The sequence below is a fragment of the Nycticebus coucang genome, chromosome 18 (genome assembly GCF_027406575.1).
Source record: "Nycticebus coucang isolate mNycCou1 chromosome 18, mNycCou1.pri, whole genome shotgun sequence".
Lineage (NCBI taxonomy): Eukaryota > Metazoa > Chordata > Mammalia > Primates > Lorisidae > Nycticebus > Nycticebus coucang.
In genome coordinates this window covers 13316306-13388394 of record NC_069797.1, presented here as the reverse complement: position 1 = coordinate 13388394, position 72089 = coordinate 13316306, and the positions used below count along the sequence as shown (strand labels likewise).

The 72089-nt window shown below is 42.9% G+C and overlaps 1 protein-coding gene across 2 annotated transcripts; it reads right to left on the bottom strand.

The window, feature by feature from the left end:
• Positions 1 to 30265: 30265 nt before the first annotated feature.
• PMP22 (peripheral myelin protein 22) lies at positions 30266 to 63512 on the bottom strand. Of its 2 annotated transcripts, none has more exons than XM_053568963.1 (5): positions 63312 to 63512; positions 59100 to 59208; positions 57819 to 57918; positions 40666 to 40806; positions 30266 to 31561 (listed from the first exon to the last, which is right to left on the bottom strand). In XM_053568963.1, the coding sequence occupies exons 2-5, from the start codon at positions 59175 to 59177 to the stop codon at positions 31398 to 31400; spliced, it is 483 nt and encodes a 160-aa protein (XP_053424938.1). In that variant the 5' UTR covers positions 59178 to 59208; positions 63312 to 63512; the 3' UTR covers positions 30266 to 31397. The 2 variants fall into 2 exon arrangements, with proteins under 2 accessions (XP_053424938.1, XP_053424937.1); XM_053568962.1 differs by lacking the exon at positions 63312 to 63512 and adding an exon at positions 60852 to 61009.
• Between the last annotated feature and the right edge of the window lie 8577 nt (positions 63513 to 72089).

Below are 72089 nucleotides of genomic sequence, written 5' to 3'. Positions count from 1 at the left end.
AGAATACAGAGGAGCCTTCCCTGGAACAGCAGCTGCCAATGCAATAGCCCTGAGGAAGAAGCACCTTTGGTGTCTTTGGGGAGCAGCCAGATGATCATAAGGACAGAACAGGGTGAGTGAAGGCTGCAGTGGGAGGAAGCGACATACAGGAGGTATGCAGGGGTCAGATCCTGTAGATTTGTGTGTGTGGTTAGGACTTAATCGTAAGAGGTATCTGTGTAAGGAAAACAATGGATGCCACATCCCAGTGCACTGGAAAAGGCAGGGCCCTCATATTCTGTTCAGCTCCTTCTTCTCTCAAGAACAAGAGTGAATAGTTATAAAACCCAAGATAGCATTAAGAGCTTCTTCCCAAAGTTTTGCTGAGGACCCTTAAGGACCTTTTAGAGATTATAGCCCAACACCTTCTTTGGACAGTTGTAACCTGAATAAATTCTGGGCTTCCATATGGTCCAGGCTCATAGAAATGCACAGCTACCAAACGTAATTAAAAGGGCATTTAAATATTTATTTGAAATGTGAAAGTTGTTAGAATCAAAATGGAGACACTAATGTTAAGAAAACCATGAAAAACAGTGCCAGAGATGGTGATGGAGAGAGCGTTCTCACACTTATATGCCCAATAATGAAAAAGACTCTACAAAACCCACAACCTTGCACAAAGCCCATTGCAACCTCACACAAAAATACTTCTACAAGGACCTCTGCCCAGCAGCTGCCAGTCCAACCTCAGACTGGCATCACCCTTGTTATTGATCTTTGTAACCAAGGCCGAGGTTATTTCAAAACAATGACGTAGTTCTCATTTTTTTCTTTTTCCTTTACCTCCCTGAATGCACATATAATTTACTATGTCACACATATTCTCATTGTGATGTCCTACCCTCAAATAAACATCTTTTCTTTTATAGAGCCTCTCTTTGTTTGTTATCTAAGTTGACAGCATCATGAGATACTTTTCTATGACAAGTATCTTGTAGAGAATATCTGGAGCTTTATTAATCCTGTTGCACCACAAGGGAGAAAAGATAACTTTCTCTCCACCCTTGTGAATTCTTAGCTGAGGACTCCTGTAACAAAAGACAGTTTAATACGACAAAAACAAACAAGTTTGTTGGGCGGCACCTGTAGCTCAAGGGATAGGGTGCCGGTCCCATATGCCTGAGGTGGCGGGTTCAAACCCAGCCCCGGCCAAAAAAAAACAAGTTTGTTTATATGTATACCTAATGCATACATGGGAGATACCCAGGGGAAAATGAATAATTCTCAAAGAAGCAGCTTAGACCTCTGGCTTTTACAGCATCTTCAATAAAGAACAATACATTTTTTGAGAAGTGAAAAGACAAAGGACAAGAATCTTGAGTCTCTAGGGGTAGAAAATTGTAGGACAGCAAATAAATGGTAGATAAAGGCTAGTTAGTAAAATTTGTCATGTAGATTCTTCTGGTGCTATCTCAAGGCTGAGAAGGGTCTAAAGTGTGTGTTTGGTGATCAATCTTTATCTTCCCTGGCAGAGAGGGGAGAAAGGATAACTTTGCAAATGGATGTCCTGTTTTTAGGCAAATAGGGGAAAGACAGAGAGCTTTGCTTGTATTTGCTTCTTCTCAATTGCTTTCATTTCAAAATAATCCTTATGCCAAACTGGCATATTTTGGGGAAGTATATTCTTGTCTCCCACAATACAAATGAGGAAGAATTGGGCTCCCATGGGTAGGTGGCATGTCTCTGGAGAGAAAGTGAGATCCCTGTGCTCTCAGAAGAGTTGATGAGAGGTGTTCACGTGCACACTGTTTCATTCAGTCTGCACAGATGAGAGAAGCCAGGCTCAGGAAGGATGATTTTACATTTCTAAATGAGAATCCACTACCATGTTCAGAGCCTGGATTTGAGGCTGTGCTGACTGAGGTCCAATTAAATTCTTTTTCTTTTGGGTCTTTAATTTCAAACCTGTTGTTTACTCAACCAAGACAAAGAAATGGGATTGATTGTCTTCAATTTAGAGACTCTGAAAAACTTGTCTCCGTTTTCTTACCCTGAGGGCAGAATTTGAGAAAACAGAGTTGAGGTTTTATTGTCTGCTTGAAGGAGTCAATGCATGGCTTGTAGTTTGCTTGTTTGTTTGTTATGGATTTATTTGTTTCTTTTCTTTCAATTCAGGCCTGGTAAAACAAAGGGCAAGGAAGGGCCAAAGAGAAACGTGAGCATTCCTCCGCACTCATGAGTTATCCAGGTCCCCTGACTATGTATTTTCCAGAAATATTCTGTGCACTTACAATGTACCACTGATAGACTACTAAACTGATGTCCATCTCATTGTTTACCAAAACATGTTTCACATGCTATGTCTCACAGAATGGTATATCTTAGCTATTTTTCCACGTTAGTATAAAAAGAGCTTTCTCGTTCCTTTTTAGAACCACGTAATGTGGCATTGTATGGACATACCATCACTTATTTAACCAGTCCTTGGCAATGTGCATGCATATTGCTTTGACTCCTTTACTGCTACACATGTTGTTGCCACATTTAATTTCACACCATTTCTCACATATGTACCTATCTATACCTAGCATTTATCAAGTAACTTCTACCTAGCTTGGAATTACTGCATTAGGAGGATAGCATTTTCTTTTTCTTTTTGTAAGAGACAGGATCTTACTATGTTGCCCAGGCTGGAGTGCCATGGCCTTATCACAGCTCACTGTAATCAAACTCCTGGGTTCAAGCGATCCTCCCACCTTAGCCTTCTCAGTAGCAGGGATTATAGGCACATGGCAAGTTGCCTGGCTAATTTTTTGTATTTCTGTAGAGACAGAATCTTGCTATTTTGTCCTGTTTGGTCTTGAAGTCTTGCCCGCAAGAGATCTTCCTGCCTTGGCCTCCCAAAATGCTGGGATTATAGGTGTGAGCCACTGTGCCTGACTGTACATAGAATTTTTTATTTTAATTAGCAGTATTTATCATTCTGTGTTTGGTTTAACATATCTTTGAGGTACATACATGTTGTAGCAAATGGCAGGATCTCCTTTTTATGGTTGAATAATATTCCATTGTGTATGTGCACATGCTACAGTTTATCCATTCATCCTTTGACAGACATTAGGTTGTCTGTCAATAGACACAAGGTTGATTCCATATCTTGGCTATTGTGAATAATGTTGCAATGAACACAGGAGTGCAGATAGCTTTATGAGTGGGTGATTTCATTTCCTTTCAATATATACCAGAAGAAAGATTGCTGAGTTATATGGTAGTTCTGTTTTTATTTATTTATTTATTTATTTATTTATTTATTTATTTATTTATTTTGAGATAGAGTCTCACTGTGTCACCCTTGGTAGTGTGTTGTGGTGTCACAGCTCACTGCAACCTCAAACTCTTGCCTCAGCCTCACAAGTAGCTGGGACTACCGGTCCCTGCCACAATGCCCAGCTATTTTTAGAAACAGGATCTTACTCTTGCTCAGACTCCTCTGAAACCCATGAGCTCAGGCAATCCACCCACCTCTACCTCCCAGAGTGCTAGGATTACAGCCATGAGCCATAGCACCTGGCCCTTTAATATTTCATACTGCTTTGCATAATAGCTTCACCAATCTACATTCCCACCAATAGTGGACATTCACAAGGGGTCCCTTTTCCCCACACCCTAGCCCATTCATTATCGCTTGGCTTTTTAATAATATCCACCCATCCTAATAAGTATAAGCTGATACTTCACAGTGGTTTTGATTTGCATTTCCCCAGTGATGTTGAATAACTTTCCTTATACATAGTAGCCATTAATTGAGTTACTTGTCTTTCTGCTATTGAGCTCTTCACAAATTTTGGAGAATAACCTCAGATATATGGTTTGCAAATATCTTTTGGTCAATCATCAGGTTGCTGTTTAATTTTGTTGATTATTTTCTCTGCTGTGCAGAAGCTATTAAGTTTGATATAGTCCTATTTATTTATTTTGCTTTTGTAGCCTGAGTTATGGTGTGATAGCCAAAAAATCATTGCTAAGGGCAATGTCTAGGAGTTTTGCCCATATATTCTCTTCTGGGAATTTTATAGTTTTAGATCCTATAGTACCATTTTGAGTTGATTACTGTGTGTGGTATAAGATAATTTCATTTTTTTTTTTTGCAAGTGGAAATCAGTTTTCCTAACACCATTTTTGAAGAGATTATCTTTTCTCCATTGCATATTCTTATCACCCTTGTTGAATATCAATTGACCTTGTATGCCTGGGTTTTATTCTTGGCTCTTTATTCTAACACACTGGTCTATATGTTTGTTTTTTATATCAGTACCATACTTTTTCAATTGCTATAGTTTTGTGATATAATTTTAAATCAGAAAGTTTGATGCATCCAACTTTCAGTTTCTTTTTCCTCAGGATTGCTTTAGCTATTTGGAATCTTTTGTGGTTTGTTCTTCTATTTCTGTGGCAAATGTTACTGGGATTTTTAATAGCAATTATAATAAATCTATATGGTGCTTTGAGTACTATGGACATTTTAATCATCTTAATTCTTTCAATCCATGAACACAAAATATATTTCCATTATTTGTGTCTTCTTCAATTTCTTTCATCAATGTTTTATAGTTTTCAATGTACAGAACTTTCACCTCTATGGTTAAATTTATCTCTGAGTATTTTTTGATGCTCTTGTAGATGGACTTTGTTTCTTGATTTTTTTTTCACTAGATCATATTTGTGTATAGCAATGCTATTGATTTTTGTATGTTGATTTTGTATCCTGCTACTTTACTGAATTTATTTATTAGTTCTAATTGATTTTTATTTAATCTTTGGGTTTTCCACATTAATCTGCAAGTAGAGGTAACTTTACTTTTTTCTTTCTGATTTGGATTCCATTATTTCTTTTCTTGTCTGAGTGCTTTTGCATAGTACTGGTCTTCAGTATTATGTTGAATAGAAGTGGTGAGAGTGGGCATCCTTGCCTTGTACTGTATTTTGGTGCAAAAGCTTTTAGTTTTTCCCCACTGATTATGTTAGCTGTAGAGTTTTCGTAAATGGTCTTTATTACATTGAGGAACTTTCCTTTCATATCTGAAAAGTTGAGCATCTCTGTCAAGAAAGGAGGTTAAACTTTGTCAAATGTTTTTTCTGTGTTGCATCAACCATGAGGTTTTTCCCTTTCACTGTGTTCGTGTGAAGTATCATGTTGATTAATTTGCATATGTTAAACCAGGCTTTTATGGCAGGGATAAATCCCATATAGACATAATTATAAGCTTTTGGTATGCTGTTGGTTTACTGATATTTTATTGAGGATTTCCGAATAAATATTCATTAAAAATATTGACCAATAGCCTTCCTTTCTTGTGGTGTCTTTGGAAAGAATAAAAAGAGGGACTTGAAAAACAATTTGAAGAAATAATGGAGAAAAAGTCCAAAATTTGGCAAAAGACATAACCCTACAGCTTCAATAAGTTAAGGAAACCACAAATAGGATAAAACCAAAGAAACCTTGCCAAGACACATTATAATTAAACTTCTGACAACTAAAAAAATATTGAAAACAGCCAGAGAGAAACAATGCATTTTTCTAGACATTGCCCTAGATAACACCAGTTCAAATTACAGCTGACTTTTCATCTGAAACCACAGTGGGCAGAAAGAAGTAGCAACAATTTTTAGTGTTGAAAGTAAAAAAAACTGTTAACCGCAAATTCTATATCTGGCAAAACTATCAGCAAGAAATGGGAAGTAAAAATATTCTCTGACAAAAGAAAATTAAAAGAGTTTGTCACTAACAGATCTACACCTATAGAATGGCTAAAAGGAATTCTACGAAGAGAAAGAAAATGATAAAAGAAGATGCCAGGGGGCACCAGGAAAATAGAAAAAAAAAGTGTATATAATAAACCATTTTTCTCCTCATGCATTTTATAAATCGTTTTTGATGACCAAAATAAAAATTATAATATCATCTGATAATTGGACAGTGAGTACAGAAGGCAGGCAGTGGGTATTTTGTAGTAGACACACCTCTTCCTGGTCATTCCATCATACACTGATATAGATCCTGCTGTGAAAGGATTGTGGAGAGGCACATGACGTCCCTCACCTGTCAACGTTATTTTATTTTATTTTATTTATTTATTTATTTAGAGACAGAGTCTCATCTTATCACCCTCAGTAGAGTGCTGTGGCATCACAGCTCACAGCAACCTCCAACTCCTGGGCTTAGGAGATTCTCTTGCCTCAGCCTTCCGAGTAGCTGGGACTACAGGTGCCTGCCACAACGCCCAGCTATTTTTTGTTGCAGTTTGGCCAGGCCGGATTCTAACCTGCCATCCTCCATATATGGGGACAGCGCCCTACCCCCTGAGCCACAGGCATACCCCAACCTGTCAACTTTAAATGTGAGAGATTATCCTGCTGGCCCTGACTTACTCAGTGAAAGCCATCTGAAGGAAGGCCCCCAGCCAGACTCCAGTCTCCCTTCCCTGGATTCTGTCTTCATGACCCAGGCCTGTGCCCACGAGGCCCCACCTGCTCAAGCTCTCTTGACTCCCTGACCTTGGATTTCATAGTTGCTTGGCCAACTTCACAACTGTCTAAGCCAATTGCTTGTAATGAGTCTGTCTATCTATCTATCTATCTATCTATCTACATATATGTGTAATATTTATAGCAATATTAAATTTATAAATTTAATAATTTAGATGCAATGGATAAATTGTATGAAAGACACTTGCTATCAAAACTCATTCAAGAAGAAATAGATAACCTTAACATCTCTATAAATATTTTAAGATACTTAATTGGTAGTTTAAAACTTTCTCACAAAGACAACTCCAGGCCCAGAAGTCTTCGATGGTAAAGTCTATGACTTATTTTTGAAGAATAAATAGCATTGGCTCTACACAAGTTCTTCCAGAAAATCACAGAGGAAGAAATACTTCCTAACTTTATTTCTTGAGGCCAGCATTATTCTGATATCAAAACCAGACAAAGACATTACAAGTGATAAAAACTATATACCAATATTCCTCATGATTAGAAATGTAAAATATCTAAATAAAAGTTTAGCGAATAAAATCCAAAAATATATAAAAGGGATATATCATGACCCAGTGGGGTTTATCTGAAGAATGCAGATTGTTTTAATATTTATAAATGAATCAATGTAATCCTTAATATTAACAAACTAAAAATGAAAAACCATATAATCATCTTGATAGTTGTCAAAAAAGCATTTTACAAAATCCACCATCAATTCCTAATTTTTAAGAAAAGCCTAGCAATGTAGAAATGGAAGAAAATTTCCTCAACCTGACAAAGGACATCCGTAGCAGGCATATAGCAAACGTCGCACCAATGGTGAAAGGCTGAATACTTTCTTACTGTGATGGAGAACAAGCCAAGAATGTACACTCTCACCATTTCAGCATTGTACTGGAGGCCCCGGGCAGTGCAAAAATATCCCAATAAAGAAACAAAAGTATCAAAATCAGAAATGAGGAGGTAAAGCAGTGCTTATCAATAGACGTCATCCTCTACATAAAACATGATAGAATCTACAAAAAATATATTACCATTAATTAGGGGGTTTAGCAAGGTTGCAGACTACAAGGTCAATATATAAAAGTAAATTTTAGCTTCACGTATTAACACCAAATACTTGAACATAAAACAATGCTTATATAAGATGTTGTCAGTAGTTATAGAAAACCCAAAGGTCAACTAATTCCTTCAAATACTTGCAATCCACCTACAGCAAATGACTGAAGCCTCCATAAATAGCAGCAAAAAGGGAGGCAGTCATCTCTTCTCCTTTCTGTGTCTTAACACTTCATTTTTAGAAAGAGGGTGCAAGTGGCATTTTAGAAGCAGCTGGGGGTGTTCAACTGGTCCTGGTTCTTTCAATCCCCCCACCACTGACAATCTCTAAGCTCCTGAGAATAGTCATTTACCTTTGAAATCTCAGGTTCCCCAGTCTCTGTCTGCAGTGTGTTTCCTGTGCTTCATGAGGCGGTCTCTTGTAGTCCTGGAGTGGCCTTCTTACCTCTCATCGCAGGACAGTCACCAGATAGAATATAGAATACCCCTTACCCCAACAACCCTTCTTCCTGAAAACACCTGTTTTATTCTTCCTAATGCCAACTTCAGAAACTTCCTCCCACCCCCAAAGCAGATCGTGTGAGATTATGGGAAATAAGAGCAAGGTCAATGAGGGAAAAGAAAGTTTTTTCTCTCTCTCTCTCTTTTTTTTCTTTTGCAATTTTTGGCCTAGGCCGGGTTTGAATCCGCCTCCTCCGGTATATGGAGCCGGTGCCCTACTCCTTTGAGCCACAGGCACTGCCCAGGAAAAGAAAGTTTTATAAGAGCAAACTATTCTTTTGTGAGTCAGAAGTGAGAGTGAGTTTCTGGAGAAGTCCAATAAGTAGAGGCCAATTTACAGTGATTTAGTCAGCCCAGAACAGGCGTATTGAAATCTGAAACGTGACATAGAGAGGTATGCTAATTCCCTTAGTTTGTGTTTGACAAGCAGCTATATGATTAACGTCATTGTACACATACTTACAGGGCAGCTTGCTCTCTCTTTTCTCTCTAATAAAAAAGCTTCTGGTGCCTCAAAGTGAAGAAAAATCATTGTCATTGAAGCCTAATTAGTTGCCCTAGTCCTGGGGACCCTCTTTGTGGGCTTTGTTAATAAGACATTTTCTTCAACAACTAAAATGAGACTTTATGTCCATCTTCTGTCATCTCTCCCTACCATGTTCCTCCCATTCCACCCCACTCCTCAGTTCCCATTGGTCCTCAGTGATAGAAATATATGGAGGATACAAGATGGGCAGAAGAAAAGGGGACAGAGGACTGATTGATATCCAAGTCCCATATTTCCTGTTTACCACGAGGACATTTCCAAACAAACAAACTCACACACTCCCCCTGAGTTTCCCTATTCCTTTCTAGTTGGCCATTCTGAGATGACATTTATAGAACCCTGATGATTCAGATGTTTTGAGTAGACTCAATGCTTCCTTAGTCTCTTCCCGGCTTAAGGGTTTGAACACCACTCTCTCCTGCAGGAGTCCCTGGTTCCTACCACAGATAATTGCAGCCAACACAATTCACATTCTGCATCATAAAAACCACTGAGACAACCTGACATGTACTCCCTGTAATTTGAAGGGCAAAAGAACAGGCTCCTGAATCACTTCTGGACAGGCAAAAGGCAGGATGTTGTGACTGGCTAGCCACTTTGCAGAGGGGTGACCATATAGGGAATGTCTGAAACTGTCATCTGAGCTTTCCATGAGCCAGACCAGTAATTTCAGAAAGAGACTCTACCTGAAATGCAGTGTGAAGGGATAATTTTTAGCTGAGTGCTAGCAGAAATTTCACTCACCGATAATGTGATGCACAAAATGGAAAGAGTTTTACATACCTTCAGCACATAGGTGGAGCACCCTTCTGGGCTCTAGAGGATGAGTGTGAATCTGCTGCAATGTGGGGCAGGTGGTAATGTGCCTGGTGGGGATGTCATGATGATGTGGGCTGTGTAGGGAAAAGATAGCAATGGCGTCGTGGCCTCAGGATAACACAAAAGTTTGAAAATTCTCAGTCACTTACAATATATATTCAAGTGGGTAATGTTGTAAAACACGGCATTATAATTATCCAAATACATGTCTTATATCCTGTTTCTTGATGGTCTTAACCAATCAGAAAATAAACAAAAGGCACCCAGAAGATGTTGGCACTTCATTAAAGGGCAACCAAAAATATGCATTTTTGTAGCAGAATTCCAGGAACATCATTAAGTCAGAATAGGTTTTATCCAAGACATTTTCTATAGATGACATTTTATTATAGCAAAAAATGTCCGTTGGTATTGTGTGGATAGGTAGACTGATGGCAACGTTTAAGTACTGCTGGTTCCCAATCAAAACCCATGATCATATGGCCTTTTAATTACACCAATACATTCCCAACAACCTAAAACATTATCTTTAATTACACCAATACATTCCCAACAACCTAAAACATTATCTCCAACAAGTTTATCAACTTCTTAAAGGAAGAACTGGGCCTGTCATTTTTCTTTTTTTCCCACAGGATATTTATTTTGCACAGTTAATAAATGAGTAAATAAGTTAACATCAGTTCATAGCTGTTTACTCTGCCAAACCAATTATGTTTTACTGATGCTGCATTTTATAATTTAATGATTTTATCACGTGTCTATAGTGGATGAAATACACTGTAACAATTGCCTAATTATGTTTCCTATGACCATCAGCAAGCTGTACGGGGGAGGCAAAGTGGTAGGAATGAGGAAAATAATTGAAGGACTTAAAATGAAAGAATCTAAAGTCCCCAGAGACAAATGGAGCTGAATAAAAACAATAACAATAATACATGACATATATTAGGAACATATTAGCCAACATATATCACTTAATGCTCAACTCTGTAATGTAGATGCTGTTGTTATCTTGGAGAGGTTGAACAACACATCAAGTCACACAGTAACTTGAAAGAGCTGGGATTTGAATGCAGGATGCCCAGACCCCAGGCTCTCAACCTCTTCCTCCCATAGGGCTGCCTCCTGAGTGAGCATGGCTTGTAGTGGCAAGTTAGAGCAGTTCCAAAAATTTTTTGAAAGTGAAAATAATAATAATAATAAATCCATTGTTTGGTATCATGGAGACAACAATAGGATTGAATTTGTGAATGCTTAAGCATTCTTTTTCCCCTAATCTGGAGCAATCACTAAAAAGTTACTTTATTTTTTTTAAGTTTATAATTTTATTTATTTTTAATTTCAAAATATTAAGGGGGTACAAGCATTTTTGTCACATGGATACCCTGCACAAGATCTAAGTCCAGGACTTTTGGCATGTCCATCATCAGAATAGTGTTCTTTGTGCCCACCTGTCTCAGCCCACTCACTCCTCTCTCCACCCCACCCTAGGGTTTCTATTTTCCTTTATGTTGCTTTGAGATGTAACTAACTCCCACTTATTAGTGTGAACATGGGTGTTTGATTTTTCTTTTTTTTTTTTTTTTTTTTTGTAGAGACAGAGTCTCACTTTATGGCCCTTGGTAGAGTGCCGTGGCCTCACACAGCTCACAGCAACCTCCAACTCCTGGGCTTAAGCGATTCTCTTGCCTCAGCCTCCCGAGTAGCTGGGACTACAGGCGCCCGCCACAACGCCCGGCTATTTTTTGGTTGCAGTTTGGCTGGGGCCGGGTTTGAACCCGCCACCCTCGGTATATGGGGCCGGCGCCTTACCGACTGAGCCACAGGCACCGCCCGGGTGTTTGATTTTTCATTCCTAATGTATTTTACTTAGGATAATGGGCTCCTTTCCATCCACATTTTCTTTATCCATTCATGAATTGATGGGCACATGAGTTGATTTCATGTCTTTATAATTGTGAATTGTGGTCCAATAAACATTCAAGTGCAGGTAATAAAAAGACTTCTTTTGGGTAGATACTGATCAATGGAATTGCAGGATTGAATGGTATTATTTCTTTGAGGAATCTCTATGTTGTTTTCCATAAAGGTTGTACTAATTTTCAGTCCCACCAACAATGTATAAGCATTCTTTTGTCTCTGCATCCACAGCAGTATTTAGTGTTTTTTGATTTTTTAATAATGGTCATTCTTATACACAGAGAGGTAAAGTTATCTCTTGTTATAGTTTTAATTTGCATTTCTGTGATGTTGAGCATTTTCTTCATGTTTCTTAGCCATTTGTCTGTCTTCTGAAAAACCTGTTCATTTCCTTTGCCCACTTTTTGATGGGTTTCTTGGTTTTTTCCTTGCTGCTTTGTTCAAGGTGTTTGTAAAGTCCAAATATTAGTCCTTTGTTAAATAGTTCATGAATATTTTCTCCCATTCTGTAGGTTGTCTGTTCATTCTGTTGATTATCTCCTTTGCTGTGCAGAAACTTATTAATTTAAATAAGTCCCATTTATTTATTTTTGTTGTTGCTGTATTTCTTTTTGGGGTCTTACTCACAAATTCTTTGCTGATACTTAAAAAAACATTATTTTTCCTATGTTTCCTTCTATATTTTTTATGGTTTCATGCCCTACATTTAACACTTTTCTCCATCTTGAGTTAGTTTTTGTATATGGTGAGAAAGAGGTGTTTTATTTCATTCTTCTACATGTGGCTAATTTTCCCAACACTATTTATGGAATAGGGCTTCCTTTCCCCAGTATATGCTGTTGTCTGCTTTGTCAAAGATCAGTTGGTTGTAGATAGATGGTTTTATTTCTGAATTCACTATTCTGTTCCATTGGTCTCACTTTTATACCACTACCATTCTGTTTTAGTTATGACAGCCTTGTAGTGTAATTTGAACTTAGGTAATATGATACCACCAGATGTGTTCTTTTTGCTTAAGATCATTTAGGCTATGGGGATTTTTTTTTTTTTTTGGTTCCAAATGAAGGTTAGAATTAGTTTTTCTAGATCTGTGAAATATGACAGTGGTATTTTGATGGGGATTACATTGAATCTGCAAATAACTTTAGGCAGTGTGGACATTTTAATGATGTTGATTCTACCAATTCATGAGCAAGGGATGTTTTTCCATTTATTTGTGTCATCTGCTATTTCTTCCACCCGTGTTTTGTAGTTCTCCTTATAGGCTTTTTCATCTCCTTAGTTAAGTATATTCCTAGGGAATTTATTTTCTGTTTAGCTATTGTAAATGGTATAAAGTCCATGATTTGAATCTCAGCTTGACTGTTGTTATTATACAGAAGTGCAACTGATTTGTGTACATTGATTTTATAGCCTGAGACTTTGCCGAATTTATCTGTCAATTCCAGGAGTCTTTTGGTGGAGTTTTTAGGGTTTTCTAGATATGAGATTATACCATCAGCAAAGAGGGATGGTTTGATCTCTTCTTCACAATTTGGATGCCCTTCATTTCTTTTCCTTGCCTAATTATTCCGGCTAGGATTTCCAGTACTATGTTAAATAGAAGTGGTGACAGGAGAGAAAGATTCTCTTTCTGTTTTTCTTTCTGTTTATGTGGTGAATCACATTTACTGATTTGCATAAGTTGAACCTTCTTTGCATCTATAGCTTTAAGCCCACTTGATCATGGTGCATTATCTTTTCAATGTGCTGTTGAATTCAGTTCACTAGTATTTCTTGAGAATGTTTTCATTAAGGGATACTGGTCTATAGTATTCTTTTTTTGTTCTGTTTCTTCCTGGCTTTGGTATCAAGGCGACATTGGCTTTGTAGAATGAGTTAGGGAGGAGCCCCCCCTTCTCAGTGCAATGGAATAGTTTCTGTAGGATAGGTACCATTTCTTCTTTTTAGGTCTGGTAGAAATCAGCTATGAATCTGTCTGGTTCCTGGGCATTGTTGTTGTCATTGTTGTTGTTAGGATATTTATGTATTTATTTTGACTTTTTTGAATTTGCTAAGACTGTTTTATGACCTAAGGTATGATCAATCTTAGAAAATGTCCCATGTGTTAATGAAAATAATTTATATTCAGTAGTTTGTGGGTAGAATGTTCTATAAACATCTGTTAGGTTCATTTGTAATAGAGTCCCATTTAAGTCTGGAGTTTCTTCATTTGTTTTCTCTTTTGATGATCTGTCCGGGTCTGTTGGTGGAACATTGACGTGCTTGGCAAATAAGAAGCTACCATTAATTTCTTTCCTTACATCTGAAAGAATTTACCTCACAAAACTGGATACACCTGTGTTAGATGCATATACTTAGGATTATTTCTTCTTATTGGATTGCTCCCTTTCCTATTGTATAATGGCCATTTTTGTCTTTATCATTGATTTAAAGTCTATTTTATGTGATATGAGAATGGCTACACTTGCTTGCTTTTGTTTTCCATTTGCATGGAATACTTTTTCCCATCCTTTTACCTTGAGCCTGTGTAAGTCCTTGTAGTTCAGATGTTTCTTGGAAACTGCAAATACATAGGTTGTGTTTTTCATCCATTCAGCAGGTTTCTGTCTATTAATTGGGACATTCACACTGTTTATGATGAGTGTGGTCAACTCATTGGCAAACAGGGCTGAGGGGCATGGCCCAATGCATGAAAGGTAGGTCCACACCCCCCATGATGTACAGGGCCTGGAGGCTTATTCTTCAAGTCTGCATGTGGGACAGCAGGGGCATGGCCTGCCAGTAGTGCCTGAGTCTACAGTGCACAGGGACAGGGGCCTTGTTACACTGGTAGGTGCTCAGGGCCACAGGAGCTGGGTAATCAGATGGCTGAGGCTACCCCCTCACCAAAGTTCTGCTGAGACTGCTACTGTGGGACCCCTCTAGCTCTGCTCCAGTTCCCTGATAGGAGTTGGGAGAGTTAGCTCCCAGTCACAGGCATATAAGAGCTTCTGTTCTTCCTTCTCCCTTCCTAGTCTGGCAGGGGTGATGCTGGGACAGCTGCAGCAAAGCTGACCCCTTTGTAGACTGTGAATTCTTTTTTTTTTTTTTTTTTTGTAGAGACAGAATCTCACTGTACCGCCCTCAGGTAGAGTGCCATGATGTCACACAGCTCACAGCAACCTCTAACTCTTGGGCTTACGCGATTCTCTTGCCTCAGCCTCCCGAGTAGCTGGGACTACAGGCACCCTCCACAACGCCCGGCTATTTTTTTTTTGTTGCAGTTTGGCCAGGGCTGGGTTGGAACCCGCCACACCCTTGGCATATGGGGCCAGTGCCCTACTCACTGTGCCACAAGCACCGCCCTAGACTGGGAATTCTAACCTAAGAGCTCAGAGGGGCGTCAGCTGCAGCAACCTAGGAACTGAGGCCAGCAGGTCTCTGCTCTAGAATTCAGTGTTACCTGACAGTTTCTAAGCAGTTCCAGGATCAACACCGAGGCCTGCAGTGGTGGTGGGGATGGGGGCCCCTCAGACCTAACATGACAATGTCCACACAGGAGCATGGCACACTGGGGCTCTCTCCTTTATCCTTCCCCATGTGTAGAGTACTCTCCCAGGTACCTCTAATCCTGACCAGTGGAGTGGGCCAGTCAATACCAAAGAGCCAAGATAAGAAATTGCTATATCTTTAGTAAAAGGTGAAAGATTTATATGATCTGAAGAGAACACCTATAGTGTATCTTATAAGGGTACATGTGAAATTTACTAAATGTAGAATATAAATGTCTTAAGATAATAACTAAGAAAATACCATGAGGGCTAAGTTACCCAGTTTGATGAAAATATTTCAAATTGTATATAAAACCAGCACATTGTACCTCACTATTGCATTAATGTACACAGCTATGATTTAATTAAAGGAAAGAAAAGAAATTGCTGAATCAAGATGAGCATAGACCACAGCCTGAATCCTTCCTGAAGTGTTTCCTTTATTCTGAGTGTCTCCTGCTGGTTTTCTGATGATTTACAGCACTCTCTTTCTCAAGAGAGTCCATCCATAGGCAGGCACCTACTTGCTTCTCCCAGAGGGGTATGTGAGGGCTATTTCTAGTGTCATCTCTACCCTTCCCACCAAAAGCCACTTTTGTTTCATTCCCCCAGATAAGTCTCAAAATGTTCCACCTGAGGGAACTAGATGAAGCTCAGGGTGGGGATTGCCAAGGATCTTCAATTTACTCATCTAGGGCTTCATATGAAGCAGTATGGTGATTAAGAAGGCTTTGGGCAAAAGGGATTCAAAACTACATACCGGACACCCATTTTAAGCTTCTCAGCCTATTAATAAGCACATCTATGAACTTCAAAATAAGCGCAGTGGGGACAACAAACTCCCAAGACAAATGGAAGAAATTCTGAACCCTGTCAGGTGCTTCATGGTCGATTGCCATCCACCAAAGAAAGGAGCTGAACTCTGGGAGCCTCCAGCTGCAGGGTTGAGATGTGGAAATGGTCAAGCGGTTTATTTCGACCAGAAAAATTATCCTGTAGTTAGAATATATGTACAAAAATTATGAAAATGAATTCCATTCAAAATTTTTAGTTTGTGAGTTCTAAGTTAGGTAAGAGGAACAAGGAAGAAAAGGGCCCCTCCTTTCTATTACCCAAGCACGGGCTCCCCCTGCTGGAACTATTTTGAAACCCATATATTGTAAATGTCGCCTTGAATTACCTATTTATTTATTTGGTAGTAGAACAAAAAAAACCACCCATAATTTAAACATTTAAGGCTGATATCATCTATCTACATAGGTAATGCAGGATTTTCCAATACATCTGGAGCTAAAATAAATAAAAGGACATGTATTTGCTTTAGTATAAATTAACTGAATACAGAATGGTGCTATAAACCATAGGGAAACACTACCAGAAAATGCTTTTGTTCTTATTATTTTTAATTTTTCAGAAAAATAAAATAATCTTGGGAAATTCCCAAGGGAACTCAAAGGAGCAAAGCAAGTTAAAGGAGTGATTTTGTAATCAACACCCTGGTGGACAAGCAGGAGGTGGGGACTCTCTGCACATTGCTCAGAGATGTGGGTCTTTGATTATCATGTAGGTCTTCAAGGTGATTGCTATACCTTTTCATCTCTTAAACCTGGTTACCTGAACAAGACAAATCAACATATGGAAGATTTTATATCCTAAATCTCAGATGCAGTCATAAAGTTAGGCATTTAAAAATCTTATATCACTTTAGTTCCACTTGAAATTTTGAAAGAAGGAATGTTCATTATTTATTGTTGATTGGCAAGGAATTTTTATATTCAGTATTCTAAGTAGGAACCCATTGACATATGCATTACAAACATTCTCCTATTCATTTATTTGTATAATGGATATTTGTTAAGTATCTATAATGTACAAAGATACATACCAAATTCCATAAACAACTTGGGAAAAAATCAGGTAATCTTTAAAAGAACAAAAATACAGCTGCTTATAGGTTCCTAAAAAAAGTGCTACCTACCTCATTGCTGAATATTGACAAGATATGGCCAAGGGGAGCACTTTGAAGGTGACTGTAGTGTTGTCTATCCTCACAGATCAATTAGCATCTTGAGGAGAAAATTTGTGAGCTAGGCATTTCATATCTAACCAATTCAATATTCAGGTAACAGAAGGCCATTCTTATTTATTCACAGATTATAAAAGACACTGCACTCACTTTTTTTTTTTTTTTTGCATTTTTTGGCCAGGGCTGGATTTGAACCCACCACCTCTGGCATTCAGGGCCAGCGCCCTACTCCTTTAAGCCACAGGCGCCTCCCCTGCACCCACATTTTTCATGAAAAGTTTACTGAAGATGCCTCCCAAAAAACTAAAAACTGAAGCCTGTGTAAGAAGTCAGGAATAAGGAAGTCAAGGCTAAAAACTCAGCAAACCCTGAAGGCTATGAGAATAGTAATAAGAAAACATTTGCTGATACAGTTAAAAGATTATGAAAATAATAGTTAATGTCACAGCCTATTTCCAAGTATATTTAAGTGATAGAGTACAGGAAATGCTACCCCAGAATACAGTACCGTGGCAAACTGAGTATTTTTTTTTCTTTTCTTTTTATTGTTAAACCATAGCTGTGTACATTAGTGCAATCAAGGGGTACAATGTGCTGGTTTCATATACAATCTGAAATATTTTCATCAAACTGTTCAACATAGCCTTCATGACATTTTCTTAGTTATTGTAGGTAGACATTTATATTCTGCCTTTAGTAAGTTTTGCCTGTACCCATTCTAAGATGCACCATAGATGTGGCCCCACCCATTACCATCCCTCCACCCTAACCTCTGACCTCCCTTCCCCTTCCTTGGCCCTTTCCTCATAGTCTTGTGCTATAGTTTGGTTAGCCTTCATGTGAAAGCTATAACAGCTTCATAGTAGGGCTGAGTACATTGGATACTTTTTCTTCCATTCCTGAGATACTTTGCTAAGAAGAACATGTTCCAGCTCCATTCATGTAAACATGAAACAGGTAAAGTCTCCATCTTTCTTTAAGGCTGCATAATAATCCATGGTATACATGTACCACAATTTGCTAGTCCATTCGTGGGTCCATGGGCACTTGGGCTTCTTCCATGACTTAGCAATTATGAATTGGGCTGCCATAAACATTTTGGTACAGATGTCTTTGTTATATTGTAATTTTTGGTCTTCTGGGTATAAACTTAGTAAAGGAATTATAGGATCGAATGGCAGGTCTATTTTTAGGTCTCTAAGTATTCTCCAAACATCCTTCCAGAAGGAACGTATTAGTGGGCATTCCTACCAGCAGTGTAGAAGTGTGCCCATTTCTCCACATCCATGTCAACATCTCTGGTTTTGGGATTTTGTTATGTGGGCTACTCTTACTGGGGTTAGGTGATATATCAAAGTAGTTTTGATTTGCGTTTCTCTGATGAATAAGGATGATGAGCTTTTTTTCATGTGTTTGTAGATCGTGCATCTGTCTTCTTTAGAGAAGTTTCTCTTCAAGTCCCTTGTCCACCCTGAGATGGGGTCACGTGTTCTTTTCTTGCTAACATGTTTGAGTTCACTGTGGATTCTGGTTATTAAACCTTTATCGGAGGTATAACCTGCAAATATTTTCTCCCATTCTGAGGGCTGTCTGCTTGCTATACTTACAATGTTCTTGGCTGTGCGGAAGCTTTTTAGTTTGATCAGGTCCCAGTAATGTATTTTTGATACTGCTTCAATTGCCTGGGGAGTCCTCCTCATAAAATAGTCACCCAGGCTGATTCCTTCAAGAGTTTTCCCTGCACTCTTTTCAAGTATTTTTATAGTTTCATGTCTTAAGTTTAAATCTTTTATCCAGTGAGAGTCTATCTTAGTTAATGGTGAAAGGTGTGGGTCCAGTTTCAGTCTTTTACAGATTGCCATCCAGTTCACCCAGCACCATTTGTTAAATAGGGAATCTTTTCCCCACTGAATGTTTTTAATTGGCTTGTCAAAGATCAAATAACGGTAAGTAGCTGGATTCATCTCTTGGTTCTCTATTCTGTTCCAGACATCTACTTCTCTGTTTTTGTACCAATACCATGCTGTTTTGATCACTGTTGATTTATAGTACAGTCTCAGGTCTGGTAGCGTGATTCCTCCTGCTTTGTTTTTATTGCTGAGTAATGTTTTGTCTCTTCGAGGTTTTATCTGATTCCATATATAACGAAGTATTATTTTTTCAAGATCTTTAAAATATGACAATGGAGATTTAATAGAAATTCCATTAAAATTATATATTGCTTTGGGTAGTATAGACATTTTAACAATGTTGATTCTTCCCTGCTATGAACATGGTATGTTTTTCCATTTGTTAACATCTTCAGCTATTTCTTTTCTTAAAGTTTCATAGTTCTCTTTGTAGAGATCTTTCATGTCCTTTGTTAGGTATACTCCCAAATATTTCATCTTCTTTGGCACTACTGTGACAGGAATAGAGTCCTTGACTGTTTTTTCACCTTGGTTATTGTTGGTATATATAAAGGCTACAGATTTATGGGTGTTGATTTTGTAGCCTGAGACATTGCTCTATTCCTTGATCACTTCTAAAAGTTTTATAATAGAATCCCTAGTGTTTTCCAGATATACGATCATATCATCTGTGAAGAATGAAAGTTTGATCTCTTCTGACCCTATGTGGATATCCTTGATCACCTTTTCTTCCCTAATTGCAATGACTAAAACTTCCATTACAATGTTAAAGAGCAATGGAGACAGTGGGCAACCTTGCCCCGTTCCTGATCTAAGTGGAAATGATTTCAATTTAACTCCATTCAATATGATATTGGCTGTGGGTTTGCTGTAGATGGCCTCTATCAGTTTAAGAAATGTCCCTTCTATACCAATTTTCTTAAGTGTTCTGATCTTGAAGGGATGCTGGATATTATCAAAAGCTTTTTTTGCGTCAATTGAGAGAATCATATGGTCTTTATTTTTTAGTTTGTTTATGTGCTGAATTACATTTATAGATTTACGTATATTGAACCAGCCTTGAGACCCTGGGATAAATCCGACTTGGTCATGGTGTATAATTTTTTTGATGTGTTGTTGGATTCTGTTTGTTAGGATCTTATTGCATTTTTTTGTATCAATATTCACTAGTGATGTTGGTCTATAATTTTCTTTTCTTATTGGGTCTTTCCCTGGTTTGGGGATCAAGGTGATGTTTACTTTGTAGAATGTGTTGGGTAATATTCCTTCTTTTTCTATATTTTGGAAGAGGTTTAATAATATAGGTACTAGTTCTTCTTTAAAGGTTTGGTAGAATTTTGACATAAAGCCATCTGGTCCTGGGCTTTTCTTTTTAGGGAGATTTTGTATAGTTGATGCTATTTCAGAACTTGATATAGGCCTGTTCAACATTTCCACTTCATTCTGGCTAAGTCTTGGTAGATGGCATTCTTCCAGGTATTGGTCGATTTCTTTCAGATTTTCATATTTCTGAGAGTAGAGTTTCTTGTAGTATTCATTAAGGATTTTATGAATTTCTGAGGTTATTTCATCGTTACCATTTCTGATTGATGAAATTAGAGATTTTACTCTTTTTTTCCTGGTTAGGTTGGCCAAAGGTTTATCTATTTTATTGATCTTTTCAAAAAACCAACTTTTGGATTTATTGATCTGTTGTATAATTCTTTTGTTTTCAATTTCATCTAATTCTGCTCTGATTTTGGTTATTTCTTTTCTTCTGCTGGGTTTGGAGTTGGAATGTTCTTCCTTCTCCAGCAAACTGAGTATCTTAAGCTGAAGGAGAGTGAGAAAACTGCAGAAAAAGAAAGGTCATTCTGACATTCTCTGTTGAAGGACCTCAAGTGGCAGATGTCCTGCCCTATATCCACAAAGAAAAAATGTTACACAGGGAGGCCAACAAGAATCTGAACAGACAGAATTTGCCAAACTTCCCTAAGTTTAATGCCTTTGGGTGATATTCCCTTTCTGGCCAATCATATTCTGTACAACTATCCATTCTTCACCAAATCTACGCATAAAAATATTCAGTTTTCCCTGGATCTTTGAATCTTCATTTCTGAAGGCCCCTGTGTCAGGTAAAACTTTGGTAACATAAATTTGTAATATTTTTCTCTTGTTAATATGTCTTTGTTTCAGGGATATCATCCATAAATCTTGCAATGGATGAGAAAAACATATATTACTTTTTATCCCTAAACATAATAACAAGGATTTTTAAAACCCAGTTCATCTTAGTAAAAACTGAGAAATGGGGAATAGGAAGGAATGGGGTAAAAAGCAATGTATGCCATAATGTATACACTTTCCTACTTCACAGAAGTCTCAAAATTAAATAAATATAGGTGTAAGAGCTTAAAAATCCAGATGAAATCACTGATATAAAATAATAAACAAGATACATGTTTATTGTATTCAAAACAATAAAGGAAAGATCACAGTAAAGAGCACATCATCTGTCCCAAGTGGGGGCATTAAAAAGATGTTAAATATTAAAAGCAAAGGGAGGCACCAGCAAATGTGTCCTGGAGAAATGTAAATGAAGAGAAATGAGATGGCGTTGTTATATTCGTAGAAAATGAAATTCAGGGCAAAAAAAAAAAAAAACATTGATTAGAGCAAAAAAGGCCTTTTAAATTCTGAGCAGGTGTAATTCAGACAGGGATATAGCCATCATTATTCCTTATGCAAGCATTATTATAGTATTAATTCTAAAGAAGGAGGAAATTATTAGAGATCCAAGAAAGAACTGGCAAACAATAATAATAAATAGAATGAAAGCAGGAAGGGAAAATCAAGAAAATAAGAATGTAAGTCATTCAGAAAGAAATGTGTGAAACTGATAAATACATTTAATAAGGTAAGAAAAAGAGACCATTCCCAAGATGAATCAATGAAAGAGAAAACACAAATGTGTAAAATCAGGAACAAGAAAATGGATATGGGAGACTCAGAATAAATACTAGAAAATCCTGTAGGACTTCATGAAAATAAGATAGAAAATATGAATAAAATATATAATTTCCTAGAGTATATGAATTATCAAAATAAATTAGGGGCTCAAATGCTTAAATAGGACAGAAGTTTGAGAAAGGTATCAGAGTACTGTTCTTTAGTTGGTAGGATAATTGTCCAAGAGCCAAGTTTTCCCTGGTAGTTCTAGGAAATCATCTAGAAAGCCAGTAACACTGGGTGGTGCCTGTGGCTAAAAGGAATAGGGCACCAGCCCCATATACCGGAGGTGGCGGGTTCAAACCCAGCCATGGCCAAAAACTGCAAAAAAAAAAAAATCCAGTAACACCTATATTACATAAGCCCTTTAAGCTCATATATAAAAGATAGAATAGTTTTCATTCATGTGACAGCTCTAACATAACCCTAAAATTAAAACGTGTAGAAGACAGCACATAAAAAATATTTAAAAATAAATCTCATTTATAAACGTAAACACTAAGAAAAGCTATAATATAATTCCAGCAAATAAATTCCAAAAAATATGTCAAAAGAATAGTACATTAATAAGAAGTCCCTTTTGTTTTGTTTAAAAAAAAAAGACAAATGATTTAATATTAAGAAAGCTCTTGATAGGATTCACCATAGTAATTGGTTAAAGGTAGAAAAATAAAAGTATTCTTGACAGAAGCTAAAAAAAATTGCTAACATTTAGTATAAATTATTGATTAAAATTCCTATTGAGAATCAAGAAATGAAAAAAAAGAGAATCAAGAAATGTATACTTACTGAAAAAAATATTTAAAAATTATAAGCACTAGCATTTCATTAAATTCGGGGGGAGGTGTTCACTCTCACAGCTATTATTTGGCATGTTCTGGAAGTTCTAGGTAATCAAGAAGGCAATTAAAAAATTAAAACTTTAGACTGGTCACAGTGGCTCACTCCTGTAATCCTGACACTCAGGGAGGCTGAGGACGGGGCATCCCTTGAGCTCAGGGGCTCAAGACCAGTCTAAGCAAAAGCAAGACTCCGTCTCTACTAAAAATAGAAAGGCTAGCTGGGTGTTGTGGTGGGCACCTGTAGCTACAGCCACTCAGGAGGCTGAGGCAAGGAGATCGCTTGAGCCCAGAAGTTTGATGTTGCTGTGAACCATGATGCTATACCACTCTACCCAGGCCACAAAGCAAGATTCTGCCTCAAAAAAAGAAAAAAAGAACTATAAATTTGGGAAAGGAAGAAGAGGGACATTATGCCTTTTTTTTCTGTTTTTGCTCATGCTGTGATTATCTATGTGAAAAGCCAAAATAATCAATAGGAGAAATATTGAAGAACAAAAAGACATAAGGGAACTAAGTATAAAATTGGTTTAGAAAAACCAACTGGTTTCTAACATGCCCACAATAACTAGGAAAGCACAGTGGAATAAAATCAATTCATAAAAGCTGTAAAACATGCAAATGCCTAAAAATGAAGTTAAGATATTATATTTTAGTAAAAAAATTTACTAGAGTATAAAAGAAGAACTGAATAGAGTTATTCATATAATATACCTACTTGGGAAAATAACAATGTTCGTCTAATTTATAAGTTTATCATAACTCTTTCAAAATAAAAACTGAATTTTTAGTTCCAAAGGACTAAAGGTCTTCTTTAGTCCTTTGGAAAAGGTCTTCTTTCCTTGCAGCAGATAAATTCTTCTAGCTGAGAATTACTAGGAAATCGGAATAAAAACTTAAAAAAAAAAAAAAAATCTGTTTGAAAGCATCGAGAGACACCAAAGCTGCCAGAACCCAAGGATCAGAGAGAAGGAAGCCCACTGAAGTGAACCCAACACGCTTTCCTGAATTTCCCTTTAAGGAATTTGCCAATTAATAAACAACACACCCAGAGGCTGAAAAGTCCAGAAACAAGATGCTAAGGGCAGAAAAGTCAAAACAGTTTTCAGCACCTAAAAGAGTTAGGAAGACAAAATTGGAATTCGGGGCTACATAATTGGAGTACTTGACTCTGGAAAGGAGAGAGAAATGCAACCTCAGTATGGCATCATCCCCAACATCATATTAACGCCCTGCGCTAACCCATTGCGCTGCCTGTGGCTCAATGGGTAAGGCACCGGCCCCATATACCAAGGGTGGCAGGTTCAAACCCGGCCCCAGTCAACCTGCAACAAAAAAATAGCTGGGCGTTGTGGCAGGCGCCTGTAGTCCTAGCTACTTGGGAGGCTGAGGCAAGAGAATTGCCTAAGCCCAGAAGTTGGAGGCTGCCATGAGTTGTGATGCCACAGCACTCTACCGAGGGCAACAAAGTGAGACTCTGTCTCTACAAAAAAAAACAGAAAGAAATAAAGAAAGAAATGCAAACCAGCCAGCCTGTCACCTTGAGCAGCTCTCTCCCTCAACACCTTTGCCCCTTTGTAAACAAGGCACTCTTAGAGTTCAAAGCAAAGCAGAAAGCAGCTGCTAAGCAGGGAGTTTCTAATCAAAATTCCATTTCTATAAATTCCTATTTCTCAGAAGCACTCAAGGATGGAAAATAAATGTCATTGAAATAATCTCCTGGGAAAACCCAAGATTCTGTTAAGTAGAGAAATATGTTAACTGTTCATCACCAATATCCTGACTTGCTTTATACTGCTCAGAAGGAATAAAAATCTCATCCCTTTAAAGAAAACCCAAATCACAAAAATATAATAAAAGGTGTATTAATTTTTAAACCAAAAAACTTAATAAGAAAATTAGGAACAACTAGACCAGATAGCTGTCTCTTTTTTTTTAATGGCTTCATTGAGATAAAATTCTCATACAACACAATTGACTCGTTTAAAGTACAAAATGCATTGGTTTTTAATATATTCATATTTGTAAAAAGATGTGTCAGTTTTAGAACATTTTTCACCATCTCCAAAGGAAACATCATACCATTTAGCTATTGCAACCTACAATCCCATCCTTAACTCCCCAGCCCTAAACAACTTTCTATCAATATTAATTTCTCTGCTCTAGGTATTTTATATAAATGGAATCAAATGTGGTCTTTTGTGACTAGCTTCTTTCACTTAGAACAGTGGTTCTTAACCTTCCTAATGCCGTGACCCTTTAATACAGTCCCTCATGTTGTGGTGACCCCCAACCATAAAATTATTTTCGTTGCTACTTTATAACTGTAATTTTTCTACTGTTATGAATCATAATGTAAATATCTGATATGCAGGATGTATTTTCATTGTTACAAAGGGGTCACGACCCACAGGTTGAGAACCGCTGACTTAGAATAAAGTTTTCCAGGCTAGTCCTCCTTGTGGCATGTATCAGCCAAATAACATTCTAGCTTCACTCCCAGCATCAAATAACGTTGTAGCCTAAGGGTGTATCACATTGTGTTTATCTGTTCATCAATTGATGGACTCATAACAAACCAAAAAGTTGCTTCCACCTTTTGGTTATTATGAGTAATGCTAATATAAACATCTGTGTGGAAGTTTCAGTGTGGACATTTGTGTTCATTTCTCTTGGGTATATATCTAGAAGAGAAATTTCTGGGTCACACGGTAACTCTATGTTTAATCCTTAGAGGAGCTATCAGAAAGTCTTCTAAAGTAGTTGCACCATTTACATTCCCACAGCAGTACATGAGTGTTCCAATTTCTCCACAGCCCACAAACATGTGTTATGATCGATCAGACTCTTGATTCTAGCTAACCTCATAGGTATGAAGTGGTTCCTGGTTGTGATTTGCATTTCCCTTATCAACCATTTATAGACATATATATATATATATATCCTTTAAACAAATGTCTTTTCAGGGAATGCATTTCCCTGATGACTAAATATGAAAAGATGCTTAGTCATCTTTTCATATACTTATCAACCATTTATTGACACACACACATATATATATATATATATATATCCTTTAGACAAATGTCTTTTCAGGTCTTTTGCCTGTTTCTGTTAAGGTGTAAGAGTTTATTATACAGGATGGCCATAAAATAGACTATTTGAAATTGCATGTGAACTTTATGGCCACCCTATACATCTGGACACAAGGTCTTTAACAGATACATGGTTTGCAAACATTTTCTCATATGTAGTCCATTGTCTTTTCACTTTCTTGATAGTGTCCTTTGAAACAACAATTTTTGATTTTGTTAAAATACAATTTATTTACTTCTTTTGTGGCTCATCCTTTTGGTAAAGAATCCTTTGCCAAGGTCATAAAGATTTATCTGTGAGTTTTCTTCCAAGATTTCTATAGTTTTGGTTTTTACATTTAGGTCTTTATTCTATTTTGAGCCACTTTTTGTATATAATGTTAGATGAAAGTCAAACTGGCTGATATAGGATTACTCATGCCTATAATCCTAACACTCTGGGAGACAAAGGTGGGTGGATTGCTTGAGTTAGGAGTTCAAGACCAGCCTAAGCAATAGCAAGACTCTGTCTCTACTGAAAATAGAAAGACTGAGGCAAGAAAATCACTTCAGCGCAAGAACTTGAGGTTGCTGTGAGCTATAATGCCGCATCACTCTGTCTCAAAAAACAAAAATAAAAAAAGAGTCAAACTTCAGGCGGTGCCTGTGGCTCAATGAGTAGGGTGCTGGCCCCATATATCTGAGGTGGTGGGTTCAAACCCAGCTCCGGCCAAAAAAAAAAAAAAAAAGAGTCAAACTTCATTCTTCTGCATGTGGATATTCATTTGTCCTAACACCGTTTGTTGAAAAGACTGTTCTTTCCCATTAGATCAGCTGTTCTCAACCTGTGGGTCATGACCCACAGGAACTGTATTAAAGGGCCACGGTATTAGGAAAGTTGAGAACCACTGCATTAGATGGTCTTGGCACCCTTGTCAAAAAACCCAGTTGTTTAAGATTGTGAATTTATTTTGAGTCTCTCAATCCTATTTCACTTATAAATATATCATTGTATTACCATTCTTGCGTAGTAAGTTTTAAAATTAAAACATCTGTGTCTTGCTATTTTGTTCTTTTGCAAGATTGTTTTAGTTATTCCTGGTCCCTTGCAATTCTATTTGAATTTTAGATTCAGCTTGCCAGTTTCTATAAAGAACTCATCTAGGATTCTGATAGGAATTGTATTCACTATGTAGATGGGTTTTGGAACACTGACATCATAACGATGTTAACCCACCCAATCCATGAACATAGGATGCATTCTTGAGTATTCATATGTTCTTTAATGTCTTTCAACAGTATTTTATGATTTTAACAGTGTAAGTTTTGTGTATCATTTTTGTTTGTTTGTTTGTTTTGAGACAGAGCCTCAAGCTCTTGCCCTGGGTAGAGTACCATGGTATCACAGCCCACAGCAACCTCCAACTCTTGGGCTCAAGTGATTCTCCTGCCTCCGCCTCCCAAGTAGCTGGGACTACAGGTGCCCCACACAACGCCCAGCTATTTTTCTTTCTTTCTTTTTTTTTTTTTTGGTTGCAGCTGTCAGCGTTGCTTGGCAGGCCTGGTCTGAATTCAAACCTGCCAGCTCAGGTATATGTGGCTGGCGCCCTAGCTGCTTAAGCCACAAGCACCAAGCCTGCAAATCTTTAGTTAAAATTATTTCTAAGTATTTTATCTTTTTTGATGGATTTGTTTTCTTAATTTCATGTAAGAAAACACGAAGAGTTATAAAGAAATGTAATTGATTTTTGTATATTAATATTGTATCCTGCTGCCTTGCTGATTTTGTTTATTAGTTCTAATATTTTTTAGTAGATGCCTTAAGATTTTATCTATGCAAAATCATGTCATCTGTGAATAGAGGTAGTTTTAATGTTCTTTTCCAATCTGAATGCCTTCTACCCTTTTTTCCTGTGTAAATATGCAGGCTAGAACCCCTGTGTAATGTTAAGTAGAGGTGGTGAGAGCTGACATCCTTACCTTATTCCTGACCATAATTTCCTCTTATCAGGTTGAGGAGGTTCCTTTTTATTACTGGTTTTTTGAGAGTTTTTTTATCATGAAAGAATGTTAGATTTTGCCAAACACTGTTTCTAAATTTATTGAGATGATCATGTGATTTTGTCTTTTATTTGTTGACATGATGTTTTACATTAATTAATTTTCACATGTTGAATTGAACTTCTCCTAGGATAAACCCCACTTGTTCATGGTGTATAATACTTATATGTAGCTGGAGTTGGTTTGCTGGTATTTAGTTGGGGATTTTTGAGTCCATATTCATAGGAGATATTAGTCCATAGTTTTTCTTTCTTGTGATGTCTTTCTTTCATTTTGATATCTGGGCAGACTCACAGAAAGAGATTGTAAATGTCCCTTCCTTTTCTACTTTTTGGAGGAGTTTGTTAGAAATTGGTATTATTTCTTTTTAAAATATTTTATAGAGTTCATCAGAAAAGCCATCTGGGCCTGGTCTTCTTAAATTTGTAGATAATTTATTTTTATTACTAATTCGATCTCTTCACTCATTTAAATTGTCTATTTCTTTCTGAGTCAGGTTCAGTAATTGTGTCTTTCTAAAGAATTTGTCCATTTCATCTAAGGTATCTAATATGTTGGCATCCAATTATTTATAGCATTCCTTTATAATTTTTGTTGTTAGTGCTGCTGTTGCTTCTGTAAGGTCAATATACCATCCCCTCTACTACTGCAGGTCACCAAGGCAGACAGGCTCCCAAGGCAATGAAACTAGACCACAGGTGAGACATTAGTAATAATTACATACAAAGAAACTGGTACAGATAAGCTGTTGCTACTCAAGATAAAGTATGTGTCAATATAGAAGATCTCCAACTTTTATGATTGAGTGAATAGAAAAGGTACAGAACTGTGTGAGTAGTATGGACACTTTTGTATAAATTTTTGAAATACATAAATAGGTGTACATATGTGAGCAGTTTTCCTGGAAGAAATTATTAAAAAGTCTTTTATGGTTACCTTTAGCAAGAGATTATGGGTACCTGGAAAGAAACTTCCAGATTTGATTTATCCCTCTAGAAATAGTTAGGATGTTATAATATATTTTAATTTTTTAAAAAATGCTAGCAAGCTTACCTGGGTAGGGAGAGTTGGGGACCATTCTTGGTTTCCTACTTTGTTCTTATCCATATTAATTTTTGATGAAATGTTATTTTAAAAAGACAACCTATGAAACTAAAATATACACTTTCAAAGTCAAGCTTATGAAATGCCTACTTTTTTTCCAGTGATTTTTTTCATTTATTATTAAATTATAGCTGTGTACATTAATGCTATCATGGGGCACCATACACTGGTTTTATAGACCATTTGAGAAATGCCTACTTTTTTAATCACTTAGTCTCCTATGCCATCTGTGCCACCTTTAAACCATCTGAGTCAAAAATAGAGTAGTGAGTGCTACTAAAAGCCTCGGAAAGGAAAAGCCCTTCTGTCAGATGTCCAAAGACAGAGGAGCAACAGGTGCCTGAAGGTGGCTTCATTCTCGGCCCTTGACACACAAAGTGTGGTCCACAGACCAGCAGCCCCAGTGCCATCCAGGCACTAACTGGTGGTACAGAATCTCACTCTCTCCCCCAGACCTACTGGAGTCTATAGCCTACAGGATTCCCAGGTGATTTGTCTAATGATTCATTAGCATGTTAAAGTCTAAGAACTCCCGGATGGAGATTTCATCCCTAGTTACATGCTATAGTCCAAGAAGTGTTCTTTAAACCCATCACCACAGATGGGTCCCATCGTGGACTCACAGAATCTGAGTCTCTAGGATGGGCCCCTGCACTGGAGATTCCAATGTGCAGCTTGCTATCACAATATACTCAATGTTAGGAATTACGTCATTCATTCTTGTTCTCTGGTGCACAGTTCGACATATGTACACAATAAATACTGAAGACTATCAACTACATCATTAGCTTGATATATTGCAATGGGTAAAAATACATATGTATAAGACACAGCCCAGAAACCTCCAGCTGGATGGCAAGGTCAGCCCTCCCCTCCCTTGTGGGGGGTGATACGTCCCAAGTTTGTGCCAGTTAATGTTTTATCTGAAAGTCTGGCCTCCAGTGCTCATCGTTGAGACCTTTCACCATGTCAAATCTCAAGGTTAGGGCTCCACGCCACTCGTGCCAACATTCCCGTATATCAGAACAGCTCATGACCTGCCTCTGTGCTCCCCACATGGTCATCAGAGAACAGAGCATGAGAGAGAGGACTGAGCACAGGGAGCAGGCAAGTCCCTTCCATCTGCCCACAGTGTCTGTTTCAGCTACAATTCCCAACTCTCTCCAGTTAGCAGATGTTTGCACAGGCATCTGAACGTGTCATGTTCCCTATAGCCCGAAACCGCTGATTTCACTCCCTTAGCACCATCCTGCAACCCAAATCATGATCTCAACTTCCCTTTCCACTGAAATCTTCACATGACCTGATACGCACCTTGTACCCACACACAGGTCCCCACAAAAAGCCAAGAGAGATCAGTGAGTTACTGTGATGTTTATTTTAATGCATCTTAGTCCACACAGTTGGTATAAAATCAGAAAAAGCAAAGCAAAAACAAAAGGTCTGGAGTCTTAGCATCAGAAGGGCACCGTATATACATCTACAGTTGGTGGCCAATAAGAGTCATTGCCAGACAGTCCTTGGAGGCATAGAACAGCCTAGACCCAGCCGAGCTCTGGGAACTCACAGTCCCGAGGGGTCTAGACACTTGTCCTGATGCTCTGACCGTAAGAAAAAAATGCGGGAGTGATGAGGGCTTTATGATTTACTCATTATAGTAATAATAGCAGCCTAGCTAGGTACAAAAGCGGTTATAAACCATTTATATGACACAGAATTATTCAGGTCTCCATTCTAATTTGTTAATTGAATTTCCAGTGAGTCATTTAGATGATTAGTGATAACATGGAATGGTATATCCATAGCACCATTTCACAATTTTGTTGTCACTGATTTCTCATTTGATGTGTGACCGAGATACTCCACCTGCAAGGGCAAGTATTCCAAAGCCACAAGCCATGTTTTTGCCGAGGGCTCTAAGTTCAGGCATTTTGTCCATGCAAGTGAAAGGCTTCACATAGAGGTTTAGGCAGCAGATGGTTCTGGTGAATGCACAGGGTCACCCACACAATACAAGGGCTTTTGGCCATTTGGGGTATATACCCACACTTTGGTTTTCTAAATGAGGTGGACTGGGAGGGAGGTATCTTCTTTAAATGAAAGGGGAGGGGGTGAGATGCAGAGTTATTTTGTTTCTGGGTAAAACAAACAAAAGAAAATAAAAACAAAAAAGCAAGACCAAAATACTGAGCATGATTATACTGTTAGGATATCAAGTTCCTTAGCTACTTCTTTAAGGTTCAACACGAGGCTGATGGTCAACACGAAAAGCAAACAATACTATGTACATATATGTAAAAAGTGTTATAAATAGGTTTTATAAACCATAGATATTATATACATCTTCGATCAACAGCAAACCCCCCCCACAACTGCTTTCTGTTTGGTTTGGTTTGAGTTTGGGTTTTTGGCTAGCTCTTTTTTCTGTTTTTGGGTCTCCTTCCTCCCTTCCCTGGGTACGCTCAGAGCCTCAGACCACTGCCTGGGCGCCTCATTCACGTTTCCGCAAGATCACATAGATGACACCACTGAGAAGGGTCAGGGGGAAGGCCACCCACGCCAGGATGTAGGCGAAGCCGTAGGAGTAGTCAGAGTTGAGATGCCATTCCGGGTGCCTCACTGTGTAGATGGCCGCCGCGCTCATCACGCACAGACCTGGGGGAGGAGAGGCACAAGCTGGATGAGGGACAGTTCAAGGTGGGCAGCTCCCCTCCGCCACCACCCTCCCTCACCCCCACCCCAGGTGACAACACCAGTGGGAAGCACATTTCAACTCTGGCAGGAATCTGCTCCCAGATCCAGAGTTGAGAGGCAGTGGCTAGAAAGCGAAGGAACAAGGGCAGCGAGGTGCTCTCTGCTCCCAGCCTGGCCACCCAGGCCACAGTGTCTGAGGGGCTCTTCACATTTTCTACCCTAGTTTTCTTTCTTTAACTGTTGCCCATCCCCAGGCCACATGCGGTAACTAGCAAGCATTTGGATAGAGCAAGTACTCTTTCCAAGAGTGGTTGGGCGTGGAAGCCCCTGAAAGCTGTGAACCACTCTGCAAATGAAAAATGACATTGCGCAAAACCAGTGGAGTGTACTGGCACTTTACCTCTACTGGAATAGTGCCACACCAAAGGCATCAGGCCCCATGCAGACCACAGAGGACCACAGTCCCCCTAGCAGAGCTGCCCCACAAGAGATGCGCACACAATGCCCACGGGTGCTGCTGAGCTGACCGAGGAAGGTATGGAGGGGAATGGAGGTCAGCACGCGAGGACGTAGGACACAGCATGAGTGGGAAGCATGGCTGCAGATTAAGAAGACTGTCGAGCACAAGCTCCATCTCACTGGATGCCCCTAAGGTTAGCTCTGAGGACCAAACAGGGATCCAAGAGCATCGGATGTGCAGGTAGGTCGGGCCACCCTTCCTGGCTCACCAATCTGGTCTTCTGATGTGTGTGAGAGAGAAAAGCCCTCCACCTCAGGCCCTGGGGGGCAGCCAGGCTCAAGCTGGTGGCCCAAGCCCACGTGACACTCAGCATCCCTGGGCTGAGAGGGATCTGGTGATGTCAGCACCCCAGCCTGCTGCTGCACAAAGCCCCATCTGTTCCCTCCTGAAACAAGGTCTTTGATAAGTTGTGAGTGACTCTATTATAAACCCAGCATGCCGTGTGGGACTCATGTGGTTCCGAAGGGCCCAGTGGCCCCCTGGGCCACCTACATCTAACCCCGCTGCTATTTAGGCTGCTATTTTACCGCACACAGCAACTTTGTTTGAACAAAGTGCAGAAGTGGGAATGTGTCACATTAACCACCCTATGAGACTGCCCTTCTGCAACTGAGAGGAAAGAACTCCCACTGGACTGGCACCCATCAGCAAAGCCACGCAATAGTTTTGGAGCCACAGTGGGGTGGGGTCCAGGACCTGCCACCTACATGAGGTGCAGGAAGCACTGAAGATATCCGTGTCAGGAGGGAGACCACAGCCAGGGGTGGTTTGAGGAGAACAGCAGCTTTGATCTCCTAGGACATACTTTATTTGTTGTGAGGTTTAGGGCCCTCTACTATCTTGCCCCACTGCTCCATGGCTCACCTTACAAACTGCTAATTCCTTTTTTAAAAAAATTGGATTAATATGAGGGTACATATGATTAGGTTACATTGTTTGCATCTGCAAGGTAAAGTCTGAGTTGCAGCCTAGTCCTTCACCCAGGAGGTGTGCCATGTACCCCCTATGTTGTACCTGTTAGGTGGGAACTTACTAAGCCCCCTCCCCCTCTCCTCTTCTTGAATTTGTTTTTCTCTCACGTGGGCCTGTACTTTTTCATCTACTAGTTTCAACTTAGTACTGAGTATATGAGATGCTTGGTTTTTCATTCTTGAGTACTTTACTAAGGAGAATGTTCTCTAAATCCATTCAAGTTAATACAAAAGATGAAAAGTGTCCATATTTTTTATAGTTGAATGGTATTCCATGGTATACAGATACCATAGTTTATTGATCCATTCATGGGCTCATGGGAACTTAGGTTGTTTCCACATCTTGGTGATCATGAACTGAACTACAATAAACATTCTAGTGCAAATGTCCTTATAGTAGAATGATTTTTTTTTCCTTCTGAGTAGATGCCTAGTAATGGAAGGTCTACTTTAGTTCTTTTTTTAGTTCTTTGAATGCCATACTTCTTTCCAAAAAGGCTGTATTAGTTTGCAACCTCACCAACAGGCATAAGTATTCCCCTCTCTCCTCTCCATACCTGCACCAGCATCTGCAGCTTTGGGACCTTGTGATGGGGGCTATTCTCACTGGGGCTTGACTTTAAGACATACTGAAGCTGTCTCTTGAGTTTTGTTTGACCTACCTAAAGAGGATAGTGCTATTAAAAGGGAAATAAGAGCATGGCAAAGAGTGAAGTGTTAAGACAGTGCTAACAGGGCAAGAGAACACTTATCGTGTGGACAGGACTGTCAAATGGGGTGTGTAATCATCGCTGGGGTAAAATGCCTTGGTAGCTCACTAGACCAGCTATACCCCAATTTCACTGGCAAAGAGGAAACATCAAGAGAGACAGAGAGAGGCAGGATGCACAAGTGCAGCGCCTGACGTGTGTGTGTGTGTGTGTGTGTGTGTGTGTGTGTGGCTTTCGCCCTGGCAGAGGCTCAGAAATAGATGACTCTAAGCTTAACTGCAATCCAAATTATGTTTGGATACCCACGAAGCCAGGAGAGCATTGCACTTTATAATTACTGCTGTCAGGAGACTGAGATCTTAGGGAATATATCATTACAAGGCCATGTGTACGTAAAGCAATAGATGCATCCTGAAATACAGAAAAAAGTGAAATTCTTTGGCTGGGTACCTTCTGTCTACATCCCAGAGAAGTTAATATCATGCAATAGTTGTCTCCCAAAGCCAAACATTCTTCCTAATATGGGGATCATGACTCACTTTTCCAGCAACCAGTGAGTGAAGATGCATCATCAAACTCCCCCTAGTGAGGGTAAGTGAGGTCCTGACACCCAGAAAGACAAATGAGCCATCTGTACTCTGGCAGTGACCTGGGCCCTCCTGAGAGGGCCTGGAGTCTGGGAGGTTAGGTCAGTTATAAGAGCAAGGACCCTCATGCTGTCCAGACAGCATAAAGGTGCTGGGCTTTCAGGCACCAAGAGTCCCTAGCTGTTCCTGATGACTGTGTCCACTGCAAGTCCCTGAAGCTTCTCCCTTTGGCAGAGAAGGTCTCAAGCCCAGCCCCTCAGTAGCACCAGCCACTGAGGGGATAAATCAAGGTCAGAGCCTTTGTGAGGAAGCACCCAAAGGCAAAGGGAGCAACAGAGGGAATTCCTGCTACTCCCTTAGAATCTCCATCCTCACTGGCTCAGGAAACATGGATTGAGTGCCTACTGCATGCAGGCACTATTCTAGATGCTGGTCTAGATGCACCAAGATAAATGGGACAAGGTTCCTACTTTCAAGGGGTATCTACTCAGAATACAGACATACCTGCAAATAATTTCAATGTTCTGTGATGGAATTTTGAGAGAAGGAGAGAAACATACTTGATGGTCCAAGAGCACAGATGGACAATGAGTCTAAACTGGAGCACTGGAGAAGCCACACTCAGTTTCACACGGCAAGCTGAGAGCTCACCGTAGACCACAGGAGTAAGGGCCATACTAAGGAGGTTCTGATGAGAAGCCTCTGAGGAACCTCAAGCAAAGGAGAAACATGCTGTGATGCGGATTTTAGGATGGTCAGCCTGGCAGCTGTGCAAAAGATGGACTTAGGGAGGTGGCTGGAGAGTGCAAGGGGAGGCTTTTGCAATGGTTTTAGTGACCAAGGACAAAAGAAGTGGCCATGATGCCTACCAGGACATTTCCCAATGTCGGGAAACAGCGGTGGACTGTCCCCAGGGTGAGGCAGAGGGGAGAAGCCAGCAGGATCACCTGGTGTGTTCACCGAGGCTCTGGGAACCCAGAGGTTCACCGAGGTCTAGGAAGCCCAGGGAAAAATGTCTCCAGGAGTGAGTAGCCAACAGCACTGGAAGGGGTGGAGAGACACGGCAAAGTCTCCAGGAGTGAGTAGCCTACAGCACTGGAAGGGTTGGAGAGATACCGCAAAGTCTCCAGGAGTGAGTAGCCTACAGGATTGGAAGGGGTGGAAAGATACCGCAAAGTCTCCAGGAGTGAGTAGCCTACAGCACTGGAAGGGGTGGAGAGACACAGCAAAGTCTCCAGGAGTGAGTAGCCTACAGGATTGGAAGGAGAGAGACACAGCAAAGTCTCCAGGAGTGAGTAGCCTACAGGATTGGAAGGAGAGAGACACAGCAAAGTCTCCAGGAGTGAGTAGCCTACAGGATTGGAAGGAGAGAGACACAGCAAAGTCTCCAGGAGTGAGTAGCCTACAGGATTGGAAGGAGAGAGACACAGCAAAGTCTCCAGGATTGAGTAGCCTACAGGATTGGAAGGAGAGAGACACAGCAAAGTCTCCAGGATTGAGTAGCCTACAGCATTGTAAGAGGTGGAGAGATACCGCAAAGTCTCCAGGAGTGAGTAGCCTACAGCATTGTAAGAGGTGGAAAGATACCGCAAAGTCTCCAGGAGTGAGTAGCCTACAGCATTGTAAGAGGTGGAGAGATACCGCAAAGTCTCCAGGAGTGAGTAGCCTACAGCATTGTAAGAGGTGGAGAGATACCGCAAAGTCTCCAGGAGTGAGTAGCCTACAGCATTGTAAGAGGTGGAAAGATACCGCAAAGTCTCCAGGAGTGAGTAGCCTACAGCATTGTAAGAGGTGGAGAGATACCGCAAAGTCTCCAGGAGTGAGTAGCCTACAGCATTGTAAGAGGTGGAGAGATACCGCAAAGTCTCCAGGAGTGAGTAGCCTACAGCATTGTAAGAGGTGGAGAGATACCGCAAAGTCTCCAGGAGTGAGTAGCCTACAGCATTGTAAGAGGTGGAGAGATACCGCAAAGTCTCCAGGAGTGAGTAGCCTACAGCATTGTAAGAGGTGGAGAGATACCGCAAAGTCTCCAGGAGTGAGTAGCCTACAGGATTGGAAGGAGTGGAGAGACACAGCAAAGTCTCCAGGAGTGAGTAGCCTACAGGATTAGAAGGGGTGGAGCGATACAGCAAATTGAGGATATTATTTAAAGTGCACATTGAAACCTCTACAAAAGCACTTTCATTTGAGAGCCTGGGGTGAAATAGGGACGAGGCTGTAAGGCCTATTACCTTGAACATTTTGGGCTGTCTTTGTGTGTCTGGCCCTGTCGTCATTTTCAGCATTCAAGGGACCACTGTGGTCTCTAAAGCCGCCCACAGCACAAACTCTGATCTGGGTATAGCCAGGAAGACAATCCAGAATGAGTCACTCCTACAAGAGTTCTAAATGAGGCTTCTGACGTAAGGCATGCTTGAATCTCCAAACCAGAGGGCACTCTGCTCTTACTACCTCTCTCAAATTCTTTTATTCTAAATGCCTGTATCTGTATCAATCTGGAAAAGAAGGAAAGAAAGAAAAACCCCAAACAAAGCAAAAGAAATGTAAAAAGTGAAATTCAGAAGTCACCTGTACTGTTTTTCTGCTGAAATGTAACTGCACATTGGACCAGGGTGTGGTTCTGCCAAGGACACACAATTATCTAATTATCTAACAAATAGTTACTCCTGGCCTTCTATGTGCCCTGCATGAAGCTAGTTGCTGAGTCTAAGTAGTGAAATAAATCCAAACACACAGAACTTTCTTTCTAGGTTTGTTATCTATATAAATTCAAGTGATGTTTTCCCACCTAGCACAGCCCAGCCCGACAGAACAAAGAAAATTTAGAAGACTTTCTATCCCATGAGTGGGATGAGCTATCTGTGAGGGAAATACCCTAGAAGCCTTTATAGTGGCATTAGGGGCAGTTTCACAGCTACACCAGTGGTCCCAACCCTGGAAGCACATCAGAGTCACCAAGGAAGTGGCCCCATCCCAGAGCTAAATGAGACTGTCCAGCACTGGGTTTTTTGTTTTTTGTTTTTTTTTTTAGACAGAGTCTTTCTCTGTCACGCTAGATAGAGTACTGTGGCATCACAGCTCACAGCAACCTCAAACTCTTGGGCTCAAGAGACCTCCTGCCTCAGCCTCCCCAGTAGCTGGGACTACAAGCACCTGCCACAACCCTGGCTAGCTTTTCTATTTTTTTCTAAGATGGGGTCTTGCTTTTTCTCAGGCTGGTCTTGAACTCCTGAGCTCAAGTGATCCACCCACCTCAGCCTCCCAGTGTGCTAGGGTTACAGGCTTGAGCCACCATGCCCAGCTAGCACTGGCATGTTTGAAAAAAGCATCCCAGGTGGTTCTGATGTGCTGCTCAGGCTAAAAAAGCACTGAACCAGAGGAAAGCACCTTTCGATAATGTGCAGCCAGGGATCAGCCAGCCTGAGGGAAGCATGTAATCAAGGCGAGAGTGTTCTTAACCGTGAGCCTTGTGGCTGACTAGAGAAGAGCTGATGTGGCAAACCAGGAGCCTCTCACCACACAGAGGGCTATAATCTAGAGCAGGGAGACAGAGACACCCCCTCCACCCCAAAGCCCTGCACTCCTCTCACCTGCCCTTCCTTGGAGCCCTCCACAAGGAAGCCAGGCAATCTAGCTGTAACAGCCACTTGAGAGACTCAGCAGGGATTCTGGTGGTTTCCACTTAAAATGCATCTATCCTGCTGGGAACTAGCTTCTTTGGAAGGCACACCTTCTGATTACATCCCACAATGGTGGGGCTACTTTCTTCTTGCTTCTTTCCTTTCTTCGCCCAGACCTTTCTTTCTTTCATTTATTTTAGCATTTCTGACTTCTTCCTTGTTAAATTGTCACTTCCCAAGGTTTCACCAGTTCTAATCCCCAACAACCCTACCCCAGTTTGCATTCTCCTGACTAGCTTCTCAATAGTCCAAGCATTGGGAAACAACACAACAAAGTGACTCAGAACTGTCAGACACTACAGGAGTCAGGAGTTCCTAACTCTCTAAGTTTTCACCTTTAGCAGAAAGATCCTGCAGCAATTCCAAATGCAACATTCCAGAGATCTGAGATTCCTGGGAGACCAACTTTTAGAGCATTTGGACTGGGGTTGACAACAAAGGGCAGAACATTCTTGGGACTTATAAATGACAACTGCCTTTTAGCTCATCCAAGATAGCTTCCTATTCGAATAAAGGCGGCTGAACTGACCAGCTGATAGCTGAACATTAGGTCTTTTGAGAGACAGGCAAGTAGATGTGAAGTGGGATAAGAGAGGAACAAATCATGTGCTCTTACATCCGACATATTTACAGCAGAGTTCTAAAATCAAAACAGTGAGCCCAGTATGAATTAGTAAATGTATTCCGGAAGATTAGAAAATCTCTGTACCTAACAGAGTTTGGCTAAACTGAAATATTTTAACAAATGGCAGCATAGTTACAGGTGTGACTTAACGGTTCCTATTTGGGGGGCTTTGAGGTTTGGGCTAAAATGCTGTCATTAAGATGTTTGAAATTTTAAAGCTGAAATATCTCAGTGGGAAGAGTGAAGGTGAGGCAGCTCAACTCTTCTCAGCCCCTCATTTCTAATTGGAGTAGGTCTCGTGATTCAGGTTAGTCATTCACCACAGATGCTTGGGAACTTCAGAATAGTGAATGTGTAAATTTGCACCCATCTTCCAATGAAGGTAAATCAGTCCCAGTGAAAGATAATATAAAAATAAGAACTTCCCCCTTGGATTTCGTGCTCTTTAAAATTTTGGGTGGATTCTGTGTCTCTAACCCAACTCCATTCCATTCACATTGTGCCGGAAGAAGGGTAAGCACGCATTGCCCCTGTGCTGGGTGACCTGGGGCACACTCATTTACCGCCTCCTGGCCTCAGTTCACACATCAGTAAAATAAAAAGCTTGTATAGATTAAATACAGTTATGTCCTGAAACTTCTGGTTCCTACACATATAATAATTATCTTGAGGATATATTCACAGATGGATATGATCGCCATCTGATTTGATATCAAACCATAATGAGTGAGCAAAAAAGGAAACCCCAGAAGACCGTAAGGTTTCCTTTATCACATCTGAAAATGGAGCATGACTCTTCACTTCAGTGTACCTAGAAATGATATCTTAGTGCATAATTAGTCACTCAACAGAACTGGCAACAATCCAGGGCCTGGCCTTGGATTATAATAAAGACTGTGTCATAGCAAAGCACTGTTTCGTTTTAAAATCCCCAAACCATAAATACTGAAATGTTGTATTCAAGTGTTTAAAGGAGGATCAGCTCTTCAATTTACTCCCTTTTTCCAGGAAAGGATAACTCTCTGGCTTCTAGAAAAGGTCACCAGCATTCACCCTCAGGCTGTCTTCCCACACGACTCTGTATAAGACATCGTATCTACCCGTCTAGGCATCAAGGCCTCTTACTTTTCTCCAGTGCCCTGCTGACTCAGCCAACTGGTGTCAGCAGACTGGAGAGGGTTGGCAGGGGGGGAAGAGCCCATGAAGCAAGTTGCCAGCCAGGATCCAGGGGCAAAGCACTTCCAATGAGAGCAATCAAGGTAGTTTAGGGAGGAGATGGAGGAGACCTTCCACATGTTTTCACATGTTGTCATGTTTGGAAATGATGGCATGTTCCCTAGGGGTGCAAATGAAGAAATCAGAGGATGACAAGAGTAAATCAAAGCCCAGCAGAACCTAGGAACTGGTGTAAAGGAGCGAAGGAACTTATCAATGTCACTTCATCACAACCTACAGGTGCAGACGCACACCTGAGAACACCCTGCCAGCTCTCAGCATGCGAGGGCCATTTTCTGCACTAAAACAGAGATGTTTTCTTGGGCAGAATGGAACCTAGAAGAAACAACCCTCCAGCCTGGCATAGCTCTAGCGATATCCTCAGTATCTACCTCTCACTATGTGTCCAGGTTTAGCTTCACCCCGCTGAAACACCTGGCTTGGCGGGGACCCTCCCTCCAGAACCCCTAAGTCCTCTTTCACAAGCACTTCATGCCAGGGAGCAGCGGAGACCTCCCAAATTCAAAGACACGTGTACACACACATACATACCCTAAGCTATCACTTGTACACACACATATACACCCTAAGCTTTCACATGTACACACACATACACACCCTAAGCTTTATGAAAAGCATCCAATGGGCAGACTCACCAACACCAGTCCTCCTAGGATGACATCCTTCTACCAAACCCATCATTCTTCAGCCTTGGACAGGCCTAGCTGCCATGTGGACCTTCCCATCCACAACTTACCAGCAAGGATTTGGAAGAATCCAGTGATGTAAAACCGGCCCCCCTTGGTGAGAGTGAAGAGCTGGCAGAAGAACCCGAACAGGGACAGGACGCTGAAAATGATGGACAGGATCATGGTGGCCTGGACAGACTGCAGCCATTCTGGGGGAGAGACACTTGGTTAGGAAATCTGGCCATCATCAGGGCTCTGCTTCCTGTGAGGCAGAGCCCCCTCTCCTTAGCAGAACTCAGGCAGTTCACTTATGTACCCTAAAAAGTCATTCTTCATTTCACGGTTTCTTTGGGAGGAAAAAGAAAAGAAAAGAAACATAAACACACACACACACACACACACACACACAGGGTGGCCACAAAGTTCATGTGCAATTTAAAACTATAATGCATATTAAATTGTGGGCATTTTAGGAAAGGGCTATAAGAAAACATCTACCTCTCACCAGAAAGGGTTAAACTCCAGTTAAAATATACTGAATTTCCTTCCAGCCTCTGTGCCAACGTGTTCCTTACATGTGCATTACGGAGGACTTGAGCCCCACCCACTGTCTTTCCTCTTCATGTCTTCAGGGATCTTTGAGGGCTTATCAGAACTCCAATATTCCAGGAAGAATAGTTTAAAGCCACTGTTCAAAATATCCACATCTCCAAGGAGATCAAGGGAATGGCTGTTGGAGCCCAAACTACTTTTTAAGAAAGACGGAAGAGAATGCTGATGGAGGGAGGCATGCTTTGTGTAGGGTATGGACACCCGTGTGCTCAGCGAGCTGTGCCTTTCCTTTTGGCCCACCTCAATCATGGCCGTCAGCCTCTGCACAGTGCAGCTCGTGATTAGCAAATCACCAGACAGGATCGAGGCTCACACTTCCCCGTCTTTGTTGAACTGACCTTCGATCAAATCTCCGAGCCTCCAACTGAAATTTGACAAAGAAGAGAGTTGCCCCTCGTGGTCTCTTCCAGTTCACTATCTACTGCAAATTCGCGTCATTTCAGGAAGGAAGAGGGAACAACCTGAATCCCACACTATAGAAGGACCAGGTTTGCCTAGAAGAGCTGCATCTGGCCTTTGTCCCTTCTTCCAAGTGCTACATGACAATGGGGCAGGCTCTGCGCTCAAGAGAGAAATGGCAACTGGTGAAGCTACAGTTTCATCCTCTCAGCTTGTAACAGGCTTAAAAAAGCACACACCCATACTCAACCCAGTACTCAAAGCCATGGAGCCTGGATGTTCTATAATTAACCCAGTAAGACAAATCTGTTTGGAGTTGCAAGTAGCTCATGGCAGAATTTTAAGGGTGCAGATTAGGTTAACTATTAGTAGAGACACATTTGAGATTTTTCCAAGACACAGACTGGAAGCATTTTCAACTTGGAAGAAACCTGAGAGATCAAACAACCTAGCTTCTTTGCACCAAAGGAGATTTCCGGAAATGTTTGGCCGAGCTCAAGTAACACAGCCATGCCTGGGAGAACCTCAATTCCAGTCTAGTGCTCTTTCCACTGAAGCATAACACACGCTTCTTTGATTTGCTTTTCAATTTCTTTGTCAATTAAGGTAAGAAAATGATGCCTAATGGGTTGTGACCCATCCTGATTCCATTTTGATAGAACCTTAATTCAATCTGTTTGTCTTTACCCAGTAGAAAGTTTCTTTTGAAAGAGCACTCTGTAACAGAGATAATGTTGCCATAATATTATTTATTCAAGAAAACAAATTATGTAGCACTCTGGTAGATGCAGCTGGAAACACAAAGAAATCTGATACCCCAATCTGAAGCTAAAACAAAGGGATCCACACTGGCTGGGAAATGCTCTTCACTGCACACTGTGAGGAACGCCATGGGGCAGGGATGACAGCCGGGATCTCTTTCTCCAATTCTGAGAATTTACCTCATCCCTGACTTCCACTATCATTGTTGGCAGGACCTACCACCAGACTTGGCATACAGAAAAATCTTAAAATCTTTCTATGTTCAGGCTACATGAATAGGAAATGTCCCTAAGCTTAGTTCCAACCCCATTATAATTGAGTTGCTTTGCCACAAGTTGTTTGTCAAATCGGATCAGAATTAGAGGATCAAAGAAGTTTTTATTCAATGAGCATTTGTTGAACACCTACTGTTTTGAGCCAAGCCCTTTGGTGAGTTCTGCTAATACAAAGATGAAGAAGGTGGTTTTCAACCATAAGCATGATAAACACAACACATACATTAAGATAGAAAGCCCAGCAATGTCATCAACCACAACATACGTGAAGGGTTGCGGGGATGCATCGTAAGGTGTGGCGTTTTACCTTGGATTAAGTCATTTCAGCCATATTATGATGCAAGAGATACACCTAACTAAACAACAGTCAAAAATAAAAAGATGCTAAGAAGAAGTTCCAGGCCAATATTAAGAAGAAGAAAGTAGGAAAAGTAATAATAGCATCAAATAAAACAGAACCTATGTGTCTAAAGGGGGTTGTTTCATACAGGAAAGATTCCGTAGACTTGACCTTTACTTCCAGTTTACTTGATCTATGAGTGAAGAAATCACTGTCATAAACCTGTATGCATATAATAATATGGCCTGGAAAAGTCTAAAGCAAAAAACAATCTAAAATATGAGAAGAAATTGATAAAGCTACAATCATAGTGGAAAACTAGACTTTAGCTTCCTCCCTCAGAACAGATAAATAAGACTGAAGATAAGGAAGGATATATATAAAATAAGATTAGCAAATTCAAGCTAATAGATATGTAGAAAATTTGTGTCTAAATGACAGAGACTATAAATTATTTTCAAAACACATGAGACAGCCTTACAAACTGACTATTTATGTTAGGCAACAAAAAATCTCAGTAAATCTTAAAATAGAAGTAATGTAAGTACAACACACAACTAAAGACAAACAGAAATTAGAAATTAGAAACAAATTAGCCAAAATGAATTTTAAAATCCAAAAATAGTGTTCCAGATAATCCCTTGGATAAAGAAATCAAGATGAGAAGTAATACTTCTTCAGCAAGGAATGATATTGAGAATACTAACATGCCAAATTTATGGGCTGTGGCCAAAGCAGTTCTCAGAGAAAAATATATACCCTTATATGCATTTACTAGAAAAATAACAAAAGCAAACACACTAAACTTATAACTCAAGAAGCTAGAAAAAAAAAGTGACATAAATTCAAAATTAATTGACTTAACCCAATAAAAGCAGAGCTTAATAAAACCATGAAAATATAAAGAATAATTTAATAAAATATCTAGTTCTCTGAGGAGGGACATCAATAAGGCAGAAAAAGTTTATTAAAGTACATAAAAGAAGTGCTCAAGGAGTATACTATGTTCCTGGATTGAAACACTCAGTTATAAAGATGCCCACTACATCCAAAATAATCTACAAATTCAGTGCTATTCTAATCAATATCACAAAATGCATCAAAAATTCATCTAAAAGACAATGAACAATAATAGTCAAGAAAAAATTTAAACCAACACAACAGCCACTAAAAAATAAACAAATGAAAACCAGAAAAACATATAAAACCAATGAGTCAGGATATCACCTATGAGAGAGCAAACACACATCATGCTATGTTTATTATATTATATGCTGTATATTATATATGTAATTATAATTTTTCATAATTGATACATGTATGATTACATTAATTAATAAAATATATCTTATAGTATACAAGGATTATATTCTAAAATTTAGTAATTTAAACAATATAGTTGTTTTTTTTTTGAGACAGAGTCTCACTTTGTTGCTCTTGGTAGAGCATTGTATCATAGCTCACAGCAACCTCAAACTCGTGGGCTCGAGTGATCCTCTTGCCTCAGTCTCCCAAGCAGCTGGAATTACAGGCACCCACCACAATGCTCAGCTATTTTTAGAGAGAGGGTCTCGCTCTTGCTCTTGCTCAGACTGGTCTCGAACTCGTGAGCTCAGGCTATCCACCTGCCTCAGCCTCACTGAGTGCTAGGATTACAGGTGTGAGCCACCACACCCGGCCATCAAACACTATAGTGTCAGTCATAAAAGAAAAATAAAAGAATGGCACATAATTAAGACTTTTGAGGTATGCATGTAAATTTATTTTATAATAAATAGAGTGTTAGAGGGTAAGAATGCAACAGATAACAAATGGTGTTCATTGGCTATTCAGATGGTAAAACATAACAGATCTCTAGCTCACAACACCAAAAAAATTAAATCCCAGAGGAATCAAAGAGGTAAATATAAAATTAAAAAGTCATGCAGATACGTGATTAGCAAAGGAGACTATGAATAGCCAAAGAACATGTTAAAAGGTCCTCAACCTCACTAGTAACCAGAGAAATGCAACTGAAATCCCTAAGGAATGTGACATTAACTTTTATCCATCCAACTGGCAAAAATCCAAAAAAAAACAAAAATGATATCTGCAGAGTAAATGTGTGATAGTAACTCTATGTATTCATTGGAATAAAAGTAATAATATAATCCTTTTATGACCAGCAATTTGGCAGAATGCATTTAAAATCTGCAAAGCCCATATTATAATGACTCAACAATTTCATCACTATATCCTGGATAAATATTTGAGCATCTACTCAAAGAGAGATGAACATGGATATTGATTATAGCATCACTCCTATGAGGGAAAATGAATTAGGGTATAGCCCTACACTGGAATACTCTGCAGCAAGTAAAAAAAAAAAAATCATCTTAGAATTAGAAAATGAATAGCCTTTGAAAGACCTTCAAAATAATGAAAAGAGTAAGGTATCCATACTGCAGGTCATCACTATGTAAACACAATCCTCAAAACTATATGTATGTGTACAGACATCCACGTGCATCCACCTGTTCATAGAAAAAAGCCAAAGATGGATCAAACTGACATCAACAGGGTCCCCCAGAAACTGGAGTTTAAGGAGACCTTTCACTCAATCTCTATTCTTTGACTTATTTTTAATAAAGAGAATATTTTCATGTAATACACCTACTACTTGAATGATTAAACCCAATTTCAAAAATTACAGGATAATGAAGAAATAACAGTCAATAACAAGTTAAACAGTTAGGATTTCAAAACTCAAGAGAGCTGCTAGGATCCTAGGCAGGGCGAGGCTTCCATTTGTAAAGAGAAAGGGGACTGTCCCTTTCCTTGAACACCGAGGATCTAAAGGTCCTTGGCTCAGCAAGGGAACAAAAGCCTCACCCAAGGGGAGGTAGCCTGCAAGCCAGCCCCTGATGGAAGTTGCAAGAGCTCCCCTTGCTACTGTGCAAAGGGAAGCCTGCGGTGCCCCAAGGAGAGTCCTAAGCTCGGATGATGTGGATCCCCAGACAAAATCATTCACCAGAACTGGAACTGACAGACAGCCAGGGCATAACTAAGAGCAGATGTCACATGCTCCGGAAACGACAGAACGAGGGTGAGCAAAGCCTGATCTATCTGCCCTGCAGCTGTGTGTTCCGGTTAGAACAGCCCCGGGCACTGGCTCCAGGGCAGGTTCTGCTAACAAAGTTATCCTGTCCCTTATTTTGGCCTTGATTTCCTCTTCTCTAACTTGAGGGGCTAACACATTTCATACGGTTGTTGTCACGCTCCAACCAAAGAGTGCTGTAAAGGCTCTGTGGAAGGATAGCGCAGACCAGGAGCAGGGTAAACAGGCATTCACAGACCATTACTACACAAGGTTGCAGAATGTGGGGCCTCTCGATCCGGGTCACACCAAGCAGTGTTATAATGGAGGCCACAGTGTTCACATGTGCCAGGTTATGAGAGCACCAAGCACAACAACTCCAAAAAGTATTTTGATATACCTTTGGTATTATCTATGCCCATACCACCCTGAACACACTCAATCTCATCTGGTCTTGGACGCTAAGCAGGGTCAGGCCTGGATGGGAGTGTTTGGATGGGAGACAACTTTAGGATAAGTTCATTTCTATTCACCAACTACTCTATTCTGCCTCTTTAGCACAAAATTAGCAAAAGCCAAGACCAGCATGTGAATGAATGGGCGTGGCCCGTTCAGCTGTTATTAATGCAATTAGATCTTGTTTACAAAGTCAGGCTGAATTTGGGCTGTTGGCTCTACTTTGCCAGCCTCTGCTACAGCAGAATAGTTAGATGTGCAGAAAATAATTACTAGAGAATGAGAGAATACAACCCAAGGGAAGAGGCTGTCCGTTGTAAACCTGTTTTACACGGGATGAAGCTGATGAGAGACCAGCATCCCCAGTGGCAAACTTGTGGTCTGTGGTACTTAGTAGAGCCCATGACGAGTACCTGCCGTCCCTCTCTCAATGCCTGGTGCTAAGTGAGTGCCCAGAAAAAACTTGCAGTGTTCCCAGGGGGAGAACACTAGAATGGTGCTGAACACTAGAATTAAAGATCATAAAGCTCTCAGCTAGCCTACTGCTCTACTGCAAGTGCTAGAAACAGGAGCTACTGAAAGCCTTCTGAAGTGGATCGCAGCTGCCTGCAGATCCAGTTAACGTGAAGTTTGCATTGCACAACGATCGAAGCTCACTTCAAGGTCAGACTCCTGTCCAGGGAGCAGCTGAGCAGTGGAGGAAATGCATCCACCCCCTCAGCTGTATTCTTAGCCCAGGGCCCACCAACTAGTGAGTGAGGAGCTCAGAATGGATAGGGAGCTTTGACATGTGACAGTTCAACTGCACGTCCTCCCCACCTGGAGTCTGACTCTGGGCACTTAATTCATAAAAGCTTTTCTGACTCAAGAGAACAGGTTTTGTTGAGACTCAAAGGAAGGACAGCTGTAAGAGGCTCGGAAGAGACACTGGGGATGCCAACAGAGGAAAGGTCACAAGGAAGGAGGCCACTGGAGGGGTGAATCACACAGGCAACGGTAAATACCTCCCATTTGCACAGCGCTAGGCTGTTTTAAAAAACACATGACCTCCAAGACCAGGACCCCCACTCCCAAGCCTCCCTGCCTACTCCCATCACACAGATGGCCATTCTCCTTATTTCTCAGCATGAATGCCATTCCAGGAGTAGCTCCATCCTAAACAATGTGGCCTTTGCACGCTTCACCCACCCACTGGAGCATGCCCAGGGCCCCGCGTGGGCTCGGCTCCAGGGATCCAACTTCCTTCCCAAACAGCCCAGCTGATAGCTTAGAAATGGGACACAGGGGTCAGGCTAATTTTGCCAGTGACCCATACAGAAAGCAAACAAGATGGGGAAAGCCACCTGCAGGCTAAGAGCTCCCACAGATGATGAAGGCCACATGTAAGGCACTTTCAACAGGTGATGGTGGAGACATTTTCCCTCCAGCAAAACTTGTGGGTGGTTGCTAGTGAGCACAGACTGCCCAGCAGGTGGAGAGAAGCTCCACATCAAGGCACTTGGCCTGACACAGTCAGCCAGCTCACTGCACTCTGATCCCAAGGCTTCATGGCAGGCACAAGAACTAGAGTTTCAGAGTCTTGTTTTGTGGTTTAATACCTGTGTTGATGTCCTGGTAACCAGTGCTTGGACTTGAAGAGAGAATATCATGTAGCCACTGAGATGCCTGAAGTTAGCTGAAAATAATAAGCTCTTTGAGGCCATTTTGTATACTCTTATTGGAAATTTCTAGAAACAACAGCAGGATCAGGGAAGGCTGTGTTTCTCAAAGAATTGTTCCTGAAAGATTTATTCTACCAGCTAACACTAAGAAAAAAAATGGGGTGGGGGTTGCCTGATCAAGGCTATTAATCTCCCTCCTTGGACATTCACAGCTTACAATGAATTATCCAAGGCAATGAGAAGTCCTACTGTATTTTTTAAAAAGCCTGCTGAATTTTTAAAATTCACTGTTCTTTTAAACTGCCTTATCAGGAAACCTTTTTTTTTTTTTTTTTTTAAGAACAGCCCACTTGGAAACGCTGAGTTTCCGCACAGAAAATGGCTCCTTATGTCCCATCTACTGCTGTTTTCACTACAGCACAGCAGGGGCCCTCAGAAGGTCAATAATGTTTGAAATCTAAAGAATTAAATGATCCCACCACCATACTTCAGATTTAGAGCCCACAGAAGCGAGAGTGGGAGGAGGGAGAAGAGAACAGCGTGGCAAGGGGAACGAGAGTCTCCTTGCTTTCTGCTCATCCACCTGCCAAGCCACGGGCCCAACCTCAGAGGTGAGCAAGCAAGAAGTCAGTGCTTGCTGTTTACTGGCACCATACTCTACACAGCTGGGGCTCGAGTGGAACCTCACCAGCACCAAGGAGTCACCGAGAGAAGGAAGGAGGAGGTAGCACCAGCAGAAAAGAAGACAAAGCTGGGTCGTCAAACATTTGAAGACGTGGGGGAGAGAGCATGGCCACCCAGCTTTGGTCCAGGGGCCACCACAGAGATTTAAACAGTTCAGGAATGACCCAGGCAATTTGGTCAAACCCAAGTACAGCAAATCAGTCATGAATGAAGACCACCAGTAATAACCAGACAAAAGAAGGGAGGGACTGGGGTTTCACAAAGGGACTTCATAAGCGACAATATCTCCCGGCACTCTTCTTACATCACAGCTGCCCTTTTCCCATCTCCTCTCCCTTCTGTGCCCCCATGAAGCACTGGAGGACCCAGGACTCAGCTCAGACCCTGATACCCTCTTTCCTTCTTTCTAGCCTCTCTTCTCAACTGTCCCCCCAAGTCATCTTTGTTGTCATCATGACACTGAGTAGCCTTCTGTATAGCTGAATGGCTCCTGACTTTGAATTTCCAGCCCAGACACCTCCCCTGGGCTAAACCCAAGCACTTTGCTAACATCTCTGATGGCCAAAACATAAATCCTGATCTCCACTCCTCCCCTAAACCTTCTGTTCCTCTTCCTGTCTTCCCTAGCTCAGTTCTGGACCCCAATACACACCAGTTGCTCAATCCTAAAACCTAGAAATGATCTCGAATCATTCTTTCCCTATCCCCTTACAACATCAGCAAATCCTGTTACCAGCCCTTCCTTCTCTACTCCACCTCACTAGCCAAGCACCATCTATAATTCATGGGAGGATTAAATGCATCACTCCTCAAAGAATGCCTGGGACTTGTGAGTTCTCTATATTCTTATCATCACCATCATTGTTCCCATCCAGACTAAGACCAAAGCCTCTTCACCAGCCTGCAGTTTCCACTCTCATCTCCCCCGAATTTCATTCTCAACAGAACAGCCAGATGAGCTTTCAAAGCACAAATCAAATCATGCAACAATTCTTAAAACCCTTCAATGGTGTCCCAATTGGGGTTCTTGGTACCACAGCCTGGGAGGCCCCAGCTGTCCAGCACCCCTTCCCCTCTCCCTCCAGCCTCCTTCATCAACTAACTCTTTCCTGCCTCAGGGCCTTGGCACCTCCTGTATATCAGGAAGGTTCTTCTCATGGTTCTTCACATGACTAGTCCCTCTGTCTTGTACGTTTCCACCCACAGCACTGTGGGAGGAAGTGGCCTTCCCTCCCCAGGGACCACTTTCTAGCCCATCGCCCTATTCACCTCCTGCAGAGCAGTCTCCACTCTCCAAGATGCTTCCTTCACTGTGTACTACCTATTTCCCCAACTCGTTAGGGACAAGGCCAGGGACCTGGTATTTCTTGCTCATGTCTGCGTGCCAAGTTCCTAGAACAGTGCCCAGGACACAGGATGAGCTCCGCAGATTTCAAGAATAAATGAATGGATCGCCTTGTTATCGCTTCAAAAAGGAAAGGGGCTCTCTGGAAAGGTAATGAGTTCCTGTCACTGGAAGGAAGACCAGCTAGATGGGGTGGAGGGAGAGATGGCAGGTCCCTGCCAGTGTTGGTGGCCTATGAGTGTGTGGATGACTGCATGCTCAGAAGGCTTCATTCCAGACACCAAAATCAACAGCCACAACCTCAGCTGCACCACGACCAACCCCGCTCCTGAAACATAAGGGATGGTGAAATTCCAGGATGCAACTGAAATTTTTTAAAAGTAAAAGCTTCAAGGATCATATGGCTCAGACATTGGTTCAAACCAGCATTCCACATGATTCCTGCATTGGCATCTGATGAGAAAATTTGAGGGTTGAAATATCAGCATTTTGACACCACATCCTCTCCCCTCTCCCTCCCTCACACTGCTCCGGCCTCAGCATCCCACAAGGGCCTGTAAAATCCAGAGCCATTACTTGGGTAGAGTTTGTGGGTTGGCCCAAGGAACCACAAAGATTTTAAATTGTAAAACATGAACCCATAAGTGCAGAGGACCTCTTGTGTTTTCTAAAATCTGACCAAATGCTGGGCCACACACAAGGAAATGGTCTGGTGTCCTTGCCAAAATGACAATGTCATCAAATGGATACACAAGATAAGTCTGGAATCATTTTGAAGACCGAGAGGATAGGAGACCACCAAGGGCTCAAATTGGGGGCTGCTGAGATGGGTGAGATTATGTTCTCTGATTTCCCATTCAGAGTGTTAATCTAAAACCATCCCTACCCTATTGATTGGTGTGAGTTTGCTGCTGCCACTGCCCTTGAGAATGGACAAGAAGGGCGCCAAGTGGTTACCCTCTCAGCTGTGGGCTATGGCCCAGTCACTACTCTGTGGCAGAGCAGACCTGCCCACTGTCATGGGGCAAATGCAGGGCAGGGGACTGCCTCAGACACTGCAGGTGACCAAGGATGCTTTGGGGACAAATGAGAGAAGGACCCAGTGATTCCTTTTATGCCTTGGCATTGAGCACAGGCCTCCTTTTTAAAAGTAAAAATGATTCAAGATTGTACATATTTTATGTGCCTCCCAATTCAGAATGAAAAAGCATATCAACTCCTTTTTTTTCTGAGACAAGAGAGGACCTAGTAAGAGGGACAGGGCCTAGGAAACAGGTTTTACTGAAGACAGGCTCCACCTGGGCTGAGCCTCAGTTTGATTTTCTGACACTAATAAAGACCAGGCTAAGGGGCAGGGACAGGCCAAGAGGTGTGCCCACTCAGCTCCTTGGGCCTGATTCCAGTCATCTGACCCATCTGGTGTACCCCAGTCCCGCACAAGAAAGGGGGACACTTATAGTACCTGGACTTAATATCTGGATGATTTGGAGACTTCAAAACAGAAAGCACAAGTTCACTCAACAGCAAGGAAAATGTTTTGCCTGTATCCTCTGGGTCAACAGATTTTAATCTCACCCATGGAGACTTAAGGAGGAGTCTTGGCACACCCCAGGCCTGACCTAGCGCTTCCCAGAGCTCACCAGTTTGATAACGGAGGCTCCAGAGACTGGCCTCACTCATCCTGCCCCAAGTTTGCCCGTGTGGATGCTGCCCCCTGCACCCTGTCTACCATGCCCCAGGGCTCTACTTTGTTAATTAAGGCAGGGACAACCTGTTTGTTACTCAATACTAGTTTTCTAACATAAAATAAGGTTGGTAGTTCTCTTCTGGTTGTGAAAATAAAAGATCTCAATGAGCATGACAGAGAAGGCCACAAAAGAAAGAGAACAAGAAAAGTGACCACACTCCCATAACCGGGATGATACACGGGGGTGTTTCTACTTCACATCATTCGACACATCCTGCCTTGCAAATGTTTCTGGACTGTTACTCCAAGTTACAATCAAATAGACCATTGAGAAACACATGTCAGACAGAGCAGGTTTAATCAAAATCGTAAAAGTTAGTAACTCAGCCCTAGACCTGTGGAGTGGCCTGCTGTTCTACCTACCCCTCCGTCTTCCAGTTCCCTGTGTCCCTCAACTGTGCCACACCCCTTCCTCCCAGCAGTCTTGCACATGGTGGTCCTCCTGCACGGAGCCTCCCCAACAGCGCTGCCTCCTGGTCACCCATCCTTCATGATCACATTACCCTGTCCTTTTCTCTTCGTAGCTTCTTGGCACTGCCTCCAAATAATCCATGTTCATTCACTGGTTCGCACAGTAAAATGGAAGCTCTTATTCACTCTTGCATCCTCAGTGCCTACAACAGTATCTAGCACATAGTAGGTGTTCAACTATTAGTCCTGAATGAAAGAACAGTAGGAGGGAGGTTAGGAGAAAGGGAGAGAATCCTCAAATGGGAAGTTCATGTTTCAGGAAATAAAGAGAATGCTGGAATGCCAGGATGAAAGGGAAGGAGAGATGGGAGGTGAGATTTAACAGGAGCAGGAGCAGATCATCCAGGCAGATTCAACAGATCTTGTCAAAGATTTTCATCTGTAGATTAAGACTGATGAGGGGGCCAGGGTGCAGTGGCTCCTGCCTGTAATCTTAGCACTCTGGGAGGCCAAAGCAGGTGAATTACTTGAGCTCAGGACTTGGAGACCAGCCTGAGCAAGAGCAAGAGCCTGTCTCTACTAAAAATAGAAAAATTATCTGGGTGTTGTGGTGAGCACTTCAGTTCCAGCTACTCGGGAGGCTGAGGCAAGGGGCTCCCTGGAACCCAGTAGTTTGAGATTGCTGCAAGCTAGGCTTATGCCATGGCACTCTATGCAGGGTGACAGAGCAAGGTTGTGTCTCAAAAAAAAAAAAAAAAAAAAAATCGCTGATGAGGGGCCTCTGAAAGAGTTCAAAATAAAGAATGAGAAAATAAGGTTTATATTATTTATTTATTTATTGGCGACAGAGCCTCACTTTATCACCCTCAGTAGAGTGCCATGGCATCACACAGCTCACAGCAACCCCCAACTTCTGGGCTTAGATGATTCTCTGGCCTCAGCCTCCCAAGTAGCTGGGACTACAGGTGCCCAGCACAATGCCCAGCTATTTTTTTGTTGCAGTTTGGCCGGGGCCAGGTTCTAACCCTCCACCCTCGGCATATGGGGCTGGCACCCTCCCCACTGAGACACAGGCGCCGCCCAAGATTTATATTTTTAAAAATATCATCCTAGATTCAATATGAAAAATGAACCACAAGGGAACAGGAAAGGGTACAGGATGACTAGTTAAGAAGCTGCTTCGGTGACAAATGAGGAGCAGTGTGACCACCAGTGTGGCAACAGACCTCAGAACAACAGGATAGGCCCTGGGACCTGTGATGATTCTGAGGAGGGAGTGAGGAGGCAACACGCCAAGGAGGACTCTAGATGTTTCACTGGCTGGCTAAGGAAGCAGCTTTCCCTACAATACTAGTGAAAAGGTGTAGATCTGGTGGACAGGGTGAGATTGACCTGAGACCTATTGACTTGGGGGTGTCTCTTGGACATCCCAGTGGAACTGGCCAATATGTAGCTGGGATGCAGAGATAGAAGAAAACAAAGATTCAAGAGACCTCAGTAAACAAGAATAGGACCTAATGACTGGAGAGGGGGAAGAAAAATAGAGAGAGAGGCCTGAGGATTCTACGGTTTCCGATAAGAGTCCATGAGAGAATGGAGGAGTTGCTGACAGAGCCCAGGATACAGCAGCGGTGGAAAATTTGAAGAATGTTAAGACAATTGGGCCCCGCTCTCAACCTCATAGGACCCAGCTGAGCCACTGTAGAAGGGTATGATTGGGTTTGGAGCGGGTGGGCAAAGCCTCGAAGAGAAACATTTCGAGCCAGGCTTACAGAGAGGTACTGGTTATCAAATTTCTATGAACCGAGAAGACATACTTCTCACTTCCCACGAGGCCGAGTGACCACATTTTCCAGCCTCCGCTGTAGGTATGGCCATGAGACATTTCATTATAAGGGAAATGAATACATTCTTCCCCTCCTCCCGCCTCCACTCTACTGCTTAGAGCAGGCATCCTCAAACTGCGGCCCGCGGGCCATATGAGGCAGTGTGAATTGTATTTGTCCCCGTTTTGTTTTTTACTTCAAAATAAGATATGTGCAGTGTGCATAGGAATTTGTTCATAGTTTTTTTTTTTTTTTTTAAACTATAGTCCGGCCCTCCAACGGTCTGAGGGACAGTGAATTGGCCCCCTGTTTAAAAAGTTTGAGGTCGCCTGGCTCAGAGCATGGCTGAGATGCCTGGAGTTCTACACCCATCTAGTCCCTGAGGATAGAGCCAAACCTAAGAGATGCCAAAGAAATTAGCTGGAGGATGGCCTGAGTCTCTGACAATTTCATGGACCTCCACACTCTTCTCAGCCTGCCTACTTCCAGACTTCTTTGAAAATTGAGAAATAATCTTATTTAGGCCACCACCATTTAAAGATGTTCTGTTAGACACAGTCAGTCCTAATCCTAACCAGAACACTAGCCAACTGGCCCACCACACCCCATTCATTGCTTTCCCCCGCCTTAGGTCGAGCCACTGCCCTGACATAGACCATTCTCCCTCTTGCCTGTATTTACTTAAATCCCACTCACCCTTTGGAGGATGGATCAAATTCTGCCTCCCACCAGAGATTTCCCTTCTACTTCCTCCCCCAAACTCTGGTGCTATCTGCCTCCCCCCACTCCTCAGGCTTCTGATCTGTGCTGCCTTCCGAGAAAGTGGTTCACCTTTCCTACTTATCCTCTGACTCCTCTGTGGGACTCAAGATCTACAAGGGCAAGGCCCAGGCTTTCCGGGTCCATCGGCTGTCCTTCTTTTCTGGGTCAGAGAGGCATTTGATATGAGGTCATAATGAATGTGCCTCTACCGAGCCTCCTTTACGTCTGTCTACAGCCAGGATCAGAATGGGGCCAGAAATTATGTAAATAAATCTAGAAAAATGAGAAGGCAGGCAGAAGTCTAAAGCTATTTCCAATACCAAGAAGTAGTTAGGGGAAAGTAACTGATAAGCTTCCTTCAAATTATATAACCTAGATGTTAGACTGCTTCTCTCAGCACAGCCCAGGAGGAGCCCCTGACATGGAAAATAGCCTCAGTGACACCCCTCCCAGGAGAGGTGCAGTGCAACGTTCTGCACACAGAAAAACATAGCAAGTCATGTAAACCAATGTATTTTCACATAACACACTTGCAACATATTCTTCACAAATCGACATGCATAATGAATTACTTGTGATTCAACAAGTATTTTTTCAAACATTGCCTAAGAGCAAATACAGACACGGTAAAGGGTTTGCAACTAATATTGGTCATTTGTAAAGGCCATCTAATGTTTTTAAAAATTATATACTTTTTCACCTTATTGTTCGCCTAAGCCATTGTTCAACTCAATGGAAAAGGGACAGGAGGCCCCCAAGGACGCAGCACTCAGAGCCGAGGTTGTGACACACGTCAGGGAAGTGTGTCTAATTTAGAGCAAGCCTGAGTGGAAGCAAACCCACTTTGTTAAGGGGTGTGTCCAGATTCCTTCAAAATTCCCTTCCCATGAGAGCTGAGAAGGTAGACATGGAGAACAGGGGAAACACTGAGGTCCCTACAAAGCAATGAGGCATATTTAGAATTGACACCAAAGACCCCAGCGGTCATTTGTAAGTAAAATGCCCCCAGGATGGTGAGCTTAGCACACAAGGAACAACTTGAGAGATAAAAATCTTCTTGACTAAAATAACACTAGTGCCTCTTTGAGATCTGCTTATAGCACCAAGTGATAGCTATTCCCAGCCAGAGAGGTGTGAAATACAGGTCAGTACCAGACTGCAAGGCAATATCACTTTCCTTCCTGCAGACAGTTCGAGCACAAACTCCACCCCCTCATTTCTGCGGCAGCTCAGCAGGTTTTAACATGACTGCCAAAACTGCCTCCTTCTGGGCCTAAGAGTCCAGGATTCCATGACAATCAGCGTGGCCAGATGCCACTTGGGGACAGCGCCTGTGGACACCAAAAGCCTGCCCATTTCGGGCTAAGTCACCACTTGTGGACACCAGGTGTCAGTAGAGAGTATGGAGCCATCCATCCTGAGTGTTCCAGGAACTTCAGCCAGACCCCAAAGAGGGAGAAACCAGATGCCTCGGCTTTGGGTACAAGCAGCCCTATGGCCATATTCTCAGGCACTCATGAGTATTTCATTTACTTGGTTGCCAACGCACCATGCAAACCAACCATGTAACCTCCCAGATGGCTTTAATTCAACGTCTTTCACACACTCAAAGACTAAGCACTGCTCACTCCAATAGCCTGTCGCCTTCCCTCCCCCAGTCTCCGAATGCAGCAGGAAAGGCATAAAGCAGGGTTTTCTACTCCTTCCCCGTTCTCCGCATAAAAATTACCAAATGAGTGTTTTAGCAGTTACTACCCATACTGTGCCTCGGGGTGTTTGGTTTGTAATGCTTCAGTGACCCACTTGGGTGTTACTAGCTGCAGAGCCCACAGAGGGGAATTCCAGCCAAAGCCTGATTGTGCAGAGCCAGAGCCATGGGCCACTTCCCTGCCTGCTTTAGTGAGCTGGATCTCAACTGATCTCCCTTACCAGGTATCACATCCTGAACATAAAAATTGGATCTATGAATAGCTGCAGCAACCTAAAAAGCCATACTTTATTGGCTTTGGAGCATGTGACCATGCTGAGACAGGCCTACAGGTTCTCAGCCTGCACTGTGGCCTACCCAGCCACGAGAATGACACCTGCCATTTCCCTCTGCCTATCTGCATCCAAAGACATAGGGTCCCTGGTGGGCACTCCTCCCCTCTGGGTGCTTCTGCTGCCAACTAATCCCTTAACTTGACCCTAATAAAACTTGGTTTCCAATATCTCACAAACAAAGTTGCAGAGGAGAGAGGAGTAATACAATCTTCTGGATGAAGGACCCCCACCCTCAGCTTAGGGCTTTGCAAATAGCTTCAAGTCTCTAGTTTGCAACAAGGAAACACTCAAAGGTGTTGATGCTAGATGGCACAACTGAAGCCCAAGATCTGGGAAGGCAGTGCTGTAACTGGGGAACCCAAAGCTGGCCCAACCACCCTTGAGATAGCCCCACCATCACTGCAACAGGAAGAGGAAGGAATTTCTGAATAGAGACAGCTACCAAGCCAAACATGCTCATTGGATGAAATGTCCCAGTGGGGTCTTCCCAAGGCTGAGCTATAATGCTACTTTTATTGCTTACCTGTGTCCACATTTTTTTACTCACAGAAAAGCATTACATTAAGTGATACGGACATAGCTAACGGGCACGTCCCTAGGTAGAGAGAATCATGGTGATACCCAGGATCTTAGCTTACCCACTGAGGTCACTGCCCCTCCCCATTCATCTTGGATTTCTGCCTTCCTCCACTGGGCACACTCCACTCTACCCCAACAACATTCTAGCTCATGTCTTCCAGGAATAAGTGTTTCCAGATCTAGACTGAGAAATGTGTTACAGACACTGAAGGATGAGCTTATGGAGAACAAAGCCAGTCTCACCGTTTGCGGATGATGGAAAACAGTGGTGGACATTTCCTGAGGACGAGGTGCTACAGTTCTGCCAGAGATCGGTAGCATGTCCATTGCCCACAATCCATTGCTAGAAAGAATCAGACATCCTGAGTTAGGGAGGTTGTGAGGAACAAATGAGCAGGGGAAGGAGAGGGCCCACTGAAAGCAAAGATCAGCCTCATCCACTTAGCTACCCAGCCTGCTGGTGACCTGCTGGGTTAAGTTCACAGTTGTGTCCCAAGAACAAGGTAAGTGGTGGTCTAGTATAGACAGTGTGTTGGGATGAGAGCCAATGTCTTGTGAATTAGAAGCACTTTGTAAATGGAAAAGTATCTCACATACACAAAATTATGTTTTAAAGAGTATGATATAATAGGAGGTACCATAGACTCAACCCAGAGCACCTGTACATGTGCTCAAGCCTCCTCTCCTCCCCTGAATACCTCTGGGTATCATGCCTCAAGCCACCACCTCTCTGAGCCTATATGCTTACGTACAATTCCCACAATCTGACAAGGTGCAGTAAACATGTTGTGAAGATGCTACTGAATGAGAAACCAACTCACAAATCCCCAACATATTTCTCACATAGACTAGAAAATCATGCTTACAACTTGACCTAAATTACATTAAAGCCACCAACACATAAATGCCTGCACTTGTATGCACCTTCTTAGCCAAGAAAATAAGTTTAAAATCTAATGCATTTGACAGTTTTGTAACAAAAGTTATTCTGACAGCCTGTTCATACCAGTGGAGGCTTTCCCAACAAAGTGCTGTGGTCACATCCTAAAACTCACCTAGGACCTGCCAATCATTTTCCCACAGGAAAAAAAATATATATTAACTTTCCATTTTAAGGTCCTAAAAGGGTGTTTTATAAACTCAGCCACCCATTTGACCTACGGTTTGGAGAAAAACAAATTTTCATAGATACTCCAGTTACTTCCTCAATGAGACCGCATCAAGGAAAAACAAAATTCTGGACAGTCTTATCAAATGAAGGTGTAGGGACTCTGGATCTGCACTAAAATTATTTAGCTTACTAGAGGCCCTGTGCACTAACCTAATCCAGGGCTCTCTTGCTTCCTATCCATGAAGCTGATCTGGTTTTCTCAAAACAACTGACGTGGGGCAGACTGCCAGAAACAGCCCTGGGACATCTGAGACTTCCCGCTGTCCACAAATAACAACACAGTCCTGACCAGAGGGAGCACCAGCTGGGGACCGAGATGAGCAGCCCGGGGAGCCTCCCCGCCTGGCACTCACGCTGACGATCGTGGAGACGAACAGCAGCACCAGCACTGCGACGTGGAGGACGATGATACCCAGCAGCAGCAGGAGCATTCTGGCAACTTATGTTCAGCGGAGTTTCTGCCTGCCAGGAGAGAGCGCGGGAAGTGAGACTCCAGCAAGACGTCGGTGCAGAGCGGCGAGGGAGGAGCGCGCGGAGGGAGGGTCCCGGCAAGCTAGAGGAATGCCGGGGCGGACGCACTGCAGCCGGCGGCCGGCCCGCCCGCCCACGTGGGTGGGGAACCCTGCCGCCGCCCGGCCGCCGGGAGGGGGCAGCAGCCCACTGCGGGATCCCCGCCCAGGGGCTGCTGGGCTGGTCTGCGAGGGAACATCTTTTGCTTTTGGAACAAAACAGCGCTGTGCCCCTCTAAATCGCCCCAAGAAGAGAAGGGTTTCCAGAAAGATTAGCAGAGGCCACAGCACACTTCCGCCCTCCGGGGGCGCCTCCCGGGGACAGAACGATTTGGGGATAGAGAGGAGGCCATGCCCTCCCATTCAGATAGCGAATGCCCCTCTATGGGGTGGAGGCTGGGGAGAGGGAGGTGGGCGCCCAGATTTCTCTCGGAATCCTGGGGACAGCAGCTGCATGCTGCGGGGAGAATGCGCCCAGGAGACCGGTTTCCCAGGCCCCAGTGCGCTCCGCATTCCGTTAGTCTACAAATTTCCACCCAACTCTGCCAGCATAGGGGAGCCGTCCTGGCCCGGGCTCAGCCTGGCATAGACACCGGCGGCTCCGAAGAGGCGGTGCGGAACCGGGGAGTGTGGAAAAGGAAGAACGGCCTGGGAGGGTTGCCCGGGCCCGCCCGCCACGCGCTTCCCCAGCCGCCCCTGGGGGCGGGAGACGGTCTGCCCCGCGCTAGCCCCGTGGGCACTCCGGCGTCCAGACTGAGCCCCAGCGGCCCACCCCGCCAAGCCTGCGCTCGGGTCTGGGCGCGGCAGGGCGCGAGCCCAGGAGCCTGGACGGAGGCGAGTAGATGGACAGCGGAGGGAGGGACAGAGAGTAAAATGTTGAGTCTGAATTCCAACCAGCCAGAGCCGTTAGGCCATCTATCCGAAGTAGTAAGATCCGACCCCCTCATTTTACAGACTTTGGGGAACTGAAGGCTGGGGTGACCTGTTAAAGCGTATGTATGGCTGAGTCTTTGGGGACCCCTTAAGGACAGAGTGTTGGGTCTGGAAGACAACGTTCCTATAACTCGGTTTTCAAATTAGCCAATCCCAGGACCTTGCTCTCCGCAAGCAACACATTCAAAGAAACTGTGGCATTCGCTGGAAGATATAAACAAGGTTCTCCGGTGTGTCCCAGAAGGTTTCAATTAATAAGGCTCCTAGTACCCGGGAGCGGCAAAAAGAGGACGCTCCAACATGTGGCTAGGAAGTGGGGACCACAAGAGTCCAATACTCCCGGGGTGTCCACTGCTTTAGCCAATGCGTCCCTGAGTCAAGACGCATCTCCAGCAAGGCAAAAACTGGGCGGGCCTTAGCCTCTATCCAGACACCACCACCACCACCCTCGCCCTGTAAAGGTCTACAGACCATAAAGGCACTTCTCACTATATTTATTCTTCTAGGCCAGCTAAGAAGGAAAGGCGACAGACCCGGGACCCTACGGCTCTTGACAGAAGCCTTGGGGAGCCCGCGCCTGCTCTGCGCTTTCTCGCCCCGTCGATGAAAAAGATGCCCACAGATCTCGTCCATCTCCTCCTCTTTCCCCACAAAGACACTTACAGCCCAAGAAATAGCTGTCCCGATGCTCAGCGTGGCCTCGGGCACAAACTCCAGTGCTTCTGCTCCGCGGCTGGCGTCCTCAAAGACCGCTGCGCTGCGGGGCTGCGCGCGAGCGGAGCAAGGGGGCAGTGGGAGGCTCCCGGCGTTCCCTTTAACGGGAACAACGCCCTGTTTGCGTCGCTGCAGTAGGGTGTGGCCCTGGGTCGGCGAGCCAGGGAGGGCGGGACTCGGAGAGGAGAGGGGACAGGACAAAGGGAGGGCAGGAGACAGTTACTCTGCATTTAAATCTCCCTCAGGAAAAAGTTGATCTCTGCAAAACCGCAGGAACTTTTACTCTAAGCGACTGAGCTTTCTCCCTTTCCACCTCCCCTGGCTCCTGGCTCCGCGGAGTTCATGGAAACTAAGTGTTGACCGACAAACTGCCCCCTCATCCCACAAACTAAGTGTTGACCTACAAACTGCCCCCTCATCCCACACTGGGGCTGAGGCTGGACTCCTCTCCACTGGCGCAGCTGAGTGGCGCTGAAGCGCTGGGCTCGTCCCTCTCCTAGGTCCTGGTGCACTGGGCCTGCCTGGCGTCTTAGCGCACCACACGTGCCCTGGCTATTGGTGTCTGCACCAAGGAAATGTGGCGGCTTCCTAGGATCCAGGGGGATCGATGTAGGGGATCCTGCTTGAATGAGAATTAGTGGGAGGAGTGTCTGGCCAACTACCAGACAGCGTGCCCTAGGACCAGGCTCCTCCTAGCCTGGGTGCAACCAGACCGCTACCGAATCAGCTCCAGCCAAGTTTGCCTGTATCAGTCTGGCTTGGCTTTCAGCCCTGGCTTGGCGTCCTGGCCACAGAGAGGAGGGGAGACGGGTGGGGGGGCATTTGAGGTGGGGTTAGAGCAGCCAAGGAAATCAGCTGATTCATAGCCTCCTGGATGTGGTCGCCTGCCTTAGAGGAAGAGAGGCTGGCCCCTTTTGCCTTGGCGAAGGCGTGCCGGACTCAGAGGATCCGGCGCAGGGCAGCCGTGGTGCGTGGAAGAGGGGGCAGGAATGTGGGTGTTAAATGTCTGTGCCTACAAATGCACACACACACACACACCTCCCTAAATCTTCATCATTCTAAGTGATCTGGATAATTCGATGTTATTTTACTCTGAAAAGAGCTGCTATTTTACCTAATTGTATATTCTTACTCTTGAAAAGTAAATTTGAAAAAAATCTTCAAAAAAGTTTTTTTTAATTTGCATATTATCAGTTTAAAAGGAAACACACTTGTAAAAATTATTATATGGCAAGCACTTAACTGGGCCTTTACACACATGATTTGGGAGAAGCAGTGTGGTACAGTGGTTAGGCACCCTGGCTCTGGGCTTGGACAAATCTGATCATGTGAATTTGAGCAATTTCAGAAGTTCAATAAGCTTTGGTTTTCTCAAGTGCAAAAAGCACTAATGATGCCTATTTTAAAGGGTTGTGTTGATGCTATGGGAGCCAACGTGTGCCTGGAGTGTTGGGGCCCTGTGGCCAAATTGTCACTACTATTTTAGATCACATTTAACCCTCCTGTCAACCTTTCAAAGAAGCCCTGACCACTTCTGCACTAAAATAGCTTATAACTCTTACGATTATGTGTGTGTGTTATATGCAAGTGCACAGGCAAGAGAAAAGACAAGACTAAAGAAACAAATATTTCCTGTCCTCCCTGGGTCATTTTATAGATCAGAATGGCTCTAAAAATTATTGCCTTGTTTTATGCCATTTGGACTTTTATTTATTTCACCATTTATGTGGTCAGTACATGCTCAGTACTGTTCTAAGTAAGCACTTTACAGATATTAGCATATTGAACTCAGGAGTTGCTTCCCCTTCCTTTTGGTTTTCCAGATAAACTTTGTAATGAGATACATCCAGAAAAGTGCATACACATATTGGGGGGAACACAGCTCCCTTCTTCATTTGAACCCAATTTTTTGTTCAACAGTAACCACCCAGGTCAAACCTGGTGCCATAAGCTGCCAAGCAGGTGAACCCATTGTCCCTCAACACCTCTGACTTCCTGTGGGGCTCCCAGGGTGGAAGAGGCTACCCAGTGCAGGCTGATCAGGCCAGGCCACAGCCAGGACCCTGCAGCAGGTGGACACGTCTCCCCAACTTGCTTACCAAGCCCGCCTGCCATCTGTGTGCAAATGGCTATTTCCCACCCAAAAAGAAGCGTCTAGACCCCTTTTCCTTCTAGTCTGGATGTGTTAGGGTTTCCAGATGCTCTCAGCCCCATTTCACTCCCCAAAATCCAGCTCTTAACCAAGGACTTTGAAAATCCTCTGACTCTCCAGTGAATTCCAACACAAATACACTGTCCTCACTGCAATCCTTTCTATTTGCAGTTTGCAGGGAGTGGGCCATCAGGCAGCTCTCTGTAAAGCAAAAGCATATACGCCACCCAAAGGCACAGTTTGCCAATAAAACTCACCAGTCCAAACAGCGTAACCCCTTCCTCCAAGCAGATTTCTTTGCAGTCAAGTGCAAGGGATGTTAAGGCAATGCCTTCCCGGCAGGGCAGCCAGAGACCCGCAGCTGACACACTCTAAGCCTGCTGCTTCCACCCAGGCTGCCCGAGATGTTCCCTGATGGTGCTCCCTGTGACTGAAGCCAGACCAGACGTCTTTCCCGTTTATTCAGGGGCTGGTCCAATGCTGGGATATGTCATGGTGGCCTGAGAGGTTCTCAGCCTCTACTATTTAAAGAGACAGTGTCCAGCTCCAGTACTTTCCAGAATAGAGTAATTCTAAGAGGCCCTGCAGGGCATGGCCAACCTGGAATCAGCAGAGGGAAAGCATGGGGTATGCCCCAAACCTGTCATGTCCAGGCTGTTCTCCTTGGCAGCACCAGCCTGTGTGAAACCTACTGGTTTTCAGGGCTCTCCTCCCGCTTCCAGTGAATTCTTCAGAGATGAAATACACTGTGTGCAGCATCTGTGAGCACCATGGTATATATATGCAAATAGGTTTCATTTTCAACTAGCATCATTATTTTAAGGAGCTCAGACATTGCGTAGATAATCTCTTACAACATCACTCCAAAGAAGCCAAAGTTCAAAATCACCAAATCAAATTTCCCTACTCTTACCTGCTGGTTGGAAAGAGTCTCTTCTCCCTGCCCTGTTTCTGCCTAGATCCCACCCCAGCTGAGCATACTGGCCTCACATCCCAGAGAAATGTAGGGAAATGGTTTCTTCCGGCTCTGTCTTTAATGTCCCCTTAATCAAGTCATTACTCAATGTTGACCTTCATGAGATAATTCAATTCAAGTAAACAGACCTCTGTTGAAAGCATCCTGACTTGTCAGGCAGGATAGGCTGAGAGAGCAATTGGAAAGTCTTGGAGAGGGCAGCAAGGGGAGCCCTGTGTCCTTCGGGCTCTTTGCAGTATCCCTTCAGTTCTCAGGAAGAGCCTCCATCCCTAGAACTGGTCCCGAGTGAAAGCTCTAAGACAAGGGCACTTGCTGTCACTGGATAAGTTTCCCTGGAATTCCCCCTCTCTTATGTCAGGGGCGTCCAATCTGTAGCTCCCCATAGGGTTTGGGGAAGTCTCCCCATCGTCCTAGACACTTCATGTCTCGGTGGGCTCCCCAGTCATGAAGGGCTTTCAAAGGGTCTCTCCTGTTCTGCCCACAGCCAGCATTTTTCTAGTCCAAATAAAGCAGCTTCAGCTTTCTCCGTTTGCTGAAGTCATTTTTTATTTTCCCAACAGTGGTCCTCAGGGCTGGCTGCTCTTTAGAATAATCGAGAGCTTTGCAAATGACCTACCCTGGGTCTGGACCCAGACAATCTGGCCCAGGAGGTTTGGGATGGGGCTCAGGTATGGGTAACTTACCGTGTTTCCCTTCCCTGGATGTTTCGTTATCTAGCCAGTTTGTCTTCTGGAGAGAGACCATCTCTAATTTCCTTCCAGCTCCCTTCTGCTGGGGAAATCAAACTGGGGTAAAACTCAGGGTGGGCTGCAGTCGTGTTCAATGTGGCTCAGTCTAGCCAGGCAAAACAGTGGTGTGTATGTGTGTGAAAGAGAGAGAGAGAAAGATATTGAGATAGAGATAGATGGGAACCTCCCTCAACCCTCTTCTGGCATGGTCTGTGCAGGGCTGGGAACCAGAGAGCAGGGTTTCCTAAAGCTCTCCAGACACCCCGCCCTCAGTGCTGCCACGTTCAGACTCTGAAGGTTGCATAACACAGGCTGCTGTCTCTCAGATCAAGACCAAGTCTGAAGACATCTGAGAAGATTATTTCTGATCTAAGAGCTAAACATTCAGAGGAAGATGGGTGGGGCATGGTGAGGGTGAGGGCATAGATTTTCTTCTAGCCAGAGAGCACAATCTGAGCAGCCCCACCCTCTCTGTGAGCTCCGCATCCCTGGACCTGCTCTCCTGTCCTCTGTCTCTTTTGCCCCTTGTTCCCCATCCCCAGCAACCAAGCCTGGGAGGCCCTGCTGCCTGTTGGCATCAGACCTGGTCACTGCTGCGTTTCACTGGCCCCCATCTCCCAGATCCCAACAAGCTTGCCTCCACCCATCTGGGATGGGCTTTCCACCGTCCCATGGAGCCAACTAAGGAAAGTGCCTTCCTGGTCCCCTCGCTCCCTGTCCTCAGCCACTCCAGGCATCTGCGTTGAGCAATGTGTTTGCAAGCCATGGAGAATTTCCCACTGGGCTGCCTGCCATAAGAGTCATGTAGAATTGTTGCCAAGTCACATTTTATCTTGCTATTAACTACCCCCCCCTTTACAGATAGGAAAAATGAAAGTTGGGACATTTCTCTGAGGAGGCACAGTTAAGTCACATCAGACTGGCTACAACTTCCAACACCTGAGCATTTCTGCTGCACCAAGTTCCATCAGCTCAGTAGCAATAAATCAACCACATGATTGATCACAATAATAATAGTACATGTGTTCTTGTTGCTACCACATGTCAGGCATCATCCTAAACATTTTATATGAATCAAATCATTAAATTCTTACAACAGTGCTAGGAAATAGACACCATCGTCATCCTCTTTTAGAAGAGGGGGAAACTGAAGCACCAAGTGACTTTCTCATGAAACATTGCAAAGAGACAACAGTGGATGGATTCAAACCAGGCATTCTGGCTGCACAGCCCCTGCTTGGCCTGGGCCATCTTACATCCTGCTCTGCTCCTAATTGTGTCCACACATCCCTGTGTATCCACACCTTTGTCATTCTGCTTCCATACACACTATCGTTTAATCTCCTTTCTCATGGAAGGTACTGACACACTTTACATACTTACCCGTTCACATTTTTTTCCCCATTAAAAGGGAAGGAAAACGTCCCAATACTTTCATTTTTCCTGCATCAGTCACATTTGTACCACTTTCAAGGATCCAAACTCATCCTGTTGACAAAGTCATATGCTCCCATGGAGAGGTCTGTGTCACACACATCTGTGTGGTACCAGCACTGGGACAGAATCCTGTCAGTAAGTGACAGTTGGATTTCATAAGACCCTAATTGTTGTCCCTGAGAGTAGAATCCCAGCAGATTCTGGACAAGAAAGTAAGCCCTTTTTGCGTTTTATCGCTAATGAACTGTTGTCACATGTAGTATCTTATCTAACAGAAATCATTACAAACATTTTCTATGTGAAGAAATTGAGGTTTGGTGCATTTACAATGTTTCCTCCAGGGTCCAGGGCACAGCAGGGCTGGAATTTAAAATCAGTTCCTCTGCTTCCCGTGTTTTCCGTTATTCACACTCCCCAGAGAGTAAAGAGGCAATTCTGAGTTTGGCAGTTGTCCAGATGATGAAGTTGTCCTTGGAGCATCTATCCCACCAGGTGCTTGGTCGGTATCTGGCCAGTGTTTACACTAGAAATGAAGCCGGTCCTGTCTCATGGCAGCCAGCAGCTTGTGTGGGAGTTCTTGGCCAGGCCTGGACACAGCTGGTCTGAAAGGGTCATGAAAACTCAGGTTACTGCCTTCTCTAGACTCATCTAGACTGCTCTGACCTGGGGTGAGAGCAGCTTGTAGAAAAGCAACAGAGAGGGGAAAGAAAACAGAAAGGAAGGAGAGGGGAAGGAAGGAAGGGAGGGAGGGAAGGAAGGAGGAAGAGAGTAAGAGATAGGGAGAGGAGAGAGAAGAGGAAGAAAAGGGAGAAATGAAGAAACGGAACCAGGTTGACTTCCTCGACAGACCCCTCTATAAACAGACAAGTTTGAAATTATAGTAGAACCTTCATAGTTGAGCATCTACGTGCATTGACCTCCTCCTTAAGTTGACCTAATTTTCATGGAACAGCCATGCACCGTATGTAACAGATCAGTACTGTAGGCCTGGTTCTTTATGTTGCCCATCTGTGCATGCTGACTAGTTTGTTACAATCTCTTGGCGGTCAACTTATAGTGGTTTTGCTGTATATCATGTCCAGGTCCCTTAAAGATGTTGTTCATGTTTTTTTTGCGTTTTTTTTTGGCCGGGGCTGGGCTTGAACTGACTACCTACGGCATATGGGGCCAGCACCCTACTCCTTGAGCCACAGAGTTAGACAGAAAATGGCCTAAAAATGCACCAAAAAATGTAAGTTGGCACAGGGCCTTTCCCTAAATGTAATCTTTAAAATTCACAAATTTATCTCAGTATAAATTGCATCTTTAGCCCCTTCACCTGTGGGAGAGAGAAAGTACAAAGTAATTATGTTGTGGCTGTGGACCAATACAAAGTACAAAAGACTCCTTGTTCCCCAGTGCATTGTTGCTTAGGAAAGGCAGATTCCATGCAAGTAGAGGGGGAGGAAGCAGTCTGTTCTCTGACATCTCATGAGCCAGCAGAGCAGGGATTTGGGAGCAATTTAAGCAAGAGAGGGTCAGAAACAGATGTGTGCTTGGGATTGCAAACTCTGAAATTTTTCTAAGACTCTTCCTCCTAAGTGCCACAGCTCTGCTCCAGCAGGGCACAGGCTCACCTCAGCTGGGCGAGCCAAGCCCACTTGCCACATAGGAATGGATGGAACAGGGGAGGGATAGATAGATTTTCCAGGCTGCCACAGACCAGGCCTAGCAATGGTGAGAAAGGCAGCCTGGGCTTGATGTGAGAGACTATCCTACTGAGGGAGGTGGACAGGAAATGACAGCAAGAAGCCAATGGTGAACAAAGACAGCCCCAGGTGGGCACTGGAGGATGAGCTCCCTAGTGCATCACTGTCCTAAGTTGCATTGTACCCAGTGTCCCCTCTGAGCTTAAGGGACAGCGGTTGCAACTTAAACTTAAAATGAACTTGTGGGCAGATGTTTTCATCATGTCTGAGTTCCTGAACCACTTATCAAGTGTGAAACGTTAGCTAAACTGGGGAAGTTCACAGATAAAGGTCAAATCCCTTTGTGAGGTCTAAGGGAAAACTGGATAAAACTTTGAGAATGTTTACTCTTTGTTAGTAAAGCCTAGGAAATACCTTATTCAGGGAACTTCAGTGGTAAGCGTGGGCATTATTTGGATGCCCGTTTACTTTAAAATTTGGGCTCAGAAAGTAAAATTCCAGAAATACATCTTAAAATAGTCACGGATATGCAAACATTTGGCTATAATGGTATTTATTGCGATACTTTTTATAATGAAGAAAAATGTGAACATGCTAAATCTCAAGCAGCAGAGGAATGACTGGGAAAATTTCGTTACAGTCACAGATGAAGAATTATGTAAGCATTAAAAGTAATGGAGAGGGGGCGGCGCCTGTAGCTCAAGGAGTTGGGCGCCCGTCCCATATGCCGGAGGTGGCGGGTTCAAACCTAGCCCGGGCCAAAAAACCAAAAAAAAAAAAAAAAGTAATGGAGAGGAAGAGTATTCCATGAAATGAGAAGATCCTTGCTGTGCACACAAAATATCATACCTAGAACAGCCATGAGCCCTGGGGCACCCACACAGTATCAAATGGTGGATCCAAAATGTAACCTTTGACCATCTGAAGCCAAAACCCCATATTCTTAACCACTGAAGCCCCAGCGAATATATAGTCTTAGGGTTCCACTGTAACCAAAATGAAAGCAAAACTCCAAAGACTGCAGAGCTTGGAGGAAGCAATCCAATAGCATTCTTTCAGCACTGTGTTTCCAAGAAACAACATAAAATGGGGAAAATAACTGCATGGAGTTGAACATATAAAAGGGCTAATTGTGATGAATATTGCACATGTCAGCCCTGTGGTTCCATCATGACCAACCTGTGACTTTCTGACTTAAGCACAGGAAATGTACACTGGACCCACCCCAGGGAGGAGCTGGGAGGGCCACCAGCCAGGTCTGGCTTCATCTTTTGCACTGTTTCCAAACGGAGCCTCACATCCAGACACGGGGGCAGTACATCAAGCAAGTTGTGCATCATTGTACAGAGATGATGGTGAAACCTTCACGTTTATGTAGGCCATGAGTTTGATAGCCTGAATTTATACTTATTTAAATACATCAGGAGGATTTTTTTAAAAGGGAAGTGGCCTGGACCTTTCCTGATCCGGAGGGATCCTGAAGGAGCCAGCAGTTCATTGGTTCAGGTATGTGACTTTGAATTTAAGAATCCTTACAACCGGGCGGCGCCTGTGGCTCAAGGAATAGGGCGCTGGTCCCATATGCCGGAGGTGGCGGGTTCAAACCCAGCCCCAGCCAAAAAAAAAAACAAAAAAAAAAAACGAATCCTTACAACCCACAGAAAATGCATGATCAAATATGTGGCTCAGAGGAGAAAAAGTGCAGCAAACTATGGACAGTTTGACCACAGGGAAAGCCCTGGGTGGTTGCTGATGGTCTATCACCTACCACACTGTCTGCCTTCTCAGAATCCCCTCTCTCCCAGCCTCTCTCTCTCTCTCTCTGTCTCTGTGTAACCACAGTGAAATCACAATAACATGGATGTTTGAATTCTGCCACCTTGTGAGCTCCTCAGTGACTCGGAGACCTCAGAACCTTTCCAAGGTTCCTACCTGGCAAGGTGTCTTCAATGGTCTTCACCAGGCATATTCCACACGACACACTCTGCTGCATCACTCTTATACGATCTTGGACCATTTAACATGTGTCTTGTAAATTCTTCAGAGCAAATTAGATTATAAAACATTGTCTAAATTTATTGGACCGGGGCATTTTTGTTCCTAGACTTAGGCTTCATGGACACTGGGCTGCACTGTCCTAGTTTCTCTCAACAAAAGTGAACTGACTCCAGTCATTTCGGGAATGACTTCAGGCAGAGCTGAAGGCGGGAAGCTCAGGCTAAGGCTCCAGCCCAGCTAACCTTCCCCAGACAGGGAACAGAAAACATCCATCCAGGCCAACATTGAGGAGAAATCCAGAAATGATTTGCCGCTGTGGCTCCAAGTGAGAAACTGGGTGGATGTGGTCTGAGGTCGGTCACGCTGTGCTCAGACTGAGATGGGCATGAATCCCGTGGCTGCTCCCATGGCCACTCAGGCTCTTTCTTGTCATATGTTTATTCTCCTTTTGGGAGAGAACACAGTGTTTCAGCTCCAGGGGTGGCCTTGTCATGGTCTTTGGAAGAACTTTCCAGAACCAAGCTAAGGTTTTGTATAATTTTTTTTGAAATACAGTCTCACTCTGTTACCCTGGCTGGACTGCAGTGGTGTCACAGGAACCTCAAACTCTTGGGCTCACATGATCCTCCTGGCTCAACATCCTGTGTAGCTGGGACTGCAAGTGTGTGCCACTGTGCCTGGCTAATTTCTTTTTTTTTTTAATAGAGACAGGGTCTTGCTCTTGCTCAGACTGGTCTCAAACACCTAAGCTTAAGTGATCCTCCTGCCTTGGCCTCCCAGAGTTAAGATGTTATATAAATGAGCCTGAGATATCTTCTGCATATTGGACCCTGAGGTTGTTTATTTTTTCACAGTATTCTGAGAACTATTATCTCAAAATCCCACTGACCTCAATTCAAATTTTTATACACCTAGTTATTTTTAAAGTAGTTCAAACAAGCAGATTTTTTGGAACCTGTCATTTGGAACCTGCCTGCATTGCATACTTTATGAAACCTCCCCCAACTTCTGCTGGCCAGGGGACCCACAGAGCCTTATGGTTATAAGACTCCAAGTTGCTCTGGCTCTTCAGAGCTCTCTGACCCAGAGACGCCCCAACTGTGCTGTGAGTGCTGCTGACATCACCTAGACTAGTCAGCTCTATCCCGATCCCCTGACCCCTGTTCCACAGCCTCTAGATCTCAGGCTGCCCCACCCATGCCCTGCCAGTAAAGCTTGTTGTGTCTTACTGCCTCTTGTCATCCTACCTTTATCCTTGCTCACACCCCAAAGTCTCTTGCAGAACTCTCACATATGGACAAGGACAGGTAGATGGCAAGGGAGCACTGCAGCTGGACGCAGAGGCCAGCCTTGCCCCTAAGGTTAATGCATGAGGGAGGGATGGGAAACCCTCTGGAAAAACAGAAGCATCATGGTGAGACTACTGCCTGGCCCGTCCAAGTTTCCTCCATTAACTCAGCAGAGTTCCCCCCACAAGAACACAGAGGTCAAGTAGTTGGCATGGACTGGCAAGGACCGTCCCCCGCTGGAATGCCTCATGAAAGAAGATGTCGCACAGCCAGCTGAGGGACATGGCCAGTGATGAGCTTGAATGCAAAGGCTGCTCAGCCAGGGAGCAATGGCAAATTGTGACCTGGTGCATGTACCCCGTGCCTGGTGGCCGCATATGACAGCCCCACCCTCAGTCAGCACACCAGGGTGTGCTCCCACTCAGGGGACCGAGGGAACCATTTGTCATCCAACAATTCAGGCATCTGATTATCAGCCCTTACTCCTTCCACACTACAGTGTGTATGAACACTGGGGGAGAACCCAAACTGTCTGATCTCTTCTTAACAGCCACACACCCAAGAATCAGATCCCTATCTACACAAGTGTTTTCTCCTAGAAAGAAAACATAACCATATAGTTCCTTGACTAAGGTCACTCTGGGATGAGGGAGTAAACAGAAGGTGACTAAGTGTGTTTAGCATCCCAAGCCATCCACAGTTGCAGCAGAGTCTGGGAGAAGTAGTATATTTTGAACATCATCTCCACAACTGTGTGAGAAGAAAAACTGAATGCCTCTTAAAACAGTATTCATTCAAAAGCTGCTGATCGAGCAGCAGCTAGAAGCCAGGAGCAAATCCTGTCACTCAGACTCTCAGGTCTTCATTGCAATGCAAAAGTATCCCCGGCTGCTTACCATCCCTACCTGCATCGCCCCTT

Bases quoted from the DNA above. Each gene is read 5' to 3' on its own strand.
- PMP22 (XM_053568963.1), bottom strand. From the start codon at position 59,177: ATGCTCCTGCTGCTGCTGGGTATCATCGTCCTCCACGTCGCAGTGCTG. The intron at 57,919-59,099 runs GTGAGTGCCAGG...GATTCTTTCTAG, and splicing joins TCGTCTCCACGATCGTCAGC to CAATGGATTGTGGGCAATGG. The intron at 40,807-57,818 runs GTGAGACTGGCT...TCTCTCCCCCAG, and splicing joins TTTTCCATCATCCGCAAACG to AATGGCTGCAGTCTGTCCAG.